The sequence below is a fragment of the Myotis myotis genome, unplaced genomic scaffold, assembly GCF_014108235.1.
Source record: "Myotis myotis isolate mMyoMyo1 unplaced genomic scaffold, mMyoMyo1.p scaffold_m19_p_7, whole genome shotgun sequence".
NCBI lineage: Eukaryota > Metazoa > Chordata > Mammalia > Chiroptera > Vespertilionidae > Myotis > Myotis myotis.
Genome location: NW_023416379.1, coordinates 47,662,326 through 47,734,414, shown reverse-complemented (window position 1 = coordinate 47,734,414; position 72,089 = coordinate 47,662,326). Strand labels below are relative to the sequence as shown.

Here is a 72,089-nt window from a genome sequence, read left to right as displayed (position 1 = left end):
TATTTTGATATGCATCCTTCTGTACCTTTCAGTCATTATTACCTTTGTGAGATTCATCCATTTTTACACATATTATTCCAGATTATTGATTTTCATTGCTGTATGCTATTCTATTATGTAAATATGCAATAATTTACCCATTATTCCATTGATAGCTAATTTTTTTCACATTTTGGGGCTATAAATAATGTGGTCTTGCTAAATTAGATTTACCAATAAACATTATTGGTTTTGTTAAGCATTGATACTTTTTTATTTATCCTCTCTGTAGCAAGATAAACCTATAGAAGGTAAACTTTTAGTTTTTGTATGTTTGAAAATATCTCTGTTTTACCCTCACTTTTGAATAATAAGAGTATTGTATTCTTGATTGATACTTTTAAACTACTGATCTACTGTTATTTATTACTAGAGGCCCAGCTCGCACCAGTGGCTTGCTTCCGCTTGCCTTAGATGACCGCCCCGCCCATCGCTGCTGATAGCTCACTGTCCCACCCCCCGCCGCTAATAGCTTTCCACTGCTAGTAGCTTGTGCCCTGCCCTGCCCGCCACAAGAGCCACTGCTCATTTGGTCATGACAGCGTTACAGTGTGACGGCCATGGGCCTTTTATATAAGAGATTGTTAAACGTTGCTCTCAACATACATTTAATATATTGTCACCATCGTCCCTTTTTCATATGATAATCTTCAACTTCACACCATGCGTTTAGGTATGGATTTTTTAAAATTCTGCTTTGGCTAATCCTGCTTTGGCCAAAGCTATTTGGGGACTGATAGCTTTCTGTAAACCTGGAAAAATTTGTATGTTGTATTTTTGAATAGTGGTTGTCTCAATTTTCTCATTTTCTACTTCTAAAAATCCTGATTATCCCTTCATACATATCTCTCACTATGATTTGTATATTTTTAATCTCTATTTTTTGGGGGTACATTCGGGGTCAGTTCTGTATTATAATATTCCAGTTCACTAAATCTTTTATATATCCACTACTCTGAGGCCCAGTGAACAAAATTTGTGCACTGCGGGAGGGGGTTCTGGGCCGGGAGGGTGTCCCTAAGCCCAGCCTGCACCCTCTCCAAACTGGGACCCCTTGGGGGCAGTTGGACATCCCTCTCACAATCCAGGACTGCTGGCTCCCAACTGCTCACCTGCCTGCCTGCCTGATTGCCCCTAACTGATTCTGCCTGCCAGCCTGATCACCCCCAACTGCCCTCTCCTGCCAGCCTGGTTGCCCCCAACTGCCTTCTCCTGCCAGCCATCTTTTTGTGGCCATCCTGTGACCACATGAGGACGGCCATCTTGTGCAAAGGTGTGATGGTCAATTTGCATATTACCTCTTTATTATAAAGAAAACAAGAGACTTAAAGCACTAGCATTAAATATCTACTGAATCTGCCAGAAGAATATCTTATTAAAGTCAATGTCTTCCCTTCCAAGAGTCTATTTCCCACACATGGGTGGGGTCTATGTAATAGTATAAATACAAATAAAAATTAGAAAGTGAGTTTGAAATAGTAAATTAAATAAATTAAAACCAATAAACAGTGAGTCAGTGTTTGAGTTGCTGGTAAAATTCTATCACTATTTACTAATGGGATCTTGAAAATTTTGGTTAATCTATATAGGTTGCAAAGTGATCTGTTAGACTGAAAGAGATCTAAAGTTGTTCCAGTTTTAATTTCAGAGTTTTAAAAATTTTGTCACATATCCAAACTGCTGCTTTCCACAGTTAAAATCTGTACCTTCAGAAATAACTGCATGAATGCCTTCCATTTTCAACCTATTATTTGGAGCTCTATAGACAAAACTTCAACCATCAAGAAGATAAGATTACCTTCAGTTCTCAAGCAATAAAATATGCTGCTTTGCGTAGAATACATTATTTCTATATTTCAAAATCATATTTATGGTTGACTGCCCACTAAAACAACACTTTCACTATGGATAATTTAGCTTTCATTCTCTTTCTTCCCAATCTTCCTGAGCTAGTCCTTTGGTGTAATAAAGGACCAATCAATAAACGAATGTTAAGATTGCCTTGTGGTTCAGACCTGACATTTTATAAAATAAGCGATTTATTTATTTATTTATTTATTTACTATATTTATACTTAGCTAGTGGTTGGAAATGAAATTCACTGAGCTCAGTAATATATTTAATAAGATGTACAGCCTCTATGGCAGTGGTTCTCAACCCGTGGGTCGAGACCCCTTTGGGGGTCGAACAACCCTTTCACAGGGGTCGCCTAATGTAAATATCAGATATTTACATTATGATTCATAACAGTAGCAACATTACAGTTATGAAGGAGCAAAGAAAATAATTTTATGGTTGGGTCACAACATGAGGAACTGTATTCAAAGGGCCAGAAGGTTGAGAACCACTGCACTATGGTTATGTTAAATGTTAGGTCTGTAATCATAGACAAACCTCAGGACTGGATGAGTGTTTCTTCACTTTGTAGTCTCTAGCATCTAACACCAGGCAAAAAATGTGTGTTTAACTAAATTTAACTGAAGGGAATAAGGAAAAGATAAATAACTTCAAATTAATTGAGCTAGACACTTTGTGAGTACTTGACAAAAGTTATCCCAAAAGCTTACTGACTTCATGTAGACATTTTTTAATAGACACAGTGAATCTACAGCTGCAAAGGCAAAAAGGACCACTATCTCATGGATTTCATTAATGCACTAGAGGCCCAGTGAACAAAATTTGTGCATGGATAGGGTCCCTAGCAGCTGCCGGCTGCCAGCTGGGGCCTTTCTTCCCAAGGTTGGCCGGCCAGCCCCGCCCCCTGGTCGAACTCCCAGTTGAGGGGACAATTTGCATGTTAGGCTTTTATTATATAGGATTATAACCAAGTTGCATAATTCTGGCTTAATAAACCATGTTTCCCTCAGGTTCAAGGTTGCTCTCATGGTTAGTGTACCTCAAATTTACCTGTAAGTGTACTTTTTTCCATAGTACTTTGTATTTTATTAGAGGCTAGAAAAATAAAATTTTAGGTTAATAGAAATGAAGATATTTTGTGAAATTTGTTAAGAATTACTTGTAAAGTTGTAGAATTTCTAACTTATAAGAGCTTGATCTTGCCTTTTTTGAGTGATAGTTGATAATTAAAAAAAGAAAAAGAATTAAAGAAGAAATGAATCTGATTCATTCCATCCTAAGAGTATTTTAAACACTGGATGAGCATGCAGTCATGACAGACCTACAGATTTAAGTTAAAAATATTGTGCAGCCCTAACCGGTTTGGCTCAGAGGATAGACTGACTCAAGGGTCCCAGGTTCGATTCCAGTCAAGGGCATGTACCTTGATTGAGGGCACATCCCCAGTAGGGAGAGTGCAGGAGGCAGCTGATCGATGTTTCTCTCTCATGGATGTTTCTAACTCTCTATCTCTCTCCCTTTCTCTCTGTAAAAAAAATCAATAAAAGCCCTAACCGGTTTGGCTCAGTGGATAGAGCGTCGGCCTGCGGACTGAAAGGTCCCAGGTTCGATTCCGGCCAAGGGCATGTACCTTGGTTGCGGGCACATCCCCAGTAGGAGGTGTGCAGGAGGCAGCTGATCGATGTTTCTCTCTCATTGATATTTCTAACTCTCTATCCCTTTCCTTTCCTCTCTGTGAAAAATCAATAAAATATATTTTAAAAAATCAATAAGATATATAAAAAAAACCAAAAAATATTGTGCAAATGAATTACTGAATATATTTTAATCTTCAATATAGAATTATTCTTAGAATATTTGCTTCTGTTGAAGCATTACTATATTCTACAGTAACTTTCTATACAAAGAGCATCATATTTATACACCTGTGTATCTACAACTAATTCATGGAATCAACAAATATTTATGGTTTGTGTCATAAATGACCATCTGAACTTAATTATATTTAGGTCTCATTATAGGTTTAATTATTCTGGTAATTCCCTTTGTGCCTACAAAAAATGTCAGGTTACAGGCCCCTATATTTTCTTCAAATTTTTTGTAAATAAACATACTCAGTAATAAAGGACTCCATAAATGTTACTTTTGGAATCAAACTATAGACAGTATTAAATTCTTTAATTACTAGTAGGTGTAAAGAATATGTAGTAACAAAAAAAACCAAACAAACCTTCATTCTCTATTTCTTCCTCCGAAGACTTCAGATAACCTTTAACCACTGTGCTGCTCTTTGTTTCAAAATAGCAAAATTATAGTTTTGAACTTTGTATATCTATGCTCAGAGTACAGTCATGGAGGACTGGTTTTGGTCAAAAAGCTTGGCAAATTGATGGGATCTGTATTCTCTTAGTGTTGGCATTTCAGGGGCAATCAGCATTCTTCTTCTGGTACATATGTTTAACCACATGTGATTAAGTAATAAGACATGGCACATGGTGTGGCATAGTGCTAAGTAATAAGTGGATTTGAAGTAATAGGAGTTGATTCTCATGGGCTCAATCAAGATCAGTAATTTTGTATTATCCATATCTCTATTCTTTTGGGGATAAAAGTTTTTGGGTTGTTTTAGGATTTGTAATTTGTGGAATTTCCAGTGAAGTGTCACTCTCTGGGTCTTGAATGATATGATAGAATAAGTGGTGGGCATGGATGCAGCCAGATCCACTTTATAATGTTTATCTATTATGTATTAAACATGGACCAGATGATTACTCTTTCGGGGCTTTAGGTTTCCTCATCTATAAAATGAAGCTAAGCATGCATAACTTCTATGGTTGTTCTCAAATAGACTGAAAAAATAATCACATAAAAATGATTTGTCCAGTGCCTAGCACAGATCTGGTGCTTGAAAAATTTTAACTTTGTGTTTTACAAATTGCTATACAGAATAGCTGCTTAAATACTTATTTTGAAATTTCAGTTGACCAAGATGATTCTTAGTCCTAGTCTATTGCAATATCCTTAATCAATAACAGATTAATGATATCTACTAGTAAATATAAATAAAATGTTAAATATGTATATTTGACATTGACAAAACTGGTTATGGTACTGACAACTTGTACCAAATAATAGAAGGTATTGATTTTGTTTAGGAAATTACTCCTTTACATGCAAAAAAATCTTTTGTTTTTTTTCTTTTTTTCTCTCTTTATTAACCTGTTATTTGAAAAGAATTATTACTAAATTATAATTTTTAGGTGTTTCTCTATTCTCTATTCTATCTTCCTTGTGGAATGGTAAGACAGAAGGACTTCAGAATTTTTCACTTTGTTCTGGAAAAGAACTATGCCTATTACATACTAAATCAGAGAGTTCTCTCTTACTTTGAATAACAGACAAGAATATATATTTTATGAGGACTGCCAAAGTGAGCAAGATTCTATTAATCAAAAGAGTTTCAAGAAACAGAAAAAATACATTATTAAAGACATAAAAATTAAATGTTGAAGGAGTGAACAATACCCTATTTGATTTTTATTCATTTTGACACCTGTTTGTTCCTTAGAGAACTGGACAAGCATTTATCTATTTTAAGTTTGTGTTGGTTCACAAGCTCGTGAGTCCTTGGGGGCGAGGGGTGAAATCTGAAACTGGTCCCCATACATGGTGGTTAAGGAGAGACCAAAGAAAGGGGCAGGTCACTCTATATTGGCAAGTGGCAGTTTTAAAAAGCAAAGGAACTTCCGTATGAGGCTTGTCCCGAGTGACCATAAGATGAGTAAATCTCTGCACCCACTCACCAGAATCGTAAATGTCCATAGAGAGGGTTTACAGGGGTTTGGTCACATATTCCATAGTCTTAATCATACATTGCTCTCTGTGAGAAGGGTAGGCGGGGTGTGCATTTCAAGGACAGACAAGGGGCCAGGAGCCTCTGATTGCCCAGATCCAGCTCACAGGTCAGCCAGCAATCATATCCTCTCCAGGACCTCCTCCAACAGCAGGTTAGTTATTATTACCAAGAGACTTTCAGAAGTCTATGAAGACATCTTACCCTTTAAAGAATCTTCTCTGTCTGGTTTTCAGGCTATTACAGGAAACTGACAATCACATGGGATAGAGGAAGAGAGCAGAAGCTACAATGGGCATGCATATTTAACTGAGTGGTAACTATATAACAGATATTATATCAAGTGCTCCGAATGCATTGCTTTATTTAATCCTCACAACAATCCTGAATTAGGTACATTTGGAAAATAAATATTAGAGAGATCTTGACCAGGACCTACATTGGGTACGTGACAGGGTCAGAACTCAAACTGTGTCTGTCTCCAAAGTGAAAACTCTTAACCACTCTTTGTGCTGCTTCCATGGACATAAAAAGAAGAAGTGAAGGGATAGAAAACCAGGGGGGAAAAGTCACTAGAACCCAACAGCAGCTTTGCTGCAGCTAAAACATTGATAAAAACTGGTTCAAAGTTAGCCATACTTTAAGATGATGGCAGTTTCTTAAATAAAATTTATTGTGAACTACTTTTGCAATGATAATATCAAGTTGTGTGCTTCTGTTTTCTCTGTAAGCCTAAATACCTAAAAGAACCCTGCAAAGACTTAGAGTACCTTGGGGTGGAATTGATGAATGCATCAATATAGCGTCAAAATATAAAAATGAATCAGCCAGATTTTGTCCACAAAAATACCAAATGACTTATTTATTACTATTGTTTAATTACGTTTGGTCCCACTGGTGTGACAAAATTGGCCTTTTATTTTGGCATAAGATAAGTGTTAATCAGTAAATTATAGGAAATTGGAGTTTCTAAGGCATGTTTTAGAAACAAAGTATTTTTGCTCACTTATAACCATCTGCAGTGGGACAAATCTAGCAAATGAGAGGCCATCACCTACTAGTAGATTAATCGCGTTAAATATAAAACTTTTACGTACCATTGGAAATGTTGCCTGAATAAGTCCCTTTCAGTTTTAGCTAGGAAACGGGTGGCCTGAAATAGCTAACATCTCCAGATTTTCAGGGGCAGCACTTGGTTTCCCGACTTCCTGCAGTGATTCTCAAATTCAAACTGACCACAATGTAAACCAATGACAGAAAAGAATTCACTACCAGCACCAGGAATAGTGTTGTGTTCACCGGTATAGTGAATGCTAAATACATACATGATATGATTGTTAGAACCAGAGCTCACAAACGTATATAAAAGTCACAGCCCCTCCTTTAACAAAAGCTCCCACAGAGTATCACCTGGTTACCGCTAACTAAGCCATAGAACATAGTGACAGGTGAAAAATCAATGATCAAAATAAAAATAACCAACAGTATTGATACAAATCAACTACATGTACTTCTTGGTATGATGCATTGAGGATCCTGCATAAGCTTGCCAAAAATTCATAACCTGAATCAAATGAGAGAGCAACATCAGACAAACTTAATGTGAGGGTGATTCTACAAAACCATTGGCCTGTGCATTTCAACAATGTTAAGGTCCATAAGCACAAAGAAGAGCTGAAAAGTTTTTCCTGAATAAATGATACTAAAGAAATAGGGTTAGTGAATGCAATGGGTAATCCTGGATTGGGTCCTGGGCTGTGAAAAAAAAATGGCTATAAAGGGTATTTTGGGAGAAATTGATGGAATTTAAATAGATACAGTGAATTAAATATAAAGTGATGTAAGAAATAAGATGAGCCTAGCCAGTGTGGCTTAGTGCTTGAGCGTCAACCTATGAACCCGTAAGTCGCGGATCTATTCCCAGTCAGGGCACAGGCCGGGGTTGTGGGCTCGATACCCAGTGGGGGGCATGAGGAGGCAGCTGGTCAATGACTCTCTCTCATCACTGTTGTTTCTCTCTCCCTCTCCCTTCCTCTCTGAAATCAACAAAAATATATTTTTTAAAAAGAAATAAGTGATGTAACAGCATATCTTTGTTCCGTAGAAGTTAACTATTTCTATAAAAATACTTAAGGGCAAAGAAGCCTGATACCTTTGAATTACTCTGAAATGATTAAAAATATTCTTATTTGCTTATTTTACTTAAATATACATACTTTTATTTTTACAAAACTGGGATCAAAGGCTGTTCTGCAACTGGGTTTTTGACTTAACAATGTATCTTAGAGATCTTTTTATGTATGAATATATATATATATATATATATATATATATATATATATATATATTTCTATTCCTTTTAATAGTGTCACAGTATTCTATAGGCATTGATGGGTATTTAAGTAGTTTTCATTTTTTAATATTATAAATAATATGTTATTAATCTGTCTTATATTTGTATCTAATAAGCCTGTCCTTGTATTTCTATAGAAACAGATTCGAAAGTAAAATTATCAGCTATTTAAATACTGGTAGATACCACCAAATCACACTCCAAAAATCTGATTAAGTTACCCTTTCAACAATGTAAAAGTGTCTTATTTCCCCACAGACTCCTCACCACTGAATATTAACTTTTAAAATTGTATCCAACTTATGTTTATTATTATTTTAATTTTGGTTTTAGAAATTACTGGACAGGTTGAACTTTTAAAAAATGTATGCATTGGATCCAGCTGGTATGGCTCAATGGTTGAGCACCAACCCATGAACCAAGAGGTAACCGGTTCGATCAAGGCACATGCCTGGGTTTCAGGCTCGATCCCCAGTTGGGGGTGTGCAAGAAGCGGTTCATGTTTCTCTCTCATTGATGTTTCTATCTCTCTACTCCTTTCCCTTCCTTTCTCTCCAGAAATATAAATAAAAACATATTTTAAAAATAAAAAATAAAAATGTATGCATTGGCCATTCACAAGTGCTTTAAAATATCTACGTTTATTATTTTCCTTTTTGCAATTTTCTTATTGAATCATAAAAGCTGTGTTATGGTTATCATTCCCTTGGTGCATCTAACCTAATAAAAACACACACTTTTTTTTCACGCTGTGCTTATCCTTTACTTCTATGATGTCTATTAATATTTTCAAGTTTTTTGTAATGAACTCTTTCAATCTTTGTGTATTCTGGGTTTTACATCTTGTTTAGAAAGGTTTCCCTAGCCCTAAAGTCCAAAAATATCCTTCCTCATTTTATTCTTTACTTTTAAAAATATTTAGATCTATACTAGTAATTTTATATAGAATAAAGTAGCTATTGAAATAAAATTTGTTTCCAAATACATGTCCACTTCTGTTTCATTTAGTGCTCTTGATTTACTTTCTTTACTAATTTGAAATTTAATCTTTCATATACTATTTTCCCACACGGATATCACCTGTTTCTGTTCTCCCTATTCATGTCTTTGCTATATTTCAGAAACAATACTGTGCTAGTTTAGCTCTAAGATGTATTACAGTATATGTCAGGATGATGCCTTCCTTCCACTCCTTGCCTTGTACATGTGGTACAGTAGTTAAGGGCACAGACTCCAGAGCCAGTCCTGGCCATAGTACTTCCTGCCCACTGTCATGTCAGTTTAATTTTACCCCACATTCTTTATTTGTAAATTTTTAACAGTATAGGATTATCATCACCATTATATGATTGCTAGAATTATAGGATTAGTGCAGATATAAATAAATGAGTTAGTATGTGGAAAATGATTAGGTCAGCATTATTGTATAATAAATATTCTATAAATGCTACCTATTACTGTTATTCCCTTATATTTTATTTTTGAAAGCTATGGTCATTTTTGGCAATTTTTCCTTCATATATACTTTGGCATAATATTTCCAATTTCCATAAATATGTATTACCATTTATTTGTATCTTTTTAAGGCAATGAGTACTAGATGAATTATACCTGAAAAAGTTTTTGTGGAGCTTGGAATTGTTGAGCAATGGGGCTCTGTCTTCATATGACAGTTTAAATAGAGTCCAATATATCACTTCCTTTATGTGGTTAAAGCTGCCCACTCCTACCACCCACAAACAGTTCCCAGGACTCTGAAGAGAATAGTCTAGAAATCTCTGCTCTAAAATAATTTTTAAAATATATTTTATTGATTTTTTACAGAGAGGAAGGGAGAGAGATAGAGAGTTAGAAACATCAATGAGAAACATCGATCAACTGCCTCCTACACACTCCCTACTGAGGATGTGCCCGCAACCAAGGTACATGCCCTTGACCGGAATCGAACCTGGGACCCTTCAGTCTGCAGGCCGACGCTCTATCCACTGAGCCAAACCAGTTAGGGCAAATTTGTGTCTTATTACACAATCTCTTAACACACGCATGCTTTGTTTCAATAAACTGTGACTGAGTTACTGTGCTTTATTCTCCTAAAGGAAGTTGCCATTTGGTGTACTTCATAAGAGAAACATCTCTAGGTGATATTCCAGAAATTTCAATTTCAGGACAAAAAGCAATAAGTGACCACCATCCCCATCAGTTGCAAAGCTGCATTTTACTAGCGAGACATAATAGAGTCATGTGTACCATATGAAAGAATTTTTATTTAACTAAATTCAGTAAAGCGTATTTGTATGAATTCACACTGAAACATATGGTTAGGTGAGATGATATTATAATCACATCCACATCCCTATGGTAAGTATGCTAACCACATTAGTCTTTTGTATTAAGTACACTACTGCAGTTTGTGGTCCAGTAGTATGATATTATTGGTTGTCTTCTTGATTTAATATAAACAACTCCCTAAACTCTAACTAATCTAATCAGCCTTCTCTATTTTCTGTTTATGTCATCATTTCTGTTGCTAAAAATACAATCCACTAGTTATTGTCATAAACATAGTCTGCTGACTACCAGCTGTTATAATAGGCTATATCTGTTCTATTGTTACGCTTTGTTCAACCAAGTGACAGCATGAACTTACATGAACTTACATCTAAAACACAGTTATTGTACACTGCAGGCCAAAACACAGGCTGGGTCTGAAGCATGAGCTAATAGTGTAGACATGGAATAACAGTGAATGGCTCTCTGGGCTCCCACTGAGTAAGACAACTTTCCAGTTCATCCAGGAGAAGTACAGTGTAACATTATCACAGCGATGTATCCATCTGTGAGTCTTCGCTCTGAATGAGAGCATTGCAAAGATTGTGGCTGGTTAATCAGTTTTTGAATGTTGCACACTGCTTTGCTTGTGTGAGAATAAAAGGGACCACAGATAGAACTATTATTTTAAGAAGAATACCAATAGTGGGTATCCTGAGGCATTGTGACGTCAAAGTATATAATGTCACAGAAAATAATGAATGATTTTCAACAAAGAACTATTGTGTTGAGCCATGCTAGGTACTTTGAGACATTTGAGAAGGAAAGAATGAATTTGAATTGTCCTCTGAGGATAGTCTCCTATATGCCCTTGTAGTTATGTGGCTAACATAACATATATTTTACTATGTAGAGTTTTTTGTTGTTGTTGTTGAATAATAAACAATAACTGCAAAACTTGAAACTTAGAGTCTTTAGAATTCACTTAAATCTTTGAGCATTTTCTTTGCTACAAACTAAACTCTCTCTCTCTCTCTCTCTCTCTCTCTCTCTCTCTCTCTCTCTCTCTCTCTCTTTCACACACACACACACACACACACACACACACACACACACACACACAGTATGATTATATCTCCATTTGATATGCAAGTTAAAATGAATGAGCCTTAGCAGTAAAAAAATGTTGGCTAATATCACAACTAACACCTTTGGAGGTGAATTAAAATCAGTCTGTCTAATTTCACAGCCTCTAACTAACCACCTAACTTGAAATAACTCTTGTCTCATTAGAACTTCAATCCCACGCCCCCCCCCCCGCCCCCCGCCGGGCCCCGCAATCCAATCCTCTTTAATTTCTTCACTTGTTCTGATTAACTCTCAATATATATATACAGCAAACCTCAAATGTAAACCTCCAAGATGAAACAAAGTTAACATCTTGGCACATTTACTTCAATTTTTAAAATATAAATGAAGCAACTTATATAGATAATGTTGAATTTCTCTGTGTTCTGATTTTTGATCATATACTTATTATTTCTTCTCTAGAGACAACCACTATCATGAATTTGGAGTGTATTCTGAAAAACAGTATTTTTAATTCTTGTAGTACATGTATATTATCTCTAAGCCATCAGCATTAATTAATTATGTGTTTATCTACATAAATGGTATCACACTGGGCAAATGTTTCTACAACTCCCTTTTTTCAACTTGACATGTAATCGAGTTGATCTAACAGTTGTATAACAACATATCTATGTTTTACTTATTCATTCCCAATTGATGAATATTTAGAGATCACACTTTACTGTTTCAAAAAAATTGTAGCAAACAGTCTTCTGCATATCTCCTTGTGCACATACAACTAAAATATGGTCAGTGCTCACATTGTCCAGTTAAGTATTTAACATACAACCCCTTTGTACAATGTACCTTTGTCCAACGTTATACCAATATAATATTCCATTAGACATGTACAAATAGGCCTATTTCTCCATATTTGACAATACTAAATTCTACTGAAAAATATTTATTGTTTTATCTCATTGTTATGAACTGAATATGTCTCCATAAAACTCAGAGTTGAAATTTTAACCTTCAGTGTGATGGTATTAGGAGATAGGACCTTTGAGAGGTGATTAGGCCATGAAGATGGAACCATCATGAATGGGATAGTGTTCTTATAAAAGACCCCAGAGAGCTCTTTTGCTCTCTACTATATAAGAATATAATGAGAAAATAGCCATCTGAATCAAAAAGTGAACCCTCACCAGACACTGAATTTGCTGGCAAATTGATATTGGATTTTCCAGCTTCTAGAACTGTGAGAAATAAATGTTTGCTGTTTAAGTCAGCTAGTTGATCGTACTTTTGTTATAGCAGTTTGAAGAAACTAAAACACACACATATACTAGTACATGTTATATATGTATATGTGTATATATGTATATATGTATACATCTACACTAATAAAAGACAAAGATGCTAATTAACCATACCTTTGCTACCCCCTAAGCCATGCCCACCAGCCAATCAGAGCAACTAAATGCAAATTAACCCAACCAAGATGGCGGCTGGCAGCCACGTAGCTGGAGCAAACAGGAGGCTTGGTTGCCCAGGTGATGGAGGAAGCCAAGCTTCCCACCTTCCCTGAGCTGGCTGTGGCCTCCGCTCATAGAAACAAAGTTTCAATTATAGAAGACAAATAAATCCCAGATACCTGCTTCCAGCCAGCCTCCACTGGGAGCTCGGGTGGCTGGGGGTTGTGGCCAATGTGCAAACAGCCATCAGCCCCTCACCCAGGCTGGCCACACCCTCATGGGATGAGGTTCCCTGCTGGGGGGCTTGGCCAGTCTGAAAATGGCCCTCAGCACCTCACCCAGACTGGCCCGGCACCCCAGCAGGACTCCCCACCCTGAAGGGGCTGTGGCCAGCCTGCAAATGGCCCTCAGCCCCTCACCCAGGATGGCCAGGCACCCCAGTGGGGACCACCACAATGAAGGGGCTGTGGCTAGCCTGAAAACAGTCATCAGCCCCTCTCCCAGGCTGGCCAGGCACCACAGGGGGGAACCCCCACCCTGAAGGGGCTGTGGCCAGCCTGCAAACAGCCATCAGCCCCTCACCGAGGCTGGCCAGGCACCCCAGGGGGGATCCCCACCCTGAAGGGGCTGTGGCTAGCCTGTAAACAGCCATAAGCCTCTCACCCAGACTAGCCACACCCCCATGGGGTGAGGGTCCCCACTGGGGGGCTTGGAAAGCCTAAAAATTGCCATCAGCCACTCACTCAGACTGGCCAGGCACCCCAGCAGGACCACCCCACCCTGAAGGGGCTGTGGCCAGCCTGCAAACAGCCATCAGCCCCTCACCCAGGCTGGCCAGGCACTCCTATATAATAAAAGGGTAATATGCAAATTGGCCCAAACAGCAGAACGACTGGGAATGACTGTTCACTATGACAAACGCTGACCACTAGGGGGCAGATGCTCAATGCAGGAGCTACCCCCTGGTGGTCAGTGCGCTCCCACAGGGGGAGCTCTGCTGAGCCACAAGCCAGGCTGATGGCTGCCAGTACAGCGGTGGTGGTGGGAGCCTCTCCCGCCTCCTCAGCAGCGCTAAGGATGTCTGGCTGCAGCTTAGGCCTGCTCCCTGCTGGCAAGTGGACATCCCCCGAGGGCTCCCGGGCTGCCAGAGGGATGTCTGACTTCCAGCTTAGGCCCGATCCCCCAGGGAGCAGGCCTAAGCCAGCAGGTGGTCATCCCCTGAGGGGTCCCAGACTGCGAGAGGGCACAGGCTGGGCTGAGGGACTCCCCCAAGTGCAGAAATTTTTGTGCACTGGGCCTCTAGTCCTATATAATAAAAGCCTAATATGCTAAGTGTCCAGTCATGCAGTCATCCATTCAACCAATCAAAGTGTAATATGCTAATGATATGCTAAGGCCGCTCAACTGCTCACTATGACATGTACTGACCACCAGGGGGCAGACGCTCTGACTGTTAGGTTGGCTTGCTGCTGGGGTCTGGCCAATTGGGACAGAGTGAGATGGGCCGGACATGCCTTGGAGCCCTCCTGCGGTCACTCCCCAGCTGGCCAACCTCCCAGGTCCCTCCCTGGCCCTGATCATGCATCAGTGGGGTCCCTCAGCCTGGCCTGCGTCCTCTCAGAATCTGGGACCCCTCGGGAGATGCTGGAGAGCTGGTTTTGGCCCAATCCTGCAGGCCAGGCTGAGGGACCCCGCTAGTGCATGAATTCGTTCAGCAGGCCTCTAGTACATATATATTTCAAGAACAGCAAATTAATAGGACTTACCACTTATCACTAAGGTTAAAAAAAAGGATACTATTGGTCCCTTCAAGTTCTGTGTCTCTAGCAAATCACATTCCTTTAGCCTCTAGAACAGCAGTTCTCAACCTGTGGGTCGCAACCCCTTTGGCGGTCAAACGACCCTTTCACATGGGTCGCCTAAGACCATCCTGCATATCAGATATTTATATTACGATTCATAACAGTAGCAACATTACAGTTATGAAGTAGCAACGAAAATAATTTTATGGTTGGGTCACAACAAGAGGAACTGTATTAAAGGGCCAGAAGGTTGAGAACCACTGCTCTAGAATGACTTTTGTACTCATCATTTTTTTTTCCATATAGATTTTTTAAAATTAATTAATTAATTAATTTTTAATCCTCACCCAAAGATATGTTCATTGATTTTAGAGAGAGGAAGGGAGAGAGAAAGAAAGAGAAAAAGAGGAGGTTGGGGAGAAACATTGATGTGAGAAAATCAATTGGTTGCCTCCCCTATACACCTCACCTGGGAATGGAACCTCTAACCCGGGCATGTGCTCTGACGTGAACGAACCGCTTACCTTTCAGTTTAGAGGATAATGCTCCAATCGAGTCACATTGGCTAAGGCCATATAGATTTATATTGCTTTATGTAATACTGGAGACCCAATGCAGGAAATTTGTCCAAGGGGCTCGGCCCTCACAGCCACGGTGGCTTGCCTCAGCCCTCGCAGCCCCAGCTTCATCCAGAAGGTAGTTCGGCTGTCCAGTCTAGTTAGCATATTATGCTTTTATTATTATAGATTACTTACAAAAGTACCTATTAAATGACACAAATATTTTGAAAATTTTAGAAAAGGTATTACCAAAAGTATAATGTCTACTATATGTGTAACTGGAGACTCAGAAAGAGAGCAAAGAGCAAATGGGGTAGTGGCAATATTTAAAGATACAATAGCTGAGAATATTCCAAAACTGACGAAATTTAACCCACCAATTTAAAAAGTTCTACAGACCAAGTAAGATAAATACAAGCATCATATTTAGGCACACTATAGAGAAAGTATTGAAAATCAAAACAAAAAGAAACTCTTAATAGCAGACAGAGAAAAAGAACATATGCTATATTTGAAGTAAAATTAACAATACAGACCTCAACAGAAACAGGAGAAGCTTTAAGAAAAATAAAATGGCATCATTATAACACTGAAGAAAAACAATGATCAGCTTTGATTCTATATCTGGCTAAAATATCCTTTGAAGTCAAAATGAAATAAAAAGTGTTTTCAGTTCTATACTAAAGGAAACATTAAGGAAACAATTTAAGCAGAAGAAAATTATTTCAAATGGAAACATAAAGTCAAGAAAACAGACCAAGAAATAAAAAGGATTAATATTGGGTAGACATAAAGAAATATTGACTATGAAATGTTACATAAGGAAAACTTTATATGATCTAGTCTACCATGTAAGCAATTTCGAAATGCTGCTCTATCTTAACAATAAGTAAAAAGATGAGGAAACTGAAAAATCAACGACTTTTCTTAGATCCATTAGAGAAGTAAAGTCACAGAGCAAACTGCTGCCCTAAAAATTAAAGAGACAGACAAGTAAATGCAAAGAATCCCAATTTACTGGAGCAGGAATCAGCATGTGAAAACCTCTGCCAGAACTAGTGCTGTGGGTAGGAAAACCTGAACTGTAGTTGACAAATTGCTGGAGGTTCCAGTGTGCTCAAATCTGAGAGTTAAAAACTTTAAGGAAACCCTCAAGCTCCTGCGCTTTACCTCCATGAACTTGACAAAAGCAACAAATAGATGCTGTGATACAGGATGTTCATGGTGGGGAAGATTGGGTGTAGTGGGGTGATTGTGGATCTGTGGGAATCCTCTGTATATTATGCTCAATTTTACTGTGAACTTAAAGCTGCCTAAAAGTTAAATATTAATTCACACTACACTAATAAGGTTTTGGTTTGTTTCTGAGGGCTTACAGTGTTCTATTTTGGACTTTGGTGGCAGTCCATAGGTGCTAGCTGTCTAAAGTAAACTACATACATATACCTAATTAACTTTTCTATATTTGTTATCTTTTAAAAAGAAAAGAAACTACAGACTTACAAGAGAAAGTGAGAAATTGGTTAACAAAAATGAAGAGAAATTAAAGTAGGGGACTAGGGAAAAGCATCCAAGTTGCTTTAAAATTATTAATGTTTTATTATTGAACTTGTTTGTGGGAAATTAAGTATTACTTTTTATTATTTTCTTTAAAATATAAATATTTCATATGTACTATGTGTATTTCACAATAAAATAATAAATATAAGTATAGTTGACCCTTGAACAAAACAGGTTTCAATTTTATTGTTCTACTTATATGCAGATGTTTTTCAATAAATACTATAAATTATTTTATTTTCCTTGATGATTTTCTTAACATTTTATTTTCTCTATCTTACTTTATTCTAAGAATACAATAAGAATATAATACGTTTAACATACAAAATATGTGTTAACTGTTAACATTATCAATGAAGCTTCTGGTCAATAGTGGGCTATTAGTTAAGTTTTGGGGGAGTCAAAAATTATATGTGAATTTAATTCCTAACTCCCAATGTTGTTCAAGTGTCAATTATATTCTTTGTTTAAAGAATTTTATTTTATTTTTTAATGTTTTATTGATTTTACAGAGAGGGACAAAGAGAAATATCAATGAGAGAGAAACATGGATCAGCTGCCTCCTGCACGCCCCCTACTGGGGATTTATCCCACAACCAAGGTACATGCCATTGACCAGACCTGAACCTGGGACCCTTCAGTCCACAGGCCGATGCTCTATCCACTGAGCAAAACCATCCATGGCTGTTTAAAGAATTTTAAAAAATATTTTAAACTTAAAAGGCTAATGGAAGGTAAACAAAAATTAAACTGTAAATGAAGATAATTTTTTCAAAAAGTTTTATGTAAAGCTGAACAAAAAAAGGGGGAATTTGACATGAAAGAGGAAAAAGATACAAATAGAGTTTAAAATAGAGACAGATGATATAAAGAATATTTATTTAGATGTTGTTGAGAATAATCCTCTAAACAGAGCATTATGATGATGAAAACATATAGAAACTGTAAAAGAAGTCCCTATAGTAACTCAACTTGTCATGAGAGCAAAAGTATAAATGAAATTGTAGTCTGACTCCTTACTTCTATACTAGAGCAATCAAGTAATTATTTTTATTTATGTGTTTGTTTGCTTATTTAAATGAACTTTATTTTAAAATAAACTAAAAAAAAACCAACTTTTAAAAAAGAAGTCCCTATAAACTAAGAAGACTAGGGAATCAGAGTTTAAAACAAAGACAGGATATACAAAGAATATTTGTATATGTTGTTGAGTATAATCCTCCAAACAGGGTATTTATGATGAAGAAAACAGAAATAGAAGCTGCAAAAGAAATCCCTGATAAAAGTAGGGAACCAGAGTTAAAAGAAAGTTTTGACCTTTTATAGAAGTAAATATGGTTCCCACGGTTTAAATTGAGGAGACAAGAATATAGGTCCTGATGCCAGTAGAAGTGTCCTTTGGGTAAGAAAATCAGGAAGTTACTGTTGGTTGCTTCATTTTCACAAGGATAATTTCCTGAGAGTTGAATTGATGTGGAGCTTTCAGAAATAAGAGGATGACATTTTTGTCTGAGAGAATATTCATAGATAGAATTTTTTGTCTGTACTGTACTTTAAATGTTCATGACTTGGGGGTTCATTCGGCAAATTACAGAACCAGGCTGACTGGTTTTCTATTTGGCAGTGAATGAGAAATGGAACTGTCAGATTGAATGAATATTTATTTTCGCATATTCAGGACAAATGCACACACACACAAGACAATTTTCTTTAAGAGTATGATAAAGAGTGAAGAGATTGATGAGAAAGAAAAGGCAGAAATTTTTCGTAAAACCTTCAGAATTTTGATCAGAAAGGGATAAAAAATGTAAAGATGGTGACTGAAACAATAAGTCTGATTAAAGGATATTTTAAAGTTTAATTTAGTTGCTGTGTTTTATTAAGATGGTGGTGTGGGTTGAACTGTGTCACTTCCCTCCAACCCCCCCACCCAGAAAAAAAGATATGTAAGAAGTTCTAACTCCAGTACTTCAGAATATGGCCTTATTTAGAACTAAGGTTATTGTAGATGTAATTAGTTACAATGACAACAAAATGCAGTAGAGTGTGCCTCTAATCCAATATGACTGGCGTCTTTACAAGAAAATGGCCATGTGAAAAGACACACATAGGGAGAATGTGATGTGACATTGATTGGATGGTAGATATTGATTGGATTTGTGAGCCTGAAGCCAAGGAACTCCAAAAATTGCCAGCAAACCACTAGACACTAAGGAAGAGGCAAAGGGAGGTTTTCCTTACAGATATCAGAAAGAGCGTTGCTCATGGCACCTTGATTTAGGGCTTCTGGCCTCCAAATGTGTGAGACCATACATTTCTGTTGTCTAAGCCACTCCATTTGTGGTATAGTAAGTAGTTCTAGGAAATGAATATCAAATGTTGGAAATGGGTCACCAGGAAGTGAACGGTGGAGACAGATACGGAAGGAGCTGATGGTGGAGCAAGTTCCCGGAGAAGAAGGTGGGAAAGGCTAACTCTAACTCCAAAAATGGGCTTAGGAGATAAGACACTTCGTGAATTTAGGGGAGGAAAGAAGGAAAGTGAGGTAGTTCCTACTTGTGATTCTCACTTTCTCTAACACTTATGAGGAGAATTCATCTCTAGTCACGAGCAGGGCCCTGAGTTTATCGGAGACTTGAGAGAAGAAAATCTGAAATAGCTTCTGGGGAGAATGAGAGAAAGCTAACTGAGGCTCTACAAGACTATGAGTCTCCCCATTCAAAGTAGAGCACTAATAAATGTGCAGTTTGGTTTGGTTTCAAGCCAATACATACTTGTACTTTTATTTTTCCAGTTTGGTTTGGTTTCAAGCCAATACAAACTTGTACTTTTATTTTATCTGTTTCACTTTAAAAGAACAATTTGGCAAAACACATTTTATTAAATTTAAAACCAATTATATATATTTATGTGTTTTTGCCCTCTTATGTCATCTAGGAAAACCATTCATTAATTCTAATGATTGTACTCACATTGTTGATGTTCTAGATTTGTGTATCATCAGTACAAAATGTGAATTAAAGCTGGTGAAAGCTACATAAACAAACTAGGTGAAATTCCCATCACATCTATACAATTGCCTAGCCCTTGAGTTTATTTTAATATACATGGTCATTCATTAAGTAAATGACTTACTAATATTTTATGGTTTAGTGTGTGTGTAGTAAAAGAGTTGTTTATTAGCATATTTAAGGATTTATTAATATAGTTAAGAGCATCCAGTTAACACAAATATGTAATGACAAGCCAATATGGAATTTTGAGAGGATTCTTATTGTTTATTTGAGGCACAGGTTTAGGATTATATTTAATTTTCATCACCCTGATCCACATCAGTATATAAATGTTTAATTAGCTATATGTCTGGAAAATATAAAAAAGACTCCATTCATACAGAGATAAAACAGAGCTCAGCATAATACAAAATATAAACATTTGAAATGAAAGGGGTAACTAACCACTAGGAAAAAGCATATAATGATAAACAATAAAATGAGCCCACATTATTTTTGATGGAGTTACTAATTCATTGATTGAAAGTAATAGATGGTTGTAATAAAGATACAATCAAGTTGATTAGAAATTAAAATGATGAACTAATATGGTGCTGTGTTGGCACTGCAAATATATAAAATGCTGCAGAAAAATATACCAAAATCTTTATTTTCTAAAGGTTGGCCTCATTCATATTCATATTCCCCAATTCCCTCCTCAACGCTCTTTCTCTCCTAAGTAATGAGGTTATATAACTGCAAGGCACAGGCTGTGCAACCCTCATCCACGTTTGGAATCCCACTCTACTAGTCACTAGCTTTGTGACCTTGAAGAAGTTACTTTTGATCCATCTCATAAATTTTTCTTATCTGAAAAATGGACCTTGTACCATTGCTGTAAGTATTAAATAAATTAATACATTAAAAGCATCTAGAGCAGATCCTGGTAAATTAAGACCTAGATAAATCTAATCTAATAAAAGAGAAACATGCAAATTGACTGTACCTCTGCCACACCAATAAGCCACGCCCACAAACCACTCCTACCAGCCAATCAGGAGCAAATATGCAAATTAACACAACTAAGATGTTGGCGGCCATGGAGCTGGAGCAAGCAGCAGGCTTGGGTTGCCCCTGGCCATGGAGGAAGCCAAGCTTCCCACCTGCCCTGCCAGCCATGAGCTCAATTATAAGTTTCAATTATAGAAGATAAATAAATCCCAGATACCTGCTTCCGGCCCGTGGCCGTGGCCAGCCTGAAAACGGCCATCAGCCTCTCACCCAGGTTGGCCAGGCACCCCAGCGGAGACCCCTCCCCTAAAAGGGCTGTGGGCAGCCTAAAAACGGCCCTCAGCCCCTCACCCAGGCTGGCCACAACACCATGGGGTGAGGGTCCCCACTGGGGGGGATTGACCAGCCTGAAAACAGCCATCAGCCCCTCACCCAGGCTGACCAGGCACCCCAGCAGGACCCTCACCCTGATCCAGGAGACCCTTCAGGGCAAACCAGCCAGCCGCCACCCATGCACCAGGCCTCTATCCTATATAATAAAAGGGTAATATGCAAATTGACCCTAACAGCAGAACAACTGGGAATGCCTGGTCACTATGACACACATTGACCACCACGGGCAAACGCTCAATGCAGGAGCTGCCCCCTGGTGGTCAGTATGCTCCCACAGGCGGAGCTCTGTTCAGCCACAAGCCAGGCTGATGGCTGCCAGCACAGCGGTGGTGGCGGGAGCCTCTCCCTCCTCCTCAGCAGTGCTAAGAATGTCCGATTTCAGCTTAGGCCTGCTCCCCACTGGCAAGTGGATATCCCCCAAGGGCTCCTGGGCTGCCAGAGGGATGTCTGACTGTCAGCTTAGGCCCTATCCCCCGGGTAGCGGGCTAAGCCAGCAGGTGGTCATCCCCCAAGGGGTCCCAGACTGTGGGAGGGCATAGGCTGGGCTGAGGGACCCCCCCAAGTGCACAAATTTTTGTGCACTGGGCCTCTAGTATTTAAATAATTGTGTTATATACCCTGTCTCAGGTAATAGAATTACATGTACTCAGTTGCACAAACTAGAAATCTCTCAGCTTTAAATCCCACCTTCTCATCACATATATGTCTTAAATAATTTGTGAAGCTATTCTTGGGCCTACTTTTCAATGTTCTAGCTTTAGATTGTCTTCATTCTCCAACCTGGACAATTTGAAACTCTTAACTCTAATCCTACTTACCCACACTCAAATCTGTTTCCACATCTCTTACTATACCTTCTCCCCTTCACCCTCCCAAAATCCCCCATATCCAAATCTAATCATGTTGCTTCTTTTCTTAAAAGTTGAAAAAACTTCCAAGATAAAGCCCAAATTCAACATCATTTCACATCAATTACAATATGATAGGTCACTGTTTTCTGAACCTGCTCTGCTATTTCATACCTCACATTTTCTGCACTACTCTCCCTCCATTGCTATTCCTTTTCCTTTCTTCTCTACTTAATTATGTTCTCCTTCCCTTCCCACTGTGCATAAGCCACTCTTCCTCTGACCTTTTGGCAGAATTATTCTTTAATAACAACAAGAGCAGCAATAGCAGTAGCTGATGTTAATGTATAATTATGTGTCAGTCACTATTACAGAAACAGATGTTACCTCATTTACTCCTCAAAACAATCCCATTATGTAGGTACTGTTATCAACCCCATTTAAGGATGAGAACTGTGCAGGAGAGCTAGATCCTTTGTCCAAGGCCACTTGGCTGGTGCTATATGGAGCACACTTTGTTGAAAGTATTACAGATGTCCTCTTTTACTCCCCATTGACCCTCCTTCCTCCCCACTCCCATTCCCTCCCCAGGCCTTCACCTCACTATTGATTGTGTCCATGGGTTATGCATATATGTATATGAGTTCTTTGGTTGATCTCTTCCTTCCTGCCATCCCCTTTCCCTCTGAGGATGTTCAGACAGAATGTTTTGAGAGCCAAAGCTACTAATACTGCTTCCTAATGATAATACCCAAACATAGCATGTTGTATTATCATAAATTCTACATCTGTCTCTTCCAAAATAGTGACTTCTCACAGACACTAGGGGGGTGAGGGCATGTGTGGGAGGGTGGAGGTGGTCAGGGAGAGGTACATTGGGGGAAAATGAGACATATGTAATACTATAGGTAATACTTTAAAGAATAAATAATTTAAAAACAGTGACTTTTCATATCAGTACCTTTATTGTCTAATTCAGTAACAGTAACACAGAATGCACAATATATAATAATAAAAGTGTAATATGCTAATTAGACCAGACATCCTTCCAGACAACCTTTGGGATGAAGCCTTCCCGAGGGAAGCCCGGGTCCTGGGTGCCTACCAGCGGCCATAGGTTCTGAGTGCCAGAGGGAAGCCAGTGGGCAGCCAAGGAAGGGAGGCCTACTCTTGCACAAATTCATGCATCAGGCCTCTAGTAATTAATAAAAGAACAATGGCCGAAACAGGTTTGGCTCAGTGGATAGAGCGTCGGCCTGCGGACTGAAGGGTCCCGGGTTCGATTCCGGTCAGGGGCATGTACCTGGGTTGCGGGCATATCCCCAGTGGGGGATGTGCAGGAGGCAGCTGATCGATGTTTCTCTCTCATCGATATTTCTAACTCTCTATCTCTCTCCCTTCCTCTCTGTAAAAAATCAATAAAATATATTAAAAAAAAAAAAGAACAATGAATGAGTTAGTGAGTGAATGAGAACAGATGGAATGAATAGCCAGCTTTCAATAGATTGCCTTTCCTACCCTGTGGATATATATTATATAAATAATATTAATAGCCATTACATTTTAATAATAGCTATATTGAATTATAACTGTTATATAAAAATGCACATATTTAATGCATACAATATGATGGGCTTGAACATATGCATACTTGTGTGAAATTGTCACCACAATCAAGCTAATAATTTTAACCTTATAGGAGAAAAAGCATAAGGAAAATAAAATAAAAATTAAAGTTGCTGCAACAACTAAATTAATATTTGTCCAGGTCTATAAAGTCACAAGTAAATGAAATCATAAAAGAACTTGCCTTGATTTACCAGTTTTTCAGGTCCTGAAAAAACTAACCTGAGTGCTCATGCAGACTTCTAAGATAACCTTTCATCAAACTGGGCCTTTTGAACCCTTAAGTTCTAATCTCTTTTTTAAGGTTGTTAGATATAGCCACTGTAATTTAAAAAATCAGTGTCAGTGAAATTGGTTTAATATTCCAAAGTCAAGAATGTATTCATAAAACATGTACATATTTTGTTCTGTCAATAGAGTGTAGCTTCAGTACAATTTTCAAATCATGGGGGCAGCACACAGTGGCCTCATTCAGCTGAGATACATGATTTGAGTCCTGCCTAGATTTCTGGAATATAGTCTCCAAGGTCAATGACACCAGAACATTAGCTGTTCTCTAAAAAGTTAGATTTAGTGTTGCAATATACATCTTTCTTTATTGAGCCTCTGACTTTCCAGAGGTTTCCAAACTTATGTTTACATACGTCATTGGTTTATTTTATTGACTACATGAAATTAAAATCATAACATGAGTTTTTATTAACATTTATTTTTTTCCTTACCTTATTTTTAGAAAGGAAAGACAGAAAGTCTTCTATAGGTTTTATATCTTAGCTTGAATTGAGGTACAATTGTGTTTTAATTTCCACATTTTAAACAATACAGGGGTTTTAACTTGCCTATTTGTCATTATCTTCTAATTTAATTACATTGCATCAAAGAAATATATTCTGCACAATATTAATTTTTGAATAAAATTTTGATATGAAAAAAGTCATAAAATAATTTTCTATAAAATTCCAATTCTGGAAAGTCATAAAAAATAACTGAGAACTTAAACAGTGATTCAGCTACAAGGACTTTCTGCACATTGTTATTTATAAACACAAAAATTTTAGGTAATATATTGTTACAATGAGTTATGAGAAAAAGCACAAAATAGACCATTCTGTGCTTGTTAAAAATCATGGTTCAGAGAACTAAGATGGCGGCATAGGTAAACACCGGGAAATTATCGCCTCACACAACAATTGAAAATTACCGCAAAGGACTGAGCAAACATCATCCAGAACAACAGGAAGGCTGGCTGAGTGTAAATTCCACAACTAGAAGGAAAGAAAAGCACACTGAGAGCCAGAGTAACTGCGGAGGTGAAGTGCAGAGGTACGGCGGTGCGCGCGCGCGAGGAAAGGGGGTGGCGCCTGAGGACGCGGCTGTCTTTTTGAATCACAAACTCCCGACGGCTCTGAACTCCGGTTCCGGGAAGTCTCTGGGGACCCAGGTCTCATACGGGGAGAAGCTGGTCTGTCCGGCAGCGAGCGAACTTGAGGGCGGCTTTCCCTCAGAGGTGCTTGCAGCCGTTACCGGAACACTGAGACGCGCGACTCCGGGCGGAGAATCGGCCATGGCTGCTTTCTCCGCCCGCTGACTCCCTGAGACCCCGCCCCACCCAGGCTGCGGCAGAGGCTTTTGCATGTGAATGTACCTAACTGCAGCCGAACCAGGCAGACCCAGAACTTCCAAGAGAAGGCCCAAGGCCCCGCAGCAGCTTGCATTGCTTCACAGCTGAGCCTCTTCGTGGCTCCTGCTGTGTGGCCTCAGGCAGAGGCTGAATTAGCACCTCCTTAGATCCAGGAGCCACTGTACCCAGTGGTCAGAGGGGGTCCATCCAGACTGCAACTCCTCAGATCCATAAGGGATGCACTCAGGGAGCAGACTCAGTGAGCACCAAAGCCCCACTGAAGCAAGTCTTGCCCCAGAAGGGTGTCTTCAGCACAGAAGTTCTCCCACTTTAGACACAGCTGATTCTCACAGCCAATTGGCCTGGAGGTCAATTCCTCCCAGTGATTCTACAACAACCAAGGCACCAAGAGTGCACCAAGAGTGTCCACCCCAGGTAACTGGGGAGGCTGAGCTACTGGGCCCTACAGGACACCTGGCGCACAGGGCCACTCTATCAACACAGGGAAGCTGCCAAAATGCGGAGACAAAGAAACAGGTCACAAATGGCAGAAATGGAGGAAAGCAAACGATTGGATATAGAGTTTAAGGCCACGGTTATAAGGTTTTTCAAGAATTTTATGGAAACCGCCGATAAATTTAATGAATCCCTCAATAAGTATAGGGAGACCATGGAGGACATGAAAAAGGACCAACTAGAAATTAAGCATACACTGACTGAAATAAAGAATAATTTACAGAGATCCAGCAGCAGAAAAGAGGATCCCAAGAATCAAGTCAAAGATTTGAAATACAAAGAAACAAAAAATACCCAACCGAAAAAGAAAAAAGAAAAGAGATTCCAAAAATATGAAGATAGTGTAAGGAACCTCTGGGACAACTTCAAGCGTACCAACATCAGAATTATAGGGGTACCAGAAGGAGAGAGAGGGCAAGATATTGAAAACCTTTTTGAAGAAATAATGACAGAAAACTTCCCCTACCTGGTGAAAGAAATGGACTTACAAGTCCAGGAAGCGCAGAGAACCCCAAACAAAAGGAATCCAAGGAGGACCACACCAAGACACATCATAATTAAAATGCCAAGAGCAAAAGATAAAGAGAGAATCTTAAAAGCAGCAAGAGAAAGACAGTCAGTTACCTACAAGGGAGTACCCATACGACTGTCAGCTGATTTCTCAACAGAAACCATGCAGGCCAGAAGAGGCTGGCAAGAAATATTCAAAGTGATGAATAGCAAGAACCTGCAACCAAGATTACTTTATCCAGCAAAGCTATCATTCAGAATAGAAGGTCAGATAAAGAGCTTCACGGATAAGAAAAGCTAAAGGAGTTCATCACCACCAAACCAGCATTATATGAAATGCTGAAAGGTATTCTTTAAGAAGAGGAAGAAGAAAAAGGAACTCTTACCATTTGCCACAGCATGGATGGAACTTGAGAGCGGATAAATACCACAGGATCTCACTCATTTGTGGAATATAATGAACAACATAAGCTGATGAACAAGGACTGATCCAGAGACGGAGAGGCATTGATTGGACTGTCGGGACTTGGAGGGAAGGTAGGGGAGGGTGGGGGTAAGGGGGAATGATCAACCAAAGGACTTATATGCAAGCATATAGGCCTAACCAATGGACATGGACAACGGGGGGGTGAGGGCATGAGCGGGGTGGGGGGGTGGGGGGTAGAGGGTAACGTGGGGACAAGGACACATATGTAATATCTTAATCAATAAAAAATATATTAAAAAAAAATCATGGTTCAAAGAATTTAATAACATGGAAAGATGTTTTTAACCTAAATAAAGGTACATTATAAAACAGTAAATTTTGCATTTCTAGTTGTGTATATATCTGGAGATAAAACTCTGAAATAGTATTATTGCATGGTAAGATTGGGAATAATTTTTATTTATTATACTTAGCTATATTTCTAAAGTTTCTAATATCTATTAGTTTTAAAAATATTTTTAAAGATGTATAATAATATAAACTATACACAGAATGGAAAGTTTAAGGTCCTGTTTGATTTAGTTTACCCTGAATATTTAGGACAAAGTTAATGCAAATAGAAATTTTTAATTTTCCCTGAGGAAGAACAGTTGAAACTTTTGATTCAAAATACATCAGTTTCTCATATATTTAAAAGATAACACACACTTATAGGTAAAATGTCTACTGCTGCGTAAAGTTCTTTTAAATGGCCATATATACCTAGCCTAGGCTATCCTAATTGACTCAGAAATTTAGGTTACAACTAGATTTGCTTCAATAGTATCTAAAACCCTTAAAATTAAGTTAGACTTTCATTATTAACTGACATTCTCTAGCAAACATTAACTGATGTTACATCATAAAGACTTAGTATAACAATGAAAAATTTTCAGATTTCTGTGAAAGTTATATTGCTATGAGATTACAATGCAATTTTTATAACATCTGTTTCAGTCCTGATTAATCTGTGTGTGTGTGTGCATCATTAATTAATCTTCTATAAACTGAATGTTTTTAAAATTTATTATTCAATTAAATTATTTAATTTGTAAGTCAATGAAATTTAAAATAAAGGAAAGAAAGTGTACTTACTTGCTAATCAGTCTCCATAGCAAAATGTAGACATATGTTAATCTAAAAAAAATTTTGACCCATAATAAAATGATTGATAATATTCTACGTAAAATAAGACTTTGAACCATAAGATTAATAAATTTTTAAAATCTCAGTCTTTTAAAAATGTAAAATAAAATGATAACTTAGATGTGGAGAAATAAGGTATCCTTATAAACTCTTATTTGAAGTTATATCCTATCTAGAGTAAATAAGTAAATTATAGCAATTTTTGCAATGGAATGCTATGATTTATTGACACAAGAATATATTTCAGATTTATTATTAAGTACTCTATGCAAAATGATCATATGACCTGGCTTTTAAAAATGTGTGTGTACGTATGTATAACCATAGATACATATATAGTTTTCAGATGATGATGAACAATAGAATCGTTGATGACTTACTTTCTCCTCCTTATTAATCTGCATTTGAATTAATTTTGCCATAATCTACAATAAAATCATAATATTCTAATTAGGCCTGATGTCCTTCCAGACGTCCTTCCTTCAGGACAAAGCCACAGCGAGCAGGGGCCACGGAAGAGGCAGAAGAGGCCCATGGCCACAGTGGCAACAGCGGGGGAGGGGAAAGCTGGGGCCAAGGCCCTTGCACGAATTTCGTGCATTGGGCCTCTAGTAAAAGATATTTTTCCATAAACTATCAGTCTAATTACATGGCAGTTTCATGCTGGAGTACAAGAATCCCTGATTTTCTCTTATAGAAACCATAAAAATGCCTCTGTAAGCAAACAGGTAAAGTAAAATATTTAGACCCAATTATAATTTCCTATTATTAATTTTCTACTTAAAATTGACTTTAGGACTACAAGTGTCAAGTATTTATCTTTTATTTAGAGAGGCCACAAATAAGCATGTGTTATTTAATATTATTTTGGTAAAATAGCGCAATAGGCAAATAAATGTAAAAAAATATAATTATTAGAAAGGAAGAGATACATATCATTATTGCAGATGTAATCACTTGTCTAGAAAGCATATAGAGGTAAACTGAAAAAATCTTGGAACTTACAACAGAGTTCAGCAGATGGCTCACTACATATACAATAAAAATGGCTGTTTAAATAACTAGTAAGAATCAAACATAACATCAAAAACAGGTATTCCAGTACTCAATGATTCTATGAGCTATCTGATCTTTTTTAAATTTAATTTTCACTTAAAATCATGACATTTGACATCATTGTTGAAAAGTAAAATTTTTGACAAATTTAAGTGAGTAATATTACATAGGTAGATAATAGGTAGATAGATAGATCTAAAAGGACATCGATATAAATATACAAACATTAATAGTGCATATACTCTGGATCATACATTGGGGTGATTTTCACCTCATTGAAAATATTAGTCCACCCAGACATTTTATTTATTATGACCATAATTAAATAGCAAATAGTGCCAAAAGTAGAATAATCTCTGTGACAATAGCTACCTGTCTATCAAAACACACACATACACACACACACACACACACACGCATGCGCACCCCCCCCAAAATATATATCTATTCCTTTTCTGGGGATACAGCGAGACTACAGTTCTGAGCTTCCCTTGCAAAATTGGATGTGGACACATGAGTGTTTTACTACATCATTTATCAGGAAAAGTATGTGCATCACTTCCAAGATTGGCCTGTATAAACCTCCCAGGAGTAATCCTCCACGTTTTTTAACCCCACTTCTGGCTGATGGCCATACCTCTGTTGACCTTGGAATCTACATTATAAGATGACCAGCAGCCATCAGTCTTCCCTGGATGTCTGCATAGAGGAAGGTCAGCTATTGACCTGCATAACAGCCTAGCACTACTAGATGAGAAAGAAGAAATTCTTTTCTTAAAGGAACTGCAATTTTGGTGACAGTTAGGTTAGCCTACTCAGTACTAATACAGTCTCCACTTCTCTCATCATCAACCTTTCTGTCTAGCCTTTAGCTTTTCAAATTAGGAGTATTTGTAGTGTTACTCTAGGCCTTCTATTTTCTTTTCCGAAAACCTATGCCTTTAATACCTGGAGACGTATTTCTAAAAAGTCTCACTTATAATATTGATAACAAAAACTGTTCCAAGTTTATAATGTTCATACTTTCTCTCAACTTCAAAGCTAAAATTATTTTTTATATTCTTACTTTTATGTTGACATTCCTTTTGTCTAATGAACAAAACTGAATGCCTGTTTTTATATTGACATATTTTACTAAAACTTTGATTTGGAATTATTTCTTCTTTTTTTTCTACTGTTATTCTTTAAATTTTCAGTAACAAATATGAATTACTTAGTAATTTTTGTTGAAAGGGGGACTTGTTAAAGTAGATATTTATCCCACCATGCAGTCACAATTTTAAATTCAATTAAACTCCAATTCAGGTAGAGATAAGCATTCCTGTCATTCCCAATCTGGGTTTTTCTGTCTCAGAAAAATCATGTGCGCAGGCCTGTCGTAGTCACAGACCTTGAGAAGACAACAGGCACCCAAGGGTGCTCTCCCTTTCTAATTCTCACCTTCAGGTCTCTAATATCGCCCAGATTGGGAACTGAAAAGCTATGCCCTACTTCAGAGCCTTTTATATATGTAACTACTGAAGCAATCTTCCTTCCAGGCTTCCAACTCTAAATTTCAAAAATCCCTAGATCACTCATTGTCTGTCCAACTCTACTTTTGCCTGCTCTGTGAACATTCCATGATTCCTCAAACAAATATACTCAATATCTTCATTTATCCAATTTTATTTAACAATTCTCTATGATGCTCTCCAGAACAAGTTTTAACACAGTAATCTTAATCTGCTCCTTAAATTGCAAACTCCTTGAGGTTAGGGACTGTGTCTCATTTTTCTTTATATTCTCTATACTTTTAGCACAATAGAATTTTGCACCTATAAGTAATTTCATTTAATTAAATTAAGCAAATATCCAACTTTAGTCATTATTTCTGCTTCTAACCTGCCACTGAAATCCTGTTTCCATCACAATTCTAGGTAACAGAATCACTTTCTTCCAAGAATAAGATATGGATACTGGTAGCAAGAATATTTGACTTCTGGAAGCAATAAATGGAAAGGAAGTTGTTTTTTTAATCACTAATAGGACTACATTTAGAAAAAAGAAACTTGAACAGCAATTTTGGTGACACAAAATCTGGATATTTTATATTTTAGCTGTATATTGATTAGTACTGATTAATAGACTAGTTTTTCAAACATTATGTCATTGGGAAATTCATTCCAAGCTTCAACTACCTGGCTGAAACTGTAATTTTGGAATAAAATACATTCCTAGTAACAAACTTATAATAATAAAAAACAACTGGCACTGTCAACAGCACAACTCACAATCAATCCTAGAAGTGTATTCTTTTCATTTCTCAGTTTAGTTGATACACTGAGCTATATACAATGATAGATCTTTTTCAAATTTTATGATCCATCTTGAGTAGAAGGTTTTGTAGTGTTGTCAGGTATAAGAGTTATGTATACTCCACAAATATTTGTCATATCACAGAAAGCTTTGACTTAGGAAGGAGTGTATAACTTTCCCTGCTCTGTGTAATCCCACTGAGTTGCCATGTTTCATGTTTCGACAGTAACTATAACTGAAAAGGCAAAGCAATAGAAAGATAACAGCGAACATCCAGAAATGTTATTTTATAATATGGAATTTGTTAGTCTACAATTTCCACTGTAGGCTTAAAAATGAGAAAAAAAACATTTTCAGTACATTTTTAATATTTATCACTAAATTTACTCCAACAGAAGAATTTCCCCATTGCACAAATCTAGAAGGAATTTGTTTTCAAAAACTGCAAGTATGCTATTTAATAAAATATTCTTCCATAAAAAGAATGAAGTTCTGATATGTGATAAAACATGGATGAACCTTGAAAATATTATGCTAAATAAAATAATCCAGACAAAAAAAGGACAAATGTTGTGTGATTCCACTTATATGAAATATCTAAGAGGCAACTTAATAGAAAAAGAAAAAAGGTTAGAAGTGACCAGAAGCTGTGGAGATGAGGGAATTGGGGAGTTAGTTACTGCTTAATGATTACACAGTTTCAAGTTGATGAAAAAGTTGATAATAGATAGTGATAATGCTTGTACAACATTGTGAATATAATTAATGCCATTGCATTGTACACTTAAAAATGTTAAAAATGGTAAATTTTAGGTTACATATTTTACCACAAGAGATACCCTGAGGAAATTTCAATTTGTGGTTTGTGACAAGGCCAAAAGACAGAAAAGGATACAAATGAATTTGGAACAGAGAGGGTCAGAAATTCTTTTCCCGCTGCATTCTGTTCAAAGTATCTCTCCCAACCCCCCAAATAAGGTGAGAACCATAGTGTAAGGGAGAAAAAAAGACATCCAAACAGGGCAACTGAACTAAAGAGGAAAAAAAGACTGCGACTTGCTCCCAGGGACTGGAGAAAATTTATGAAGAAGGCAAAATCCATCAGTGTCCCATTAATTATCTTCTTCATATTCCTCTTCTTCCCCCTTATCATCATCTTCATCCTCATCCCTTCTTCATCAGTATCTTCAAAACCTTCATCATCATCATCATCATTATCTTTTTCTCATTCCCTTCTTCATTGTCCAAGTCAGGAGCCAATTAGTACTGTAATGGATTTGGCCAAATATCATCTTTGATGACTTGTCCTAACTCATCTGTACCTGCATCAGAAAAGCTCCCTGGTTCCTCATGCTGTCCCTGCTGGCTTTATTCTGCACTGGCCTTGAATGTTTGTCAAATCCTTTCCCGATTTCCACTGGAGTTTGAAAAAGGATTGCCACTCTCATTTACATGAAATTCTATGGACAGACTTGATGTTCAAAGTAAGGATTTTCATAAAAATAAAAATCTATTCTGTAACCTGATTTAATATCTTCAAATTCTGACACGTCAACTCTTTTCAAACAGTGCAGTGCCTCTTCACCCTCTTCTCTAACCATTGTAGTCACTTGTGAATGGCTGACAAAGGTTGTTATCCCAAAATTTGGGTTGGGTGATCAATTATGACCTCTTCTGAAAAAAACTTGTTTATTTCTGTCCTACTTTCTAAATCTCCTCACATGCTTGTTCATTAAGTCTGTCTATTTCACTTTGTACTCCATCAACATGTTTAATTTGTTTCTGTTACTACAAGGAACAAAAGAACTTATACTAGAGACAATTACTCTGTGTGTGTGCTGCAGATTGTTATCCTACTTTCTGTACCTAGGGAAGCAGTAGAAAGGTCTTTTATAGAGATGCCTTCTGAAATTTGTTAATAAAGAGGCCACTGACAAATTGGGCTAGATTGCAGGATACTAAATGCTTCACCATGTTTTCCTAGTCTAATTCCAATAGTTTTCTTTAAGCTATCTTTCTTTATTTCAAGTTTCTCTTCTTAGTTCATGCTTCCTGAAGAAAACAGCAAAAAGCAGAAAGGGTTTCCTCCTTAGCCAAGATAGAACTCAAAGAAATGAAATCTACCAGTGTTTGGGTATTTTCTGTGTTAAAATCATCCAGCACATCCAACTATCACTCTCAGAGGCATTTCTAAGTGTAATAAGGTGATATAATTACATGAAACTAAAGTTGCATTCATTCATTCAAATGCAAACAGGAAGTGTGGTGGAGAATTGCTGATACTTCTGTTACAAGATTCCAGGGCAGGAGGAATAGGGGAAACTGAGAGAGGAAAAGTAGAACAAGGCCAAACAGTGTGAGTAATTTGTACAAATAACATACTATCATCCCCAGCCAAGGATACTCCAAGAGCAAATATTTAAAGAACTCCCAACTAGAAAGTAGGGGGAAAAGGGAAAGGGGAAAAAGGCAGTTTTACTCCCTGCTGGAAAAGCCAGCAGTCTTAGGGCTTGGCAAGATAAAGTTGCCAGGATTCTGAGAAGACCATGACAAGGAAACCTTGAGACTTAATCCATACCAAGATACTCAGCAAAAGAGTCTTTGAAACCTATAGACAATAGGGTATATTACTCCTCAAACATTGGTCCAGACATTCACTTTTCCAGATTATCAGGAAAATCCCATCTCTGCCCCAAGCTGGATGAAATAAGGTAGACTTGCTTGCTTTATTTTTTCAATAAAGGTGCATGCTTTAATTGCTTTAATAAATTGGCTTTTCACAATCCAGTCAAGGTCTCTCGTATAAATTCATTTATCTGAGAAGACAAGGGTCGAGGATGAGGACAGCCCTCTCCCACCAACCAAGGGGCTATCTGGCAACACCTCTCCGCCTATAACACTTCCACTCTTCTTTGTATAGTATTGTTTCAAACTTTTCCACTCTCCTCCAACACCCACAAACACCTCTTCTCCCCCTTCACTGCTGATCTCCACCTCCTACTATTTATGCCTTTATATGAATGTTGCTTGGACCAGTGACTTGCTTCTGACAATAGAATATAAGAAAAGTAATAGGATGTCAGTTCAGAGATTAGGTGACAAAAAGGCTGAATGTTCCACCTTGCCACTCTGTCTCTTGCTGTTCATTGGATCATTCACTTGGGAGGATGTAAGCTGCTGTGTTTTGAGTAATGTTATGGAGAAGCTCGTGTGGCAAGAAATGGATGTGTACAGCCAACATCCAGCAAGGGCGTCAGCTCTGCCAACAGCCATGTGAGTCAGAGTGGAAGAAAATTCTGCCCAAGTGCAGCCTCCAATGACTGCAGCCTCAGCTCATACCTTGATTGCAGCCCTGTTAGAGACTCTCTACCATAGGATGAATGACTCACAGAACTATGAAATAATAAATGTTTGTTGTTTTTATGCCTCTAAAAGACAGGGTAATTCGTTATGCACCAATAGATAGCTAACACAGCAAGTAATGTCTTCACAAAAGAAAATGATGCAATTAGATAACACTACCTCATCTTTCTATAAATCAACCTCCTACTCCTGCCCCACATACTGTGTTCCCTCCTATGACAATGGAAGAAACACTGTTAGTACTACCTGAATCAAACTGCAATCTCTGCTGCCTTGAGCCTTGTCTGATGCATCTGCTCTGCTCCTGATACTCTGCAGGGGAAGACATCCGGTCAATTCCCAGAGGGTGAGACACAGGACTGAGAGCTGCAACTCCAGTGAAGGCAGTGGTTAGTTAGCGCTAACACAGACCTATGAACAAAGTATTTTGCGAGCACAAGGAAAAGAGCTATTAGTTCTAATTTTAAGGACTTGGTAATATTTAAGGAGAGGCCACTTGAATTGGTCATTGCAACTGCTGTTACTTCACTGTCTACTTTTGACTTCAGGAGATTCGAGCTTTGCCTTTCTTGACTTTCTTTTGTTCCCATATATATGCCTATGGCAATGTATTCACTTTGAGAATGTCCCAGGGAAAATGGTGTTAGGGTTCCCAATTATGTTTCTTGGAAGCCTGAGATATTATGAAGCAGTTTCAAGGATACTACCAAAGCTGAACTCAAATAAATATGCAAATCTATATATATTATAACAAACTATAGTAAATACTAATCTATCCAAATTCTATACCAAAACTCACTAACTTTTCAGCGAGATATTATTGCACTTTTTACAAAATATTGGAATAGAGGGTCTTTTGCTATTTCTAAGTATATATTTTTATGTATATATGTTGTCATTGGTTAAAAAATGACATCAATGCCTAATTTTTTAATTAAGGACTACTTTCAAATGTGAATAAGTGGATATTTATATATCCCTATCCTATATAATAAAAGCCTAATATGCTAAGTGTCTGATTGTCCAGTCAACCAATCAAAGCATAATATGCTAATGATATGCTAAGGTTGCTCAACCACTCGCTTAATGGTAGACATACATCATTATACGATTGTCAAAAACCATAGAATGTACAACACCAAGAGTAAGGTTTAATGTAAACTATAGACTTTGGGTTTTATAGGTTTAGATGGAACAAATGTACCACTCTGGTACAGAATGTAGATGGTGGGGGAGATAGTGTGTAGAGGGAGGACAGGGAGAATATGGGAGCTCTCTGTACCTTCTGCTCAATTTTTCTGTGACTCTAAAGCTGCTCTAAAAAAAATAAAGTCTATTTAGAGAGACTACTCACATTGTACTATTATAATTTGAAATTATTTTTAAGTGGATAGTTTGCAGTGCACTCTGAATTTGCTAATTGACTTTAATGCTTAGCAGGATTTTAATAATAATACAAAAAGAACAGAGGACCTGAAAAATAATAATGAAAATCCCAAGGGAAGGAACAAAAAATGAGAACACAGCATTAATAAACCAACACAAGAAGTTATTTTACTCAAGAAAATGAAAATAAGATTCATATTATTATCATAGCACAGCCATTTTTTAATATCTTATGAAAGCTGATAAACACAACAGATAACATTTATGAAGGGCTAACTATATTCCAGGCACTCTTACTAAAGATTTCATAAGCAGTAACTCTTTAAACCATTGCAAAAAATTCCATAAAGTGGATACTACTATTTTATAGATGAGTTGCTGAAGTATGTTAATAGGTTTTCTAGTATAGAAAGATGTTTACATTCCTAAAAAGACATACTTCGTGGTAACATTGTATTGTTGTTTTTAAAATTCTGCTAGGATTTTTTATTAATATTTTAACTAGGATTTTCTATTGATGATACTAAGTGAGACTGATCTAAAAAATCCTATATAAAAAAAGCCCAGTATGCAAATTGACCAAACCATGGAATGACCAGTATAATGACTGGTTGCTATGACATGCACTGACCACCAGGGGGCAGACACTCAATGCAGTAGCTGCCCCAGACCGCAGGCCCCAGGCCAGCCAAGGCAGGTACCAGCGGCTCCCCCCTCCCCCAGATCACCCCGTCAAGGGAGGCAACTGGCAAGCAGGTGGCGCCAGGTCGGCCAAGGCAGGTGCCAGCGGGGGCCCCCCCAATCGCCCCACAGATCAGCACTGATTGCCTACCAGGCCTAGGGATCCTACCCATGCACCAATTTCGTGCACTGGGCCTCAAGTAGAATATAAAATTTAATCTTAAATATCTTTATTGTGGACTCTTGTGAATTAAAAATACAAAGACTTTCACCAGTTTTGAGCTTCATGTTATCTTCTTGTATATATTGCAATTTCTTTTTTTAAAAAACATATTTTTATTGATTTCTGAGAGGGAGAAAGAGAGAGAGATAGAAACATTAATGATGAGAATCATTGATTGGCTGCCTTCTGCACACCCCCTATTGGGGATCAAGCCTGCAACCCAGGCATGTGCCCTTGACAGGAATCAAACCCAGGACCCTTCAGTTTGCAGACTGACGCTCTATCCACTGAGCCAAATTGGCTAGGGCTGTAATTTCTAATATAGTTATCTTGGTGCTATACTATTTGGTACATAGTTATTCATAATTGTTTTGTATGAATGTGAATATAAAACAAAATTCTATTTTGTTTCATGATCAAGTCTAAAATATCTATTTTTAATAGAAAATGAGATGATCCTATTTACATTTATTGGTATAAAGAGCATGTTTACTCTTGGTTCTGCCATATTCTTTTATGTTACATTTTTGTTTTTAACTTTGTAAAATTCCTTCACTCTGTGTGCTTTCTTAAAATTTATGGAATTTTTATTTTATTCTTTCTAATTGTTATAATTATTTCTTTATACATTAACTACATCTCTCTATTTTTAAAGACTGACTGTTAATTTGCTAAAATAAGTAATGATGAAAATTAGTATTTCTTTTTCTTCCTGTCTTATTTTATTACATAATTATTAGATATTATCTTGTTATAGTTTACCTTGGTGTTGTTAAATATGTTAAGACTACTTATTTATTCCTTTATATGATTTTCTTTGAATCTTGACCATTATACAATCAATGCCCTTTCATCCAAGTTGTTTAGATATATAATTTTATATTGTCAGGGTCTACAAGATTTATATTTTATTATTTTGCTCTAATTCTCATAATCTCACATTTCAAATGAACAGTTATATACATTCAATGTTTACAGTTAGTCCTTGATTCAAGATATCTCCTTTTTATCTCTTAGAAAATTAAATTCCTTTCTCTATACTGGTGCTTTCTTGAGGATGGGTTCATGAGAATAATAGTCCATTAGTTCTTGCATGTCCAAAACTGTTTGTTTACACTTGATAAACTTGAAAGACTGTTTAGAACAAAAATAACCCTTACCTTACTTTATTTTCTTTGGTATAATTTGGGCTTTCTTCTGCTGATATTAAATGACTATTCTGCAGTGAATGTTGTATTAAAGAATTCTGAGGCCAGTCTCAGTATTTTCCTTTTAAATTTACTGATTGTTTTGCCTGCATACCCCTAAAATTCTTTATTATATTTAAATTATACTTACTCTACTAGGGCATGCCTTGATGGTGATGATTCTGTGGCATTTTCCCCTAGAAATCATATGTCCTTAAAAATAAAATTTCAAGTCTTCTTTCATTTCAAGAATTTTTATTTTTATTTTTTTTGAGAGAGAGAAAGGAAGGGGGAGGGAGAGAGAGATAGAAACATCAACGCGCCAATGGGCTGCCTCCTGCACATGCCCTGCTGGGAAGGGAGCCTGAAACCCTGGCGTGTGCCGTGACCAGTAATGGAACCGGTGACCTCTTGGAGTCTGGGTCAGCACTCAACCACTGAGCCACACCAGTCAGGCAAGACTGTTTCTTTTTTAATATAAAATATTATGTTTAAATATTTATTATTTTCCATTATTTACTTTTCTTCTTCAGGTGCTCTAATTATGTACGTTAGATTAACTTTCCTATCTTCCCCATCTTTTATGTGCTCTCTAATCCCGTTTATCTCTTTATTACCATTTCATTTTGCTAGTCTTTCTCATTTGTGTCCTCTTTCCCTTACTGTACTTACCTCAGAGTGTCTTTTACCTTGTAATTCTTCCATAGTCATTCTTAATTTAGGATGATTTTAATTTTCTTCCACTTCTTTCTTGAGTTTTTCCAGCTTTGGGTCATCAGCTCTTACTGTTTCATCAACCACGCTCAAGTTCTTGCATTTGTGCCTTGTGGTTTTCATTCACAAAAGTAATTTCTTCACTGTATCCTTATGAAAATTCATAGCAGAATGCTAGGACAAATTTTTCAACTTCTCCATGCTAACCTTGTTATAGTGTGTGTTCTTTAACATTTGGTACATTGTGCGGCTCCTCTGTCTTTTCCTATGTTGTTTTTGTATTGGTACTGTGGCTGTTCTTTTTTACTCATAATGAACAGAGTTAGTTTTTCTCATCTAGGTTCCTGGGGAGAGGTGAGGGGGAAATAGCTATCTGGGATTTACAAAGTTGTGGTCTTCTCTGCTACGTCAGAGATAGACTGCTCTCTGCAAACATCACTCCTCTGTTTAATCTTTCTGTAGCCCCTCATTACTTCAGACAAGACATATCCAAGAGGGCGTAGGTCACCAGCTCTATTCACTTCAGTTCCCACACTGATTGCTGAAAGTAAGATGTATACTATTGGCAAATCAAGATGAGCAATTCAGCTGCAGGAAGTATGTTTTTTTTTTGGGGGGGGGTGTGCGATATTAGCCACTTTTTATACTTGCCATGCTTCTTCCTTTCCTCCTTCTGCTAGAGCCCAGTTTCTGTTCCTGAATCCATTGTTTAATCAAAGGAAAGGGTCTTTGCATATCACAGTCAAACTCTCACTTTCAAGAATTATATTTGTATCAATGCTTTCTAAGATTACATATCATTGGACCCACTATCTGCTCTTCTTTTCCTTACTTCTTCTTCTGGGACTTCTGGTTGGTCTCAGCAGGTTTGGCATCTTGTACACACATTTTGAAAACTGCAGGTTATCTACTTCCCGATTGTCCTGAAAATAGAATTTGCATGTTTTTTTAAAAGTTATTGTTTTTGTTGGTTGGTGTACTCTTCAGCAGGAGAAAGGGAAACCTGCTAATTTTTGTCATCATCTTCATCCAGATTTTTATTCATGTATTTACCAGTACTAATCATATGTATCATATAGTGCATATATAATTTTTCAGAAGTCTCGACAACCTTGAAGACATTTATTTCTCTCTATTTCCCCCCACCAATACGGGCAGATATTAATTTTTAAAAGTAAAGTCTCATCAAAATTTTCACTGGCCTAAAAATTTCCCATTGTTTCCTTTTACACCAAATTCTCTTTCCCCAAACCCTCTTTCTCCTCCTTTTTTCAAGAACTCATATAAGAACAGGCTATACACATTGCCTAATCATCTGTATGCCTTTTCTCATAATCTTATTGATGTCTCTAATTCAAATGTATCATCATCATCATCGTTAACACCTTTCTTAGTGAAAAAGCACTGTTATTGGCTCATTAGGCTCTGAGTTTCGCAAGGGCAGTTACCAAATTTCTTCACAGTGTGTGGATCCCCTGGACCTAACATAGTATGTGCCCCAAAAGGGTGCTTATTAATATGTTCAATAAATAGAGGAATTATATTTCTTTTGCTAACTAATTGGCACCTGTGAAGTATTTGCTTAAAGATAGGGTTTTCAATCTTTCTGATTTCAGAAAATTTCAATGTGAGAATTTGTTTTCAACTAAGTAAATTCAAAGGGTCAGTGTTTAAAATGAAGCTTGTTATTTTGTTTATTTGGCTTCCCGCGTTGCAATGCTTAACACAGTATGGCACTAATGGAGATGTAGAGGAAAGCATATGAAAGGGAGAAAATGCTCTGGCAGGTGACAGAAAAATTTTCACCCAGCCCAGGAATCTAAATTGAAATTCAATTCTTCCAGCAGAACTAGAATTCCCTTCCATCTTTTATCAGCCCATTGATTCTTGTCCCTGGTGGGTCAAGTGGTTGGGGAGTAGGAGTTACTACTCATCTTTCTGTACTCTAAGTGCCATCCCTTCTCTTGGCTCTTAAGGCATTTGAGTTGGCATTTTTCTCTACCTTTTTTATAACCATAAAATGAGACTATACAAATATTGCTATTACAGTGTCATAATCAAACCTAGGAGGAAAATAGCACACATTCTCAAAGGCAAATCACCTTAGCAAAGAAGGAATGTGGAATATCTGAGACAGGGATGAGGTAAAATGAAGATTTAATTCTTGGTAATCACTCCCTACCCAAGAAGCCACTAATACTAGAAAAAAGTTACTGCTCCCTTCCATAATATAGTCACAGCTGAGAAGACTTGGAGTCAAATGAGTTGTAGTTTTCACCAACCATTTTCTGTCTAGGGTCTTCTTTGAAAGAATAGCATATGGTGAATTTGCATGGTGCAATGCTGAACATCTGGAGACACATGTCTGTTAAAGCTGACGTGTATTAGAAAAGTTGGATATCTGTTCTCTTAATGAGAAGGTGCTACTGTTATTCAGATTATTAGGTAGATATGAAAACAAATATTTACATTGGCAGATATACTCCACAGGAAAGATTTTAGTAAGTTGTAAAATACAGACAATCAAGCAATACTTTCATCACCAACCAATATTTATTTTTTTCTCATGTGAATATGGGAAGAACTAGAGACTTTTCACCAATATTTGGGTATGTTTTATTGAACTAAAAATGCTTCTCCATACTTCACCGTTCTCAGTAATGCAACTATTTTACTGTGAATACACTTGTTATATAAGACATACTTAGTTAAAATAAAATGCCTAATTTATTCTAAGGGCTAAAATCCTTTTGACTTTAAAAAAATGACTCAAGTAACTGAAAAACTACTAAAATAACAGCATACAAACAAATCGGAAACTCACTCTAAGGTACTCACGGAGAGTAATCCGATCACTTTATATTAGGTTATTTAAGGAGAGTTTACTATTCTTCCCCCCAGTCATATATTTTACACAAATAACCTATTTGCTCCCTACCTACCCTCAACTACCAAATGGAGACTATGAAACAAAAATGTGCTTCATGGGAATCAGTCGATAATGACCCGATTGTTTTTATACTTACTGAAAGTGTGGATTCACCCCTTCTATCTTGTAAGTGCACACGCGCTAAATGCAGTATCTATTTTCATGGGACTCTGTAGTTTGCAAATAAACAGGACTGACTCATAGTCTAACGGAGCCAAGAAAATTCACAATAGAAAAGCGAGGCCAACCCTAGAAGAACTGGCATGAAAATGAAAAGCCATGCAATAAAAAGATTGAGAAATATTTCGATTAAAGTGTTAAGCCGTCCTGGTTTTCTAGGATGTTGGGATAAAGAAAGAGGTGAGCCAAGACGTAAGGTAACAGGCTGCCCCTGTGCCATGGTCCTGGGCAGTCGGGTCATAGGATTTCCCCCCCCTTTTTTCGTTTTTACCTCGTTCGATGGTCAACCCGGCGGCAAACAAATACTGCCGCCTCTGCCCAGGCGATAGCTCCAAGTGGCAGGCGATGGTGGCCTGCATTGAGCTCCCAGCCGGCTTCTTCTGGCCGGACACTTTGTGCCAAAGAGAGCAATAGGGGGACGACGCAGATGTCACGGATGCACACCCATGACCATGATCTGACCAGAAAGGGGAGAGAAGGAGAGCAGTGGCCTGGGATCACTGCCCGGGAGCCGCCGCAATGGAGCGGTCCGCGGTGTGTGCGCGCACAGGTGCCTCAGGCCGGGGGCGCCGAGAGCGGCCGGGCCGCCTCCGGGGCTCGGCATCCTTACCAGCGCGCAGAAGCCCCGCTGCCGCCCAGCCCGGGGAGCAGCCCCAGCCTGAGCCTGGAGAGGAAATCCCAGGCAAAGGGCGCGAAGGGAGAAAAAGGGAAGGGGTGGTGGGGGAGGGGAAGAGACCCATCTCATCAGAATTCCTCCTTCCCAAGCTCTTCTGGTGGGAACCTTTGATGGGTTCGAGCGCGCCTCCCTCCCTCCCTCCTCCTCTCCTCTCTCGGTGATCATCTCCCCTTCTCCCCACGCTCTCCCCCACCCTCTTCTCTCCCCTCCCTCCCCGCCGCGTGCCTCCTCCCCTCCCCCTCGCCGCCCTCCCCCTCCAGCGGCAGTAGCTCTATAGCCGCTTTAGCGGAGCCGGTGATGGGCAGAGAGCGCGCGCCGCGCAGCAGCTCGGGATCCACCGCCCTCCCCGCCCGCAGCTCCCTGCGCCCCCGCCGCCGCTCTCGACACCTCCGTGTCCCCCGGCTCCGGCCCCCCGCCTAGGACAGCGCCGCCGCCTCCCGGCCCTGCCTGCCGCCTGCGCCGCGCAGCCCTCGCGCGCGCCCGGATGGCGCTTTTCTCCCCGGACCGGTGAGTAGCCCGGAGGGCGCAGGGGATAGGGCGCCGCGGCTAAACCGGGAGAGAGCGTGTTTGCTTTAGGAGGCACCCCAAACCACCTGCTGTGATTCCTCTACCTCCAGGCAGGGGTCTCGGGAGGGCTGCTCCGTGGTCCCCGAGGGGCTGTTTGATTTCAACTCCACCTGCTGGCAACCTGAGCCCCTCTCCCTCCCGGGCAGCTCGCGGTCTCGCCTCACTTCCAGCTCTGACCCTAGCAGCAGAGGTGCATGGACCCAGCCCTCCCGTTACCCCGAACAGGATCCTCTCAGTCCTCACCGCCTCTGCGTCCCCCCTTTCTGATTTCCCGCTTCTGCCAGCCCTCCCATGCCCCCATCTGCCAGCCTGCACCCGGTCTCGCACTGACAAAGCCTTCTCCACAAAGTCCGCCCCCGACCCACCTTCCCTTTTTCCAAAGCCTGGCTCCTGAGCCCCCGCTGTCCCGCCGTGTCCCTTCGCAGAGCAATTGGTCCTCCCGGTGAATTCTGACCTCCATCCCTTGACACGACGGGGCCTCTCCAGCTTTCTGACGGTCCCCGCAGGAAATTGACACAGACACGCGGTGATCGTGGCTTATGTAGAGTTACTTAGTGTTTTTATCGGCACCTGGGCTCTTTCCGTTACAATAGAGCGTGGAAAAAAAGACAAAAACAAACCTTTGGCGACTAAACTTTTTGTTATTGTTATTTAAAAGAGCACAGCCATTTACAACGTTCAGGTTCGTTTTATTCATTTAGAGGCAACTTAGCTAATAACAATGAACGCCCCTATTTACCTGTTTTTCCGGAATCGGTCTTAGTTCCAGGTGGAGCTATGCACCTACCTGACTGGGTAATAAATCTCTTTTAGCAACAACACAATCAAAAGCCCAGCAACTCTTAAGATTTTTTTTCTTGAAAGAGAATAGAATAACGCCAAACTCATCCTTTGAAATCTTTGAATTTGCAATAAGCCAAAGCCCTTATTTATCTTTAGGGTTAGTGGCTAATAATGGAAGCATACAGTAGGATCGGAAAACGTACTAAAAAACGCGAAGGCACTGAGTGGGGGCTCCGGGCATAGTGTAGTATCTTAGCATCCAGTCTTTTTTTGTAGAAGTTTTCTTCCGGCAGCAGCCCTTTCTTTGGAAACCCTGTTTAACGTTTCGGTATTTCTAATTGGCCTGAGAGAAAAAGGGGGAGTTGTGTTCAGGGAATGAATATGATCAAGGGAGATGAAGGAATGAGTGAGCACTGGGAGAGACTATTTAAATACTAAAATGTGTACTCCTGACTCCCCATGTATTGAAATCTTCAAGACAAAATTACCCCCACACAATTCGTGATTTAGTTTTTCAGAGAAGTGACAATATTATTGATTTCTGTGTATTTTACTGGTCATAGGGCTTACGCTCTAAGCAATGCAGATAACTGCATTCAGACATGGGTGTCAGAAACTTTAAAAGGTGCCCCATTTGGGTATGTGGTGTGTGGATATAAATTTCCTGGTAATAATATTATTATTGTTTTAAAGAATTTTAAAGAAATAGGAATTAAATTGCCATTGTTGCTCTCCCAGTTGATGGAGAGAGATGTGTGCTTCCTCCCCTTACATGAGCAAGTCTCTGCTCCACAAGGAATAGAGAGGGAAAGTTGAGCAATGTGTCTAGTGAGGATTGCCTTAAAATCTTGCCTTCTCAAAAGTCAAGAATTTAAAAAAAAATTGTTTGAACTCAAACTATATCCGAGCCTTTTTTTCTTCTCTTTTCTTTGTAGACACAGGCAAAAATGCAGTGAGCAAGTCACTCACAAGGATGGTTTTGTAAATGTGGAGAGCTGCATCCAAAGTCAGGAGGGGTTATGAGCAATGACTTTATCTTTTGTTTTTTACATTCAGAAGTTTTAGTTGGTAAAATTTAGTGCTTGACTAAGAAGAATATTCAAAACTAAGTATTTAACCTTACAATTACTGCTAATGGTCACACTGGTCATCTAGGAAGATAGATAATAGGTGAGTTATGAGATGAATAAAAAAATCATTACTTTTTTTTTCTCTAAATGCTTTTATCCTTTGGAGAAAAACGGAGTGCTTACTATATGCAATAGGTCCAACAGTAATGAGTCTGTATTGCAAAAAGATACATCCCAATTGAGCAAAAGGGAAAGCAAGGAGCAATGCTGACCTTGATCAATTATTGCCCATAATTGTGTAAATGATGAGTTCAAGACACATATAGGCTCACATAATTATAATTATGTCAACTTCCAAACAATGTCAGAATTTCTCATTTCTTTTGTAAGGATGTATGTTCATATATACATAATATTAAAATAGTCTCAGAATTGTCAATTAGAATATAAAAAATTAATCTTTAATAAAATAAGCAGGAATTTTTGTAAAGAATGTTTGGTGAGCTGGAACTCAAGTTCTGCCTCAATTTAATGTAGTTGTCATTTTTAAGGCTATGCCCAACGGCTGACTATAATAACACTTGGGGAAACAAGTCGTACCAATATTTGAATGACATATCTTTGAATATCATTGTTGTAGCTTATAATGCTCATAACTATATGCCACCTAGAGTATGGGATAGGTCTAAATTAAATGTTTACAGTGGTAAAGAATAATTTTTTAAAAAATCTTGATCACTGATATTTGCCTTAATTGATAAATACAAAAGAAAGGTTGTGAAACCACTGGCAATATGATAAACTTTAAAATATTTATTTTAACTTCACTCACTTATTATATTTCTTGGAATGGAAATATATTAATTTTCCACCCATAAATGCTTTAAATTTACAGTTACCCTATTTGCAGAAACTTGAAAGTCATTCCAATTAAATGAAAAAAATCTTTTTTACTCTTACAGTTTAAAATACATTCAAAATAACAATTTATAGCAACCGAAACCTTTAACCAAAAATTCAGAACTGTAGACTCATAAGTTTTTTAAAAAAATGGCTACACTTTAATTTAATTACCTTGATTATTAACACTGCAGGGGGTAGTGAGTGACTCCTAAAAGAAGGAAGACAAGCAACTGGCACATTTTTCCCTTCTAGGCACTCATAGCTTTTTCCTTGACTATTATTTTGATTTTATCTTTTCAAACACAGACAACTGCTCCAATGTTAAAGAAAGTTACAGTGAACTTTGAGCACTTATATTGGTGATGCTTGCTAAGATTTAAGAACTCCAACAGTGAGAATCAGATGATGACCTTGGTAAAGAGTAATGTAAAATTGTGGAAATGATATAGATTATTTCACCAATAGACTGCTTTTGTTTGAATGTTCCATGTGAAACCATTTTTGGCTTAGGTGTGGAGAAGGGGGTGGCTGAGGAAGGGAAATTAGGCAAGAAAATAGAAGGAATAAAAGCATGTGGATACTTGCTTAAATTCTTTATTCAAGTAAAAGTAACTAAATGCAAATTCCATTATTTTGGTATTTGGGATAAGAGCTGTTTTCCAACTTGAATTTTTGAAAATGTCTTCTTATTTACAGCAATAAAAACACGATTTTAAAAATAAAGCGATGCACTCATTTTCTTCATTAAAACCTAGGGATTATAGGCAAACTATTTTATGTAAACTAATGGACTTAAATACAATTCTAGACAAACTTAAAAATAAAATCTTGGAAGAAGGGGAAAAACAAAACATATACACACAACCAAAATTACAATATATATATTAGGTAATTTATTATCTTATGATGGCAAGATGATTCAGTGGAACGATCACTAATATTTTCATAGCTTAATATATATCTCTTATATTTTCTTATTTACCTGTGTTGATGTATTATTCAATTTTTATTGATATTTTTGCATTTTTATTTATACATTTAGAAAAGTTTGTATATCACAAATGCTTCAAATTTTATGAATTCAAAATAATCTGCAAATTGTACTTGTAGGTATCATATTATTACATAAGTGTTTACAGATGGCTTTATTTTCTATCGTTATTATATAGTGGAAGGACTATCACAAAAAACATTCTCAAAGAGCAGATAAGCAAAATGAGTATTTCAAAACCAGCATAATGATTCCACCAAAGTTTTACAACAGTGCTGTCACCCTTATAAGATCAAATCTCATGTACAATTAAAATTCCTACAGAAAAAGAAACAAATTTAGATTCTATGATTTTACATGACATGGTGTGAAAATCATATTTCTTTAGCTGCAAATGAAATGCTTTGTATTCTTAATGGAATAAATCACAGAATGTAGACATCAATTAGAGGATGTAGAGGGCATTGCATTTGCATTATTTTAATAATAACTTAGGTTCTTAAGTAGTTAATAGAAGCAGAACTAGAATCCAGGTCTCCTAACTCCATGCTATATGTCTTTCTATAAAATCTCTATTCATATTTAATCTTTTTGTCACCAAAAAGAATTTTTGTGAATCGTGTGTTTGGGTTTTTTCTTTGTCACTGTAGTCTGTGAATACATCAGGGGGTCAGGGAAGATACATTTGTTTCACAAATTTCCAAGTCTGCAATTACAAATTTTGGCATTTTTAGCTTTCTCCTCACTGATGGCCAGAAAGATCAGTGAAAGTGAATGACTAAATCAATGGGGAACCATAATCATAAATGGGTAAAAAAATAAACTTGCAAATGCATTCTTGGTGATATGGCTCATCAGTGTCATCTCATCTAAGAGTAGCATGGTAATATGGATTTGCATCTATATGGAAGAACACTACATTGTTTAAGTGTGGTGTGTCTGTGCTGATGGAAGGTAGGGGGCTGTGTGGCTGCTTCAAAAGCAGAGGGGATGGTTATCTTAGGAAATGACCTTCTTTTTTTATTGTTGTTAATCCTCGTCCACCCGAGAGAAACGTCCAGAGACACATCTACTAGTTGTGCCCTTCTGCAGGCACCGCGACCAGGGGGAGTTGAGCCTGCAATCATCTAAGACCAACTGCTCCGCTAACTAGTAGTTATGCCCTTGACCAGAATCAAACTCAGGACTTCGCAGTCCGTGGACGAGGCAGAGTCTCTTTCCACTGATCCAAACCAGCTAGGGCAAGAAATGACCTTCTTTTAATTAGTTAAGATGCAGACTTAACTGAAAGGCTACCATAACCTAATTTCTTTGGAATCTAATTTAGCTTCCACTTACTGAGGGCCTCCTACTGGCAAGATCTGAAGTGATGACTACAGACACCAGGATGAGTATAATACAGGTTCTGACCTCAAGCGGCTTACAGTATAACTAGAGAGGCAGATAAGAACAAACAGAGAAAGGAGTGATGGGATACCAGCTGGCATTAATCTAGGGCATCTACTATATTACTGGGCAAGGTGTCCAGAGGAAAAAAAGACTACAATTTACTCTTAATATGCCTTGCCAAAATGGATGGCGGTATGCCATGACAGTGTTGGCACAGAAATAACCCCCTTTAAAATAGCATATGTTTACATTGCTTTCCATATTATTTTAACTTTGAGAAAATATTGTTTTTTACAATGTAAGAACTTATTATTATGAATTGATATAGGATGTCCCACACTAATGAGTGGTTATTCAGTTGTTGTAGCTCATAGGGTCATTTTTTGAAGGAAATTTAACTAATTTTACATTTTAACGTAAGTTTGAAATATCAATTTTGTCTTTTAAGGAACCTAAACCTTTAAGGTTCATTCAAATGAAATACAGAAGAGGGAGTAAATGGAAGCAGCAAACAACATTTTGTAGTATTAAAAGTTAAGAATTAAAAGTTCATAAACTGCTTTAACAAAATATATTTCAATTTAAACAGGCAATTTTAACTCTCTGTATTCCATTGATGCTGATAGATATTTATTGAGTAGGTATGACTATATGATGCAAAGGTACATAGGGCTGTTAATGATAATGATGGCATCACTGTCTTGACCTGGAGGAGACAACTATTTCAATAGCCAATCCTTGCTGATTTATAAGACCTAGGAAGGGTCTTGAATAATTGATTTATTATTTAAGACCTCTGACTTAAGCATGAATCACTGATTATAGTTCCTGTTCTCCAAGGGCTGCATGAGGGCAGTCAATCTAACTTGTTTCATTTGTCCACATCAACAGCCTGGTGGCGTTTGTCTGTCCCACTGATTGGCTAAGCAATGGTTACAGAAATGGGTATAGGAAAGACAAGCAGAGGTGTTGATAAGTATTTCACATTGGAAATGAAGAAACTGGAGACATCCCCTGCTGTTTCTGATACATTGCTTGCTTAGATTAAAGGGAATATAGATCAAATCATGGTCAGAGCTGTCTGTAGGGATGGCAGATTCAGCAGAGAGTTAAATTTAGGACACTTGCAACAGTTTGGGAGAGCCATTTTTTTTCATGTAAAACTGAGATGCCATTGGAGCCAGGCAAGCTGACAGCTTGAGTATAGCATTTCCATTTGGTAAGTGTGTCTGTAGGACCCTTTCTCACATTGTTAGTCATTGAGTCTGAGTTGACCCATCCCCAAAAGAAGATGGTAGGCCAGAGAGTCATAAAACCTCCATGGGTAAGGAGTTCAATTTTAAAAAGAGCTCAGTAGCAAGCTAATAGCTACTTTTCAAAAGATGTGTACATGATAGGGGTGTACCCCCTGTGCTAGGGAGGTGATCCATCCAAAACCCCAAAGGGTGAAGGCTGTCTCCCCTTTCCAGAGTTTAGTCACAGAAACTTATATCTCACAGATCTTTTAGGGATGTAGGGCCCCAGATGTAGAGAGCATACTACAGCTTACTGGAGAGCTGCAAACAGTGTGCATTGGTTTGGGTGTCAGTTAAAGGATGCCAATTTTTGGATTAGCTGAAATGAAGGTATAAGAAGAAATGTCCAAGTAAGGCACATATTTTCTTTAGTACCCAAATATTCCTGTGAGGCGTGGGATATCTATTTTGTTGGTTGGAGTTGAACAGACCACAGTTTTTCTTTGACTACCAGAGGGATTGAATATTGCAAATCTGCCCATTTAGTCCCAATAAAATGTATTTGACAAGCAAAGCCCTCACTTGTCTGGGATTACCAGCCACCCTAGCTGGTGGAAGCATGATAACACCACAGTCAAGTCATTGCTAACATTAGCTTCTGACTTTGTCATCAACAGGATATCATGATACAGTTAAAGCTTTGTACAGTAGAGGGTAGAGGCACACATACTGCCTACCTGACTGTTGGCAAATGGCAGAGGAATTTAGCTACTCCTGGAGATAATCTGTAGTAAATTTGGGAGTTACTACAAATGTATATTGGTGGCCATAGAATATGAGTTGGTATTTGTCCTCAGAAGCCAGTAGAATAGAAAAGAAGGTATTGACACCATCCTAGATAGTAAATGAAATGTTTAGTCTGGTAATAGATTCAGTTACACGAGCTGTTGGTGACAATCCATTCTTAGCTTCAAGTCAGTATTTTTCACTGCTCATACTGGGCTGTTGTATTAAAATACTGCATCTCTTGCCTCCTATGCTGTCTTCAAGTCTGTAATTGGGGGTGTGGTTTCCTTTTTTCCTCCCAGGATTTTATGCTGTTTCTGTTGGACCATGTGGGGAGAAACAGGGAGATGAGTAGAAAGTGATTTACATGTTCCATTAGTGTTTCCCTGTATGTGGCCTTTCCCAATGGTGATAATCTTCTCAGCCACTTAATGGGTGATGAAATGTAAGCATATAACACATTAATTCCTACCACACAATTAGATGTAGAAACAACAAAAATAGTACATTCAATTGGCCTAAAGTTTTCCATCCACGAGATCTTGTTAACTTGCCTTTCCCACTGTGAATTCTACCTTAACCCCTACTAGTTGAAGCTGAGTGTTCCATAAATCCAGGTAAGAGAATAACTTGGGCATCCACATTAAACGTATCAGTACAAGTTTGATTTCTTTGCTTCCCTGAAATTCTCCAGCCTGCTTAGGTGGTGCACATGTCCTTTGATCCCTGTTGGAGATAGGGATACATTAGCCTATAATTGTGCTTCTCTTTAAATTATATAAGGTGTCCCCCAAAAATGTATGCACACTTTAATAGCTGATAACTAATTTAATTTTTACTCCTTTTCTAGTTTAACTGATTTGAAATAATGGGTGAAGCGAGACTAAGCTATGAACAAAGAAGATTTATCCTAAAGTGCCACTAGACTTTTTTTTAATGGGGATACACAAAAGATAAAGTTTACAGTACAAAACTGGTCACAATTGTTGAATTGAGGGCATACAAATACTGAACAAAATCATTCTTGATGGTTGTGATTCCATTATTTCACACTATCAGCAGTGCCTGGACCAGAATGGTCATCAGTTTGAAAATAGGCAATGAAATAAAAAAATTTTGTAGATCCTTTTAAATTTTGAAAATTAACTGAATATTAATAAGCAATGACTTTATAATCATTCAAAGTCTGTATATATTTTTGGAGGATACCCTGTAGATCAAGGTAAGGAGGCAGAGAGGGATTGGAGAGCAAGGAAAGAGAGAGGCTTCATATGTACTTTCAGTTTCCAGTAATGTGGCAATGGCTCATGGAATAACCAAATGAACTTTTCAGTAATTTTGGCCCACCCAATACTTTGCAGGGGGGAAGCAAGGGCCCCCTGGCTGATACTACCTATGTCAGCCTTCGGAATACCTGGACTCAAAAACATAGCCACTTGTCTTTTTTTGCTAGTACCATGGGATGTGTGACCTTTGACTGAATCAATTTTGGCTCACACAGTGGTGACCTTCTTTAAGGCATTCACCTTAATTTTGCACATTTGCTATCCTGTTCTCTACATAACATCTTTTAAGTTCCTGATGGTTTCAGTATCAGGGTTGGGGGAGTTTTCTTGCACAGTGGTGATGACGTTAAGAATTTATCTAGATTTCTTCAGGTCTCTATCTCATTCTTCAGTCAGTCAGCTCCATCAGAATTCTAAACTCAATCCAAGGCAGTAAGAGCTCAGATGGTAGCCAATGGCTCATCTATAGTTTCCCACAGGAAGATTTCTGCCTCAGGAAAATTTCCCTAACACATCCAATGCATCCTTATAGCAGTCAGAATTCACTATTAAAAAATCAGAGATTTTACTAACATGATAGAATGCAGGAGAGGTTTAGCCATAAGACAACCTATTATTTACCATTATTCCTGAACAAGCAATATGCTCCATACCTCCTCTTTTCACATGTGAACCAGTCAAACTTAATGACTCACCTGGTTTATGGTCATGGAGTTCCCCTTTTCACTCTCAATTTATGTGCGCTTCTCCCTCACTGCTGGGAGAGCAGCCTTCTGCCTACCCAGTACAAATCTTAGTACTAAGTCATAAGTAGTACTGAAGATCAGAGTCTGGCTATTGGACTGGCAAGGAGGTCCTTCTACTTAGGAGGGAATTAACAACAAAACAGCATTTTGGCATTTGTATTTTATATATTTCTCGTTACTTAGCTTGCAGCAACCTCCTCAGTCTCCCTTCATTACCAAGCAAAACCATGGAAACTCATTTATTTATTGCCCAATTGACTATATAATTTCTACTGATTCCCATAGACTTCCCTCAGATTCCATTAAATTACCTGTGTGTCCCTCATTCTCTCTTTTCCAGAAAGAGAGCCATGTCTCTGTCAGCATCCCCTCTTCATCAGCAACATTATCAAAACCTCCGCAGGGTCTGAGATGTTGCTCTGCTTTTAAGCTGACAGGAAAGCCTGCCACAGATTCATGCATGCTGGTAGAAGACTTTAGACATCTGGATCAGAGATGAAGGAAAATTTATTATACACAGCAACAGCAGCAGGAAGAGTATCTGATTTTAGCACTGGTCCCCAATTTCCATAAGGCAACACAGAGCAGACCAGATCGTATCTAAACATAAGAAAGGGACTGAATTTAAGAAATACCAAGCCAAACTTTTTAAATGAATGGTTAGCTTGCTTCCCCATGCTCTGGAAGGAGATGTTGTTTCTATCTTCTAACACTGTTTGCTTTACAAATATCTTTTTAAAAATAGTTCAGAACAAAAGTAGGCAGTGCTTTTTTTATAAAATATGGAGAAATGTGAAAGACCCCTGGGAAATTGTTTTCCAACAAAAACAAAGAACTTCAATAAATGTTTGTTTTTGTAGGCTCCTTATCTATGGTACTAGAGGCCTGGTACACAAAAATTTGTGCACTCGGGAGGATCCCTCAGCCCGGCCTGTGCCCTCTCTCAGTCTGGGACCCCTCGGGGAATGACCACCTGCTGGCTTAGGTCCGCTCCCCGGGGAATTGGGCCTAAGCTGCAGTCAGAAGTCCCTCTGGCAGCCTGGGAGCCCTCGGGGGATGTCCACTTGCCAGTAGGGAGCAGGCCTAAGCTGCAGTTGGACATCCTTAGCGCTGCTAAGGAGGCGGGAGAGGCTCCCACCACCACCGCTGTACTGGCAGCCGTCAGCCTTGCTTGTGGCTGAGCAGAGCTCCCCCTGTGGGAGCATACTGACCACCAGGGGGCAGCTCCTGCATTGAGCGTCTGCCCCCTGGTGGTCAGTGTGTGTCATAGTGACCAGCGATTCCCAGTCTCTCTGCTCTTAGGGTCAATTTGCATATTACCCTTTTATTATGTAGGATGATATAGGTTCATCCTTGCTATTTCCTAATGATAGGATGCTTTAAACATGTGAGAGCTAAGATTGATGAATTTTCAAGAAGAACAAAACCAAGAAGGAAACTTTTAAAGTAAATATATTGTATTTAAAGTGTTTCCCTAGGCTATTAATTAGTTACTCCTGACCATGTAAGTTATAGTGTAAGGCATACCACAGAATTGAGAATTTTTATGTCAGGAAGTTGAAATTTGAGCCTATACCACAGGGTATCAGAAATGTCTGTTTTGTGTTATTGTAGTACAGTGGTTCTCCACCTGTGGGTCGCGACCCCTTTGGGGGTCGAACGACCCTTTCACAGGGTCGCTTAAGACCATCGGAAAACACATATGTAATTACATATTGTTTTTGTGATTAATCACTATGCTTTAATTATGTTCAATTTGTAACAATGAAAATACATCCTGCATATCAGATATTTACATTACGATTTCCCATGTTTCTGCTTAATTTTGCTATGGAAAACATGATTCATATTAGCTCTTCGTGCTCATTATATGCTCTTCCTGCATTGTTATATATTATTCTGAAGAGTTCAAAATTCTCCTAGTTGGCACAGAAGAGTGAATGTCACTTGCTATATATATGATTGGAAAACACACTCATTTCATTATTACAAAATGAAATGCTTATGTCTTTTCAAATTAATAATTATGAAGAAAGTACATTTAATGACTGAGAATTTATAGTGGCAGTCAGTGTTTTAGGGATTTCTGCATATTATCTAATTTCACATTCACAACAATCATGCAAAATTTTTACATAATGGGAAATAGAGTTAAAGGTATTTTTTTTTTAAAATATATTTTATTGATTTTTTACAGAGAGGAAGGGAGAGGGATAGAGAGTTAGAAACATCGATGAGAGAGAAACATCGACCAGCTGCCTCCTGCACACCTTCTACTGGGGATGTGCCCGCAACCAAGGTACATGCCCTTGACCGGAATCGAACCTGGGACCTTTCAGTCTGCAGGCCGACGCTCTATCCGCTGAGCCAAACTGGTTTGGCGAGTTAAAGGTATTTTACGTTGGTGTCTCAGCTAGTACATTGTCAGATGGGAATATTAACCCAGTTATGTCTAATCACAGATCTATGCTTTTCTTCTATAAAAAATAGTGCAGTGCTACCATGGAGCTCTATTAGGACATAGTCAGCGATTTTCAAACTTTTCAACTCCTGGCACACATAAACAATTACTAAAATTCTGTGGCATACCAAAAAATATATTGTATTTTTTGCCAATCTGACAAACAAAAGGTATAATTTTGATTCATTCACACTGAACTGCTTTTGTATTAGCTGTCATCATTTCTTTTTATTTGACAACCCAAGGGAAAAGAGGTCAGTGCCCCTGACTAAATACTCAGATATCACGTCTTATTCTTGCAGCACAACAGTGTGCTTCTTGGAGCACAGAGTTGAAAATTGTTAACTTGGGTAAATATTTGTCTTTATCAGTTTGTAACTTGCTGCTTTGTCCCCTCTTCCCTTTACATTATTTTTAAGTAATGCTGGAAATCAATTCCAGCATGTCATAATTGCAAGAGTTTCATTGAAAGGTTGATGGAACTTGATCGCCTGCTGGGAATGGCTAAAGGCATTTCCCCAAACTTGAAAAGGAATGATTGTTTGCTGCCAGACAGCTCAGGGCATCTTAATCTACATGTTATTGCCTCCTCCTGGCCAAACACCTGAACAGCCATAGGCAAATTCTTCCAATCTGACAATGGATTCTGTACCTAACCCTAGCCTTTGAAGTGAATATTTCCACCTCGCCTTAGAACAATTTGTGTTAATAAATAGCAAGGGGTCCTGAGACAAGGAGAACTTAGTTTCTTTAGCTAGGCTCCTCTGACCCCCAAATGCCTTTCAAAATTATGCTTTATCTCTGGACTCTTATTTAAGTTACACACAGCCCTTCTCCAGGTTGCTGAACCCTTCTAGACGCTGGAACAAGAACCCCGGCAAAGTAATATCTTCATCTCTTCCTTTGTTGTGCAAACTTGCCACTATCCTTTAAACAGCCACAGAACCTTTTCCCAACTGTCTCCCTGCCTGCTTAGAAGGGCTCATTCTTTCCTCCCATTTCTACCCCAATATAGAATAGTATGTGCTTTTTAGGCCATTTTGTTTTCAATACAATTTAATATCAATCAGAGTAATTCTTTTGTATTTTGATATGAGGGGCTTGGTTTAAAAAGAAACCTTCCTCCATAGGCTTGTTGCTTATGGTTTTGTTTTTGGAACATGAGTAAGCAATAGAAGGCAGGAGAAACTGAAAATTAGAGGGGGAAAAAGGGTAGGGAGAAGTGCACAGACAGGGTTGGCAGTATTGGTTATAACAGTAATAATGATCGGTGCACAGTAGTGACCAAAACTGCAAAGACAGGCATGCACAAGCAACAGTCATTTGAACATCAGAGGGGAAAAAACCAATCTGACAGAGAAATGAAGTAAGAACATCTGTGCATAAGGGCTAAAGGTAAGGGGAAGTATGCTTGTCTTGAGTCTACCTCTTTAATAAAGGAGGAAAGTCAGAGGCTTTGAAATTTCTAATCTAGGGGTAGAAGTCCATAGATAATATAGGTATGTGACTCCTAGATTTTGATGTTTAAACAAAGCTATGCATTTAATTTTGTGACCCACCTCTCAATTTCTAAAAGTTTATAAGCTATATAAAATGTATAGGTTTCACTATAAATATAAAGTACTTTTAAATGCTTCAATCAGACCGTCAAACCTCAGAGGGAAGGTAGGGGAGGGTGAGGGTAAGGAGGAGAGATCAACCAAAGGACTTATATGCAAGCATATAGACCTAACCAATGGACACAGACAACAGCGGGGTGAGGGCATGAGTCGGGGGGGGGTGGGGGGGGTGGGGGGGGTAGGTAGGGGGTAATGTGGGGATAAGGACACATATATAATAACTTAATCAATAAAAAAAATGTAAAAAAAAATACGAAATAAATAAATAAATAAATAAATAAATAAATAAATAAATGCTTCGAGATGTCACAAAACTAGTAAGGGGCATTAGAATTTGGATATTTACATACCTATAACTAAGCAAATATTTTACACATCTTCCATTCATTTATTCCTCATGGGACATAATTTTCTAAAATATCTCATGGTAAGTTCAACGTTAATGAACATTGTTACCTTCAGTTCACCTCTACAAATACTTATTGAATGTCTTCCATGCATTGGTTGGGGAACTAGGCACTAGGAGTATGAAGATTAATAAATAACCAGTTTCAGAGGAATGCAGCAGTGGAAACATATAAATATATCAAACCAATGTGATGTTGTAAGGTCATAATGTGGTACAAATAAGCTTGTGTATTATACCAATACAGAAAAGATCAAGTGAAATAATGTACATCAACACTTTGGAATGTTATTTGCAAAAGCTAAGTTGCATGTTTAATAAGATGTATACAAATGTTCAAATGACAAGAAATTAAAAATAAGAGAAATAATCATTTCTGTACTGTGTATAACTTATGAGGAATCATTGAAATGTACTTTACTTTTATATGTTTTGTAACATTATTTCATTTGATCTTCCAGTAAGCCTGTTACTGGAATACACTATTTAGATTGATAAGTAGATAAGAGTATGGTAATTCAGAGTGATTACAAGGCTTGTTGGAGAGATAGTGCTGGAGCCAAGACTAGAAATATACAGAGACAGCTAACCTCCAGAAAGAATTAGAGTGGTTGTCCCCCAAGAATATAATACAGTGCAGCAACTTGGACTGTTAAAAGATAATCTGTCCTCACCAACTGCACACTGCTTTTTTTAACAGATGGTGTATCCTTAGATGATACTACTGAATACTAGTATTTGTACCACAGTAACTTGTATCATTGAGACAAGGGTGCTACTCACATCAGTTTTGCAGGCCCAGGTTTGTTTGCAAAGTGTTTCTTACAGGACCGTGAAAGAAGTAGAAACTGAGAGGAAGATTTAGAAAATTTTATAGGAAGCTGAAAGTAATTTATGTCTCTTAAATTTAATAATAAAAAATGTGGGCTTATATTAGTGTCTTTTTCATTTCTTGTTGTCTAATTTATTTGTAATTGCATTTTAGAAAACTATTGATTCATGAAGAATAGAACATTTAAAAATAAAACTAGTGCTTCACTGCAATTAGTTGGAGAAGCACTGATCCCCAGGCATGCAAACTAACTAAATAAAAATAAGACAAGTGCAACAGAGCTGTGACCAAACTTGGCCTATGGCTTTCCAATTTCCAAGCTTGCCTTTACTCTAAAATTGAGACCTATGCACCAGGAATACCTTGTTCTCACCTCATTTTCAGTCTATATTGAACCCTATGGAATATAGTGTTGAATGCAATAACGATACTATGAAAAATTCAGCTCATAACATTATGCAGGTCCTTTTAAAATGATCTGCAGAAGAAATATTTCTCACACTTTGTTTTCAGAGGAGTCATACTGATTTTATTACTGATCTTATTGATTATGTAATTCCCCCTTTCAGTGGTTGCTAAGAGGTTCAGAGTCAAATTTTTGTCCCTAATAATGGTTAAGAGGCTGTGGTATATATTTTTAAATTATACGATTTAATTTATGAATGCTCTTACTTAATTTTGTGTCTCCTATCCTATTTGGCCAGCAAATTATTTTTTTTTTCTCATAATGCATTTAAATTTGTAGCAAAGTAAGGAACAACTAGAAAGAAAGATAAGAGGATGTTTGGGAGAAAGGAGGGAGGGAGGGAGGGTTGGAAGGAAGGAAGAAAGGAAGAAAGATATACTCAAATGTGGTTAAATATTGCTTATTAAAAATCTGAATAATACTTACCTGGCAGGGGAGATACCATGATCACGAAGGTGGTTCCCCAGGGTGAGGCTTATCCACTGCACTCCGGATGTGCTGACCCCTGCGATTTCCCCAAATGTGGGAAACGCAACTGCATAATTTGTGGTAGTGGGGGACTGCATTTGTGCTCTCCCCTATTTATAAAAATAAAAAAATCTGAATAAGTCTGAAGTACATTAATTCTTATTACAATGTACTCTCATTGCTACCTAGTGAAAAAGAATCTGAGAAAAATATAGGTTAGAAATTTCAATGTTAAAATAAATTATTGGGGGGGAATTTACTATAATTTTCTATACATAAAAGTGGACAGTAAAATTTGTTTCCTCCATTCAGAACTAGCTGTTCTTAATCAGGTATGAATACTGGGAGTCACTTCATTATTATTTCCATGTTCATGCATTCTCACAATGTTTCAGGTTCCTGATGTAAGCCAGGCCCTGTGTGTGTGCAAGCTGTGTAATCTTAGGATAACAGCATCCCACTGAGATATGTGCTTTCATACCTAATGGCAACCTGAGGAGTAGATGAACAGTACATATTATTACAGCAGTGGCACGAAAAATTCAGGTCATATTTGCATCCAGTTCAACTCAGTACAACAATTTTGTGATTCCCAGAAGGAAGTTTATATGCTGCTAACCAGAAAACAATCCAACCTATTAAGAAAAAGTACATGTGATTTTCAGCTCTCTGCAATGTATAATTAATTATACCTTATGCAGATAAACAGAAAATGAGTTTAAAAGCAAACAACTCTGCTGGTAAAAGTATGAAAGATATTGGAGCCCATTTATTATCAGTAGTTTCATAACCATTGCTCAGCATTGCTCTAAAATTTTGAATATATTGGGTTGAATTTTATGGAAGAAAAGTAATTGTACTTCATCTCTAAGGCTTACTAAGAACTTCTTGATTTCTAATTAAAGCTGCTAAGTAGTTAGTGAACTTCTTCTATTGAATAGAGGCATTTTTCTTGCTGGTGAGAAAGAACCACCTACAATGGGGGAAAGCAATCCATAGATAGAAAAAAAAATTGCTTATAAGAGAAAATGAATCCTCATTAAATTGAAATGGCAGGGTCCAGAAAACATACAAGTCACAATTAATTACCTAGCCTGGAAATTGACCAAATCCTTGGAAACTGTCCAAGGTCAATTTGCCTTCATCCTAAAATTATTCTCCTGAAGCACACAAGTTTATTGACATAGACCAGAATATATATAGCCCAGAATAAATTAGAAAGTTTATTTTCAATCCCAAAATTATGCAGATGAGCTTTTATCTCAAATTTGTCTTTCTGATATACCAAAATATAAACACATATGCACATTCAAATACCCATATACATACATACTTATGTACATACAAACACAAACTGATGAATATCTAAGTACACATACAAATATACTCACATTCAAATGTAGGACACATACATACACTTATAAACATATTTATGTATAACACATCCATAAATATATACACCAACAGATAGAGACACACTCACATATGCATATCTAACTGATTTAAATATTCTAACTTCAGAAAATGTCAATTCCTAAATTTGCTATAAAGACAAACGCAAAGGCTTCCACCTTGGGAGGGGAAACCATGGGACAAACAAGAGGACAGGAAAGATGAATCCAATACAGAGCTAGCTTAGCAGGGTAGATCTGCCCTTCCTTTGTAGTATTTTTCCAGTATTCTCTTCTTCTTTTTTTTTAATCTAAATTTTATTTTATTTTTTAATTACATCTTTATTGTTCAGATTATTACATTTGTTCCTCTTTTTTTTCTCCCACAACTCCCCTCCACCCAGTTCCCACCCCACCCTCTGCCCTTACTCCCCACCCACTGTCCTCATTCATAGGTGCGCAATTTTTGTCCAGTCTCTTCCCGCATCCCCCACACCCCTCTCCCCCCCAAGAATAGTCAGTCCATTCCCTTTCTATGCCCCTGATTCTATTGTAATCACCAGTTCATTCTGTTCGTCAGATTATATATTCCCTTGATTTTTAGATTCATTTGTTGGTAGATGTGTATTTGTCGTTCATAATTTGTATCTTTACCTTTTTCTTCTTCTTCCTCTTCTTAAAGGATACCTTTCAGCATTTCATATAATACTGGCTTGGTGGTGATGAACTCCTTTAGCTTTTCCTTATCTGTGAAGCTCTTTATCTGGCCTTCAGTTCTGAATGATAGCTTTGCTGGATAAAGTAGCCTTGGTTGTAGGTTCTTGGTATTCATCACTTTGAATATTTCTTGCCACTCCCTTCTGGCCTGCATAGTTTCTGTTGAGAAATCAGCTGACAGTCGTATGGGTACTCCCTTGTAGGTAACTGACTTTTTTTCTCTTGCTGCTTTTAAGAGTCTCTCTTTGTCTTTTGCTCTTGGCATTTTAATTATGATGTGTCTTGGTGTGGTCCTCTTTGGATTCCTTTTGTTTGGGGTTCTCTGCGCTTCCTGGACTTGTAAGTCTATTTCTTTCACCAGGTGGGGGAAGTTTTCTGTCATTATTTCTTCAAATAGGTTTTCAATATCTTGCTCTCTCTCATCTTCTGGCACCCCTATAATTCGGATGTTGGTACACTTGAAGTTGTCCCAGAGGCTCCTTACACTATCTTTGTATTTTTGGATTCTTTTTTCATTTTGCTTTTCTGGTTGGGTGTTTTTTGCTTCTTCGTATTTCAAATCTTTGACTTGATTCTTGCGATCCTCTGGTCTGCTGTTGGGAGTCTTTATAATATTCTTTATTTCAGTCAGTGTATGCTTAACTTCTAGTTGGTCCTTTATCACAACATCGAGGGTCTCATTAGATTTCTTGAGGATCTCACTACATTTATCGGCGGTCTCACCAGTCTTTTCGAGGGCCTTACTAAATTTATCGGCAGCTTCTAGACAGTTATTGAAACACCTTAAAAGTGTGGTTTGAACTCTATATCCAGCAGTTTGCTTGCCTCCATTTCTGTCATTTGTGTTCTGTTTCTTTGTGTCCGCATTTTTTATGCTTTCTTGGTGCACCCCCTTGTGGGCTTTGTGCGCAGTCTTGTTGTAGTTAAGCCTTGATTGTTGTAGGTAACACTGGGGGGGATTTGACCTTCAGGCCAATTGGCTGTGAGAATCAGCTGTGTCTGCAGTGGGAGAACTTCTGTCCTGATCTCTAGGGAGGTGCTAATCTAGCCTCTGCCTGAGGCTATCCAGCAAATGCCTGCATGCAAGGCTTGGGCGGGGTGGGTCCCAGGGGATCAACAGGGCGGGTGGAGCGAACAGTTATGGCTGCTCTCAGTCTTGATTTCAGAGGCTCTACTTCTCAGTGTCCCAGAAATTGCTGCAAGTACCTTAGAGAGAAAGCTGCCCTTGAGTTCCGACCGATGCCAGACAGTCCCGCTTCTCCCGTTTGAGTCTGGGTCCCCAGAGACTTGCCCGGAGCTGGAGCTCAGAGCCTGAGACCCCCTCCCGTTTGAAAAAGACAACTGTGCCCTCAGTCGCCAGCCCGCTCTGCATGCACCTCGGCACCTTAGTATTTTACTTCCGAACCGCACCTCCTCTGAGTCTCAGTGTGCTTTTCTCTTTCCTTCTAGTTGTAGAATTTCCACTCAGCCAGCCTTCCTGTGGTTCTGGGTGATATCCGTTCCATCTTTTAGTTGTATTTTTGAAGTGGTTGTGCGAGGCAGCAATCTCTGGTGTTTACCTATGCCGCCATCTTGGTTTCTCCAGTATTCTCTTCTTATTCCTATTTTATTTTTGATCATTGTGGATTCCTCTTGTCCTTTGGCTCCATCCTGGAGCACTTCAGCCCTCAGCATGAAGCAGGCCCAGGAGCAGAGGCAATCTCTGCATCTACTTGGGAAGAGGTAGATGTACATCATCGTTAAACTTGTTAAAAGGAATGTGTCATCACGAAAAGATAATTGTATGTGGTATTATGCTTAGGCACTCTAAAACCGTATTACCCACTAGGACAGTCCCTGCTTTACCTAGCAAATGACATATAAATATGAAATCAAATTTGCAGAGCAAAACAAAACAAAACAAAACAATGAACGGATACCTAAATGGTTTGTAAGTATAAATCACATAGAAAAAAAAACAGTGCGTGTTTTACACCATTTGCTTGAATAATTGTCTTTATTCAACAAACAGCTAGCATGTAAAAGAGCAAGATAAATGCTCTAGATTAGCAAATAAATAAACGGGCATGAGTCAATTTGAGATGCTTCAGAAAACAATGGTTCTTTTCAGACACTTTCTACTCATAGTGGCAATTTAGCTCTGTGATTAGGAAACCATCACCTACACCCATCTTGCCTATCTGGACACCAACCTTGCCCTTGCCTTGAACACAGGCAAGAGTCCTTGTTTAATGAGTGCAAAACGCTTCACCCAGGGTAAAGAAAGAGAAATTAACCTTACTTTTTTTTGCTTTTTCAGCTTTTAAATTTATAATAAAGATTTATTTGGGCAGCACCTGCCCATTATGCACAAAGCTGCGATAAATGCATTAGAAAACTAAAAGTACTTAGATAAGAGGAGATAAGCAATGACTTAAATAAGAGGGCATAGGAAAATCTGTTTTCTAAAAGCTCTTACCAGAGAGGGATGAATAACCATCAACTCAATTAACTCACATGAGGTCATAGAGTTACTAAACATAAGAAATCTTTATTGGAAACAAAATGATTCAGCCATCTTCTCTAATACATTATACCCTTTCTAGAATACCCTTTCTACTACTACAAAACAAAAGAGAGGGAGGGAGAAAAGGAGGGAGGGAGTGGGGAGAAAGGAGAGATACTGATTTAATTTCATTGTGAAGCATTATTGAGTGACTACTATTGGTATGACAAAAGGTGCATGAATATTTTAAAAACATCTTATTTCCTCTCATTTCTTTTCTTGGCTCAGTAAATGTCACTGTGAATTTATTCATGAAGATTCATACTCTGTTCATTTCTATCTCTACCTCCTTTGCCACCCTTAACCTATTCTTCTTTATCTTATTTGGTTTTCTTTTATCCCTTAATCTATACATCTCACATTCTTCTAATACATTTAGTTCCTTCTATTTTAAGAAGTCTGCAAATATGGGAATTCACAGATTTGCAGACTAATGTGGCATCTATCCAGGACAAACTCAAAAGCTACCTTAATTTGAGGCAGATATAGTATGAAAGTGCAAGTCTAACCCCTACAGATGAATCATATGGTTTTAAATCCTTTATATGTTTTGAATAAAAACATTTACACTTCAGCCCTAACCCGTTTGGCTCAGTGGATAGAGCGTCGGCCTGCGGATTAAAGGGTTCCAGGTTCGATTCTGGTCAAGGGCATGTACCTTGGTTGTGGGCACATCCTCAGTAGGGGGTGTGCAGGAGGCAGCTGATCTATGTTTCTCTCTCATCGATGTTTCTAATTCTCTGTCCCTCTCCCTTCCTCTCTGTAAAAAATCAATAAAATCTATTAAAAACAAACAAACAAAAATACATTACACTTTAAAAAGGAGATTCTATATAAATACTAAGTAGCTTAATATAATAAACTAGTTTTGATCTTCAAAGTACCCTTTTAAACTAATATTTGCCCTAATTTGGAAAGGTTCTGAGCAGATTTTCCTGCCATAAGTATAACAAATTCTGAAGACTAAAGGCATCTCTGAGATTTGCAACTATAATGAAAGAAAACCTACATCAGTGGTAATCAGATGCAGTGAGTCTATCCGCAGATTGCATAATCATTATTGTCCTGTATGGTTATTAGGCATAAATGCTAAGTGATTCACATAAACGACTGTCATTAGAATTACATAGCCAAACTAACATTTTGGTTTTTCTCTTCCCATTTTGTGAGTGGGACCATTAGTGGTGATAGCTCCCCCAAATGTGTGTATTTAATCAAGATTATCTTTAACATAAACATTATCACATAATATAAATAAGTGCTTCTTCTTTGATTAAAACAAAATGCAGAATCTTAAGGTTTTTGTTTCATTGGATGGCTCCTGGATCTAAGTTCCAAATTAAAAACCCCTGCTGTGATTTGTCTGTATTTGGGGACATCATGGAGAAAAAGAAAGGAATAATTATCATTATCTTCCTTTGTGCTTTTACATGACCACTGTGTTCTCAAACTTTAATATTTGTATGAGTCATCTGAAGATATTGTTAAAACGGATGTTTCTTAATCAATAGGTATGGGCCAGGATCTGGGATACCTAACAAACTCAGAGGTGAACTGTTACTCTGTGAACTATACTTTATGTAGCAAGGTTTATGTAGCTCTAAAGGTAGAGACCATTGGTTCATAACCAGGAGCCTATGAATCCCTTAAGCCAGCAGTTCTCAACCTGTGGGTTGAGACCCCTTTGGCGGTTGAACGACCCTTTCACAGAAGTCGCATAAGACCATCCTGCATATCAGATATTTACATTACGATTCATAACAGTAGCAACATTACAGTTATGAAGTAGCAATGAAAATAATTTTATGGTTGGGTCACAACATGAGGAACTGTATTTAAAGGGCCAGAAGGTTGAGAACCACTGCTTAAGCACAGGTTTTAGGATTCCATGAGTTCCAATAAATCAGTGCAAAATTGTATGTTTGTGAATGTGAGGATTTTTTTTTTTTTACTTCCGGAGAGTGAGTTTATAGTTATGAAATTCTACAAGAGGTCTATGAACTAATTAAGATAAGTAACTATTGATTTAATTCATTCAATTTTAAGATGAGTAAGCTAAGTCTAAGAAAGCTAAATTTTCTGGCTCACACAATTAGTTATAAAGCTAGGATTTGCATCCAGGTCTCTGGGACCTAACCCACAGGCTTTATAATGGTACTAGATTGTCTTTCAAGCTTTGATTAGAGAGAAAGAAGGTTTAAGAATCCAATAAATGAACGAAGTAATGAAGGAACAAATAAACAAATGAATATGAATCCATTAATGCAAATGAATTTTTTAAAAATTTATATTTTCTTCCAGAGAAAAGCATACTTGGCCTTGCCCAAGTTTGGAAGAGAAAACTGATAGTATTAGTGATATTTAATGACTTTGATATGGAAGAAGGTAGGAAACAGCAAACACTTGAAAAAGGGGGAGTAGAGACAACAAACTCATACTTTAAAGATTAACCTCTCAATTTATCATTATCTCTATCTGAATAAAACTCTGCAAATGCTCAACCATTAGTCTTAGTGTGAAAATAATCAATTATTAAATATTGACAAAAAATATATTTGAATCCTCTTTCCAGAGAAATTTGCAAACTATATCATGTTTTCATTAGCCACTTATGCTGAATTAAGACTATAGATAGCAGAGATACAGGTTCTTAAAAGAATTACTCCAATGACAGGTGAGATGAATGGGACAGTAGTTTCTTTGTTTTCCTTTAAATATTTTTATTTATTTACTTATTTTGAGAGAGAAACTTTGATTTATTTTTCCACTTATTTATGCACCCATTGGTTGCTCTTGTATGTGCCGGGACCGGAGATTTAACAAGCAACCTTGGCATATGGGCACCACTCTCTAAGTAACTGAGCTACCCAGCCAGGGCTTGCACAGTAGTTTAATAGTTTCAGACAGGAGAGCTAATTAGGGTCTAATACAGACACTCCAACACATGCACCTGAGACCTCCATCCTCACCATAGGTATGCGCTGCCTTGAACTGAGAGCAATGCTTCAGTAACTTTCCCAAATGTCAATGGACTATAAGTAGGGTGTGTAAAATGGCAATGGACACATCAGATTAACAAATTGCAGCATCTACTAGTATAATCATAGAAATTTTTAAAAGGTATGGTTTTCCATTTAATTTTTCATTTATGAAATCAAATCAGAAGAGGAGTAAAAATTTTCAGAGGAAAGATGCAAAAATTATTGCAAATATTCGTCAGAGAGGATCCCCATCATATCTGGGTCAAGCAAATTCACTGCTATCTTGGAATCTAAGACGTGACTAATATTAGAAATCTAACAATGTCTCAGGCTTCTGTCAGCAGAATGTCTGCCTAATAAGGCAAACCGCAAACCATATTTTCATTCTTCCTCTTTGCCATGTGTGCCTAAATGATAAAGTTTACTTATAATTTTATAAATTATATATATATATGCAAAATTATATAATATACATTTATAAACAAAAGAAAAATTTTGAAGACTAAAAAGGACATATTAGGTAACACTTTAAAATGGTTCTGTCATGGTCAAAAGCTGTTTAAAGAATTCAGTAGAGATTTGGCATTTCTAGAGAAGCAGCTTTCTTCCAGGGCAATAGCTGGGGGAGGGGGAATATGTCCAAGACAGTGGTTCTCAACCTTCCTAATGCCGCGACCCTAAATACAGTTCCTCATGTTGTGGTGACCCCCAACCATAAAATTATTTTCATTGCTACTTCATAACTGTAATTTTGCTACTGTTACGAATCGTAATGTACATATCTGATATGCAGGATGTATTTTCATTGTTACAAATTGAACATAATTAAAGCATAGTGATTAATCACAAAAACAATATGTAATTATATATGTGTTTTCCGATGGTCTTAGGTGACCCTTGTGAAAGGATCGTTCGACCCCCAAAGGGGTCACGACCCATAGGTTGAGAACCGCTGGTCTAAGATGTTCCCCATCAGCATCTAGAGATCTATTTAAATGTACCTGTTGGCCCCAGACAGTGTGACTTAGTGGTTGAACATCAACCTATGAATCAGGAGGACATGGTTCGATTTCCTGTTAGGGCACATGCTTAGGTTGTGGGCTCAATCCCCACTAGGGGTGCACAGGAGGTAGCTGACTGATGATTCTCTCATCATTGATGTTTCTATCTCTTTCTCACTCTTTCTTTCTCTCTGAAATCAATACAAATATATTTTAAAGTAAATTAATTAATTAATTAATGTACCTGTACATTTATACATCTTTGGGAGAAAAAAAAAAAGTCCATTTAGATCCTCTGCCCATTTTAAATCAAATTGTTTTGTTTTATTGTTATCTAGTTGTTTTAGTTCTTTATATATTTTCGATATTAACCCCTTATTAGGTATATGATTTTCTCCCATTCAATAGGCTGTCTTTTTATTTTGTTATGAGTTTCTTTTGTTATAAAGAAGCTTTATAGTTTGATGTAATCTCCCTTGTTTGTTTTTTATTTTCTTGCCATTGCTTTGGTGTCAAATAAAAAAAGTCATTGCTGACAGATTTCAAGAGAGGAAATGCTTGTTTAACTGAATTGAGCACTACTCAATTATATATGTCATTGATGGAAACCAAGGTGATGGAATTCAACTAGTGCCAATTATGTGAATCGCAATCATAAAACATGGGGGGAACTTCACAATCCTCAGGGCATGTTTATAGTGTGGCCCACGCCTTTAACAACAGTCATGTTCACGCTTACTACCTTCTCTCCATTAGCTTCCCATCAATTTGTGAATATGCCTCTAAGTCCCTATTAACTTGTCTTCATTTTATACCTTTATTTTCATTCATTCCATTTCTTCTTCATTTATCCACATCTCAACCCAAGCATTACCTCCTCACAAAGGTTGTCTCAATCACCTTATTTAAAGTAGCCAAACGCCCTGTCTAGCTCTTTCAATCACAATATCCTGTTTTGTCGTCTTCATATTGCTTACACCATTTGAAAAATTTTCCTGTTATCTGTCTTCACTGACAGAAGTAAAGCCACAAGAGACATATCTTGTTCTTTGTGATGCCTCTATCACCTAACATAATCCAAACATGCAGCAAGCAATCAATAGGTCTGTGTAGGCCTAATGGAATGGATAATATATTTTCTTTACATGATATAGTTTCTTTATATTTTTTTTTCTAAAATATGATCTATATAAGGGTTTCTTGCATTAAAAACATGTGAGAAGATCATGCCTTTGACTTTTAAATCCAAACTACCTCTCTCTTTCCTATTCTTTCTTGCCTGCTTGCTTTCTTATTTTTCTGCTTTCTTTTCTTCTTAGTTTCAAATGTTTATCAGGTTTCTATCACATGCCTGCTAGGTACCAATAACTAATACAGCATACTATGTACTATGATCTTAAAAAATATTTTTAATTTCTAATTTGCTCTGAAAATTGTATGCTATTTTGTTAGGCAGAGATATAAATGATTTGGCCTTGTTATTCAAGTGTTTAACATGGTGTCAATACAGACTTGTTTAAATGGTCCATCTATCTAAGGTCCATTTAGAAGAACAAAACATACTATTTAAGACTCTGAAAAATTCCAACCAAGAAGGACCACAATAAATTCATTTATTTATCCATCAACTCACTAGTGCAGTCATGTGGTCTAAATAGAGCACTGCCTAGCAGCTGGTATTCCATAAGTGAAAAGGCACAGCGCTGTGAAATCATGGCATGTTCCTGGGACTACAAACACTCAATATGCTTCAAGTACTAAATAGTATTATTGGAATTTGAACTACGCAATGTGGGAGCTAAAGCCCAAGGAGCAATATAAAACTGGGGAATCAACAATCCCCTGGTTTTGGCTTGGTTGTGACATTCAGAGACACTGGAATGGGGTCAGGTTTATTGGGGTTGATGTCGCAGCAGTTTCTCTGTACTTGAAATTTATCATTCTGCTTGTTTTTGTTAAATATATAAAAGATTTGGTGGGAGAGTGGGAAAGGAAGGTAAATAGATCCACCAGAATTCTCAGATTTTGAACTGAAGTGGTTTTTTTGTTTGTTTGTTTATTTGTTTTTGTGGGGTTTTTTTTGCCTGCCACTCATTGCTTACTCCCTCACCATTAATGGCCTAGTCTTTCTGCTTCTTCCCATACTTGGCCAGTATGCCTCCTAATGTATGCCTTTTGTCTCTTCAGTTTTCACTTCCCTGATCATTCTGGCAAAACACAACTTTGTAAATGCCTTTCATATACCAGTATCTTCCTCACTTAATAAATAATCTGCAAACTTCTTGAGGGCAGGGTTTATGTATAGCATGAATCAGCCACCAAAGTGTCTGATGTAAAATAAATATTTGATGTATTGTATTCTCAGTGTTCTCAAGCTAGGAAAACCAGGGTGAAGGATTCTCCATCACTTTAGTTTCTCCCTATTGTGCTTAGTGGAATATCTGATTTGTAATCTATATTTAAATTGAAAATTAAGATAAAGGATTTTTCATATGGCTTTTTTTCTAAAGTCATACTTATGCACAGTAAAATAATGGAAACCCTGCAGAGGTATTGGCAGGGTGAGGCGGGAGAAAAAGTCTGAACCTAGTGACTGCCACTTACCTGGCCCTGGAATGCACTTGAGAGGTGCATCTTTTAACTGCTCTGACCATCCGTTTTCTCCCTCATAAGAGCACATTTGTTAAAGTATCTCTGCCTCTAAATTTTCCTGTTCTATGCTTTTTTGAAACTATATTCAGGACACTAAAAAATCACATTTTTAAAAAATATATTTTTATTAATTTCAGAGAGGAAGGGAAAGGGAGAGAGAGATAGAAACATCAATGATGAGAGAGAATCATTGACCCCTTGCCTCCTGTATGCCCCAAACTGAGAATCAAGCCCACAACCTGTGCATATACCTTGACCAGGAATTGAATCATGACCTCCTGGTTCATAGGTTGAGGCTCAACCACTGAGCAACACCAGCTGGGCAAAAAGCAATCACATTTAACATATAAACACATTTATAATCACCACCTCTACCTTTTGTTAACCTTAATGATTCTCCTCTGGTCATGGCCTAACCATATGTGGAAAAATATTATTGAAGGACAGTATTCTCTCTGATAACTATATTTACATAGAAATAAAGAAAAGAATGGCAATTATTATCTGGATGATTCAGATAAAGAAAGATTATCTGGAAATATCAAAGTAATTGAAGCATAATTATTTTTGTCTGAACTTGATCTTTAGCTATCCATGCATAGGGAAGAAATGACTGTACAGTTGTATTTCATGTCTCAGTCAGTGAGAAAGAGATAGAAAAATGTATAAATACTGTTAAGGAAGAGACAAAACTATCATCGTTTGCAGACAATATAATTTTATTCTAGAAATTCTGGGAGAATATATACATAGTTAAAAAAATAATTGGCATCCAGCAGAGGACACATCATTAAAATATCTAGAAACTTCCTGCAGAATGCCAAATATTTAACTGATCAACTCTATTTTTAATTGAATTTTAAACAACTGAAGTATTTTTTTCTATATTTCTAAAATAAAATCATAATTCTTTCCTGCTGACATAATAATCTCTACAACAACTGGCTCTTGGTTCACAATGAGTTATTATTTAGGTTTAATTGCCAGGACACCTCAAACCATTAAAACAAACAAACAAACCTTAGCACTATTTCAGTTGAGATCATAAAGAGATAAAAATAACTATGAAAAATAGCAACATCTTAAACATTTTAGTGTCACAGAGCCAGTAGGAGTCCAATATATAAATATATACATGTATATATGCATATATATATATATATATATATATATATATACCACAAGCACACACACATTAACTCTTTAAAACCGTCTGTCACACATAAAATATTTATTTAAAATAAAAAATATATTTTAAACAGGAATAAAACTGTACCATATCAGGTATTTTGTGACAAGTTATGTAGTGAGCACGTTTTTATTGTCTTTCACATTTTTTTAATGAATGCACTATAGGACATTATCAAATTGCACCGATGCTACTTTTCCAGAACTTGACTCCAGACTGGAGACTGACTTAACCCTTAGTCTCCTCTCAGGTTCACTCTCCATGCCCTTAGGTTCAGCCTGGTCAAGTGAGTCAGAAATAGATACCAAATTGTACCCATAGGCACCAGGGCCTCCCACAGCCTCTGATACATGGTTAAAGTGAGAGTCAGGGCAAACATGGTTATACTACAGGGACACCATCACAACTAGTAATTTTGGACCTGGAGGCAAGCAGCAGAATTCCTGCCCTTAAATATAACTATGGAACTCCTACATAGATGTTAGCAACCATGTCTGCATCTCATAACTTCTTATTTTAACTAACAGCTGCTAAAAAATGTAAGATTGGTTTTTCACCCTTTAATTTTTTTCTATTTTATTATGTAAATGTAAAACACATGGAAATTTAAAAGAATGTCATATATACCCACTACCTCCTAGATTCTACAACTAGTGTTATATTGCAGTTGCTTTGTGCTTGGATATTCATGTATTTATCCCTCTGTCAATTCATCTTTTTTTAAAATTTTTGATGCAAAGTAAATTGCAGACATCAGTACCCTTCACCTATACACTTCAGTATGCATATCATAAACTAAAGTTCAATATCTGCTTATGATTCTTTTTTTTCTTTTGAGTATTTTATTGTGGGTTTGAGAGATGTATATTTTAGAGATGAATGAAATCTTAGATGTAATGAGGCCCTTAATGCTGCTTTGACAATAGGAAACATAGCTAACATTTACT

General features: G+C 37.6%; 1 non-coding gene and 1 pseudogene across 1 annotated transcript; one reads left to right on the top strand and one right to left on the bottom strand.

Moving 5' to 3' along the window:
• Window positions 1-32,431: 32,431 nt before the first annotated feature.
• LOC118660216 lies at window positions 32,432-34,592 on the bottom strand (annotated as a pseudogene).
• Window positions 34,593-58,616: 24,024 nt separating this feature from the next.
• On the top strand, window positions 58,617-58,779 carry LOC118660854. The gene has a single exon (XR_004969052.1). It is a non-coding gene; the product is annotated as a U1 spliceosomal RNA (small nuclear RNA).
• Window positions 58,780-72,089: the final 13,310 nt, after the last annotated feature.